At 35.1% G+C, this 72,089-nt stretch overlaps 2 protein-coding genes across 2 annotated transcripts; both read left to right on the forward strand.

The window, feature by feature from the left end:
* The first annotated feature begins 24,307 nt into the window (after positions 1-24,307).
* LOC136830422 (uncharacterized) lies at positions 24,308-52,313 on the forward strand. The gene is made up of 3 exons (XM_067089958.1): positions 24,308-24,417; positions 25,130-25,400; positions 51,150-52,313. Exons 1-3 carry the CDS (start codon positions 24,308-24,310, stop codon positions 52,311-52,313), a joined length of 1,545 nt encoding a protein of 514 aa, XP_066946059.1.
* A 15,938-nt stretch (positions 52,314-68,251) lies between these two features.
* Positions 68,252-69,264, forward strand: LOC136830423 (piggyBac transposable element-derived protein 4-like). The gene is given in 2 exon segments (XM_067089959.1): positions 68,252-68,414; positions 68,417-69,264. Coding segments are annotated over 2 exon segments (1,011 nt in total).
* Positions 69,265-72,089: the final 2,825 nt, after the last annotated feature.

Below are 72,089 nucleotides of genomic sequence, written 5' to 3' on the forward strand. Positions count from 1 at the left end.
TCCCGTTTTGATGGTATACATTTTGACGAAGCATTAAACTCATACGTCTAATTTTTTTTTTATCTCTCCTTTCCTTTATTTCTATTTCTCCAACATAGCTATGACGCACAGCAGTCTACTAGCAACTAGGTACCTTATTCAAATCTTCCTCCCTCAGTTTGTGAGTTAAGTACGCTTACTTCTGTGCCACAAGGCCAGGAAGAAGGAGGAAGAGTTGTGAACAGTACTTAGGAGCATAAGCGTATTTGCGCAGTCGCTTCCTGTTGAACAGCTCAATTTCTGATGAACACTCTCTCCTCGTATGATGAGTAAATCATAACGTGGTGAAAAGAGAGAGAGAGAGAGAGTCTCATAATACACACAGGGAATAAATTTTAAGTTTTTTAAGACGCTGTGTAATAAATACAATCGGAACCCAAAGGAATTCCAGACTCTTACTTCACAGAAAAGACAGATGTTACCCAACGAAGTTCCATCTGGGTGCCCTCTCTTGTCATAATCTCATTAGGCAAAAAAGTTTCACTTCCGTAATAAACAAGCTTCAAATTTCCTCTCCTTGACTTTTATTCGTTCACCTCAAGGCTCAACCTCCTTTGTTGTGCAGAAAATTTTAGCAGATTAATTTTACCTTTATGTTCGTGTGGCATCTCTGTCTCGACGGAAATTTCTGGTTATGGGTTTATGGGATGGGGTGGGTTGGGTGAGGGATATCCTCTTGGTGCAATTTAATTAATATCATGACTAGGCTCTGTGGGAAAAGGTCTTGATGTCCCTCTTATTTGCGTGAGGGGAAGGAGATTCTTAATTTCACCTTATGTTATTATCAGGGGACCGAGAAAATAAAATAGCAAGTAATTACTAAGACAAAAATAATATAAAATTTAAACTCATTTAAATATACTCTGTTGATAAAGTAAAATTACACCAATATTCACCAAATTAAACACTATTTTGGACCAACGTTCCTTCCACTAAAATGAGAGAAACACGATGTGAGAAAAAAAAAGGGGTGGTGGGCGGGGATCGTGGGAACATGAAGACAAGAAAAGGTGGGTTGACCAGTTGTTTGATCAGTAACGATTTTTTAATAGTTAATTCATGAATTGTGGTTGTTTGCCCAGTGATTTAAAAATGTTTATTTTCCATGTAAGTTTTTCAATCTCAGAATGATTTCTCACGTTGGAATGTTCCGGGTTCGTGTGTCTGTTACTTGTCCGGAAGCTGACCTCTCCATGACTGTGTAACACCGGGACTTACTTGGGATCCACAGAGAGGTTCCATAGGTACACAGTGACAGAATTTACTGAATGACAGCAAAGGCTTTCCCCCCCCCCAACAAAAAGTAGCAAATATGGGATGAAGGATTTTAAAAACACTTTCGTTGGGGACATTCAGTGTCCGTGAACCTACTGGACTCTTGCTCATGGAACGTCTAGCTCAACATCACGGACTTCTCATGGGACTTTTTCAAGAGTAGTTACAGAAAATGGCACACAAATGGATGTAAGGAAAAGATGCTAGCGTGAATCAATAAATATTTCCTCACTCAATGACTTTTAAAGATCAATATCTCCCAACAGGGACTTTAATTTTTGTTCTCCTCACTTTGCAAATAACTGAATTTTACTATTCTACCTTTAACGAGAATAGAAAACAGAGCAATTCACATTTAAATGGAAATACGCGTTGTTTTTAAAATACGAGAAATACATTCCCAAATCGTAACTTTAAAAAGGTATTATACGGTAATTTTATCTCCTAAGCGATAATCAGAAACATATTTTAATCAGTCTGAAAACTCTACCAGGTGCTAGTGGCCCTGGTAGTGTGACGCAAGAAATTTTCCAGTTAATGAATAACTGTTTAGAATTACCGCGGACTTATGTAATATTAAAACGTTCAAGAGTAATATCACCTTATTGCCATGCGAATTGATTACTGCATGTTTTGTGTAAATAGACCCAAGAAATCGGAGGAAACAGGTACTCAAATCGCTCATGATGTATCCATTTATATTGAGGACCACCAGTGCATATTTTAAGAAAATTTCACTGGGCGACCGGATGGTTATTATGATTTGCAATATGGGAAATACTACAGTACTGCCGCCGAGCGCCGTAGGCGTGAGGCATAAAGCCAGGGGGTCTGGGGTGAGCGCTCCCCAAGCGGGGTCCAGGGCAGAGTCCCGAAGCCAAAACTTTTAGTGGGATTTGAAGGTAATAGAACACTTTTCCATTATCAAAATTGCAATTCTAAATACAAAAAATTTTACGATTAGAGGATAATTGCATGTCCAAATCCTGCCACAAAAAAACTGATGGCCAACCTTAGCCCTTAATGCCCTCCCTTACAAAAATTGATTTATTACAACTGTTGTAACTTTTCCATTTCTTAATAATTCCTGTCAATTTTGGGGATTTGTCTGGTCGCCCAGTAGTCAAAAATTCGTCTTACTAGGCGACAATTTTTCTTCACTGGGCGACCATTTGGTCGCCGAGTTATAATGTTAAAATATGCACTGAGTACCACGAGGTGTTTATACTCAAGTAATTCGTAATAACTGTGAAAGACGGAGGGGGAGGTGATTATCTCTTTTAGGCGACAAATTCTTACGAAGATTTCCCTGCCATTGTTGGTGAAGCAGATTAGGACAGGCCATAATCTTGTACCAGAGAGGAAGGTGATCGGTATCTTGAGAGAACTGGGGAAAAATATTGGTGCGGGGTGCTGGAGGAGGGGTTCCTCAGAACGATTATCGTCTAAATAAAACAATTCCCGCAGCATTTCCTTTCATCTTTCTCGGTCCTTGGGTTGTCCTGGTAAGTGAGTGGTCTTTTTCCTTCAAGGCTAAGCTTTGGAATTCTCGTCCTGTTTCAATTTCCCTCTCTCTTATAACACTTTCCTCTTGAAGAGGCGGGGATATGGAATCCTTAGAAGTTAAGCCTCTTCTTTCTTCTTCCTTCAGTGTTCGAAGAATCTTCGTAGTTGGGCTGCATTAGGACATTTGGTTTCAGGTTATATTGAGCATTGCATTTGGATTGTCTCCCTCCTTTCTCTTGAAATAGGACTACAGAAATCATGTTAATATTAAAGTTACACCAACTTATCATCCCGTGTAAAGTCAGTCAAGTACTCATATTATGTTTTGTAATTAACCTGTCCTTTTACCTTCAAGCAATATCAGCCTATAATTTAAAGATAATCAGAGCAAGAAAATAGAAAAAACGAAGCCGAAATTTTTTACTTAAATGTGATCATAAGTAATGGTTCAAGATAATTATAATTTTAATCTAATAACCATTAAATTGTTCATGGGAAGATATATTATTTACCACACTTCGGTGGTACCTGGAAATCCAACCTTTTCTCGTTCCAGCTTTCATTTTACAATTTTACAAGATTGTTTGCCTACTGAACTCTGTCGGGCGGAATTAGTGGCACTAAATAGATTGATATCCAGTTGGAAGACGTCATTCCTCTTCCCTCGGGGCACTTAACTTATAAAAGGACTCATGATAATCGTGAAAATATTCACTCTTAGTCTCCACATTAGATAATGATTGCATGACAATAGCTTCTATCCATTTCATGCATCGAGAACGCCTCACAGGTGCACTTTAATGGTAATGACAGTTCTTTTCGTCATCCTTTCACTCCGGCTGCCGCTGTTATACTGCTTTCTGTCTTTTACTTTTCATCTACTACTCTTAGTCTCTTACCTCCACCTCCTTTAACATCACCTGGCTCCTACGAGACAGACTTACGAAGGTCCAAATTTTGACCCTGTTTGGTTAAATTACTTTACTACAGCTATGTTGATACTGTAAGTTTTCATTGAGAAGTTTTAGTTCAACTTACTTATACTCTCGTTATCCACCCCAAAAAAAAAAATAATAAAATAAAAAAATAAATAAAAAAATAAATAAAAAAATCCATTTCTTTTCATAAATTCTCTATCATCTTAGCACAGTCATATTACTGCTGCCTTTCTCTTCACGTGTTTTTGTAAGGTTATCTGATATCACATGGAAAAGCCTTTCTTGAATGTTTGAGGAAAATGAGACCGTTTATGCCACAAGTATCCCTTTACCTCTTCTTTTCCTATTTAACGAAAACATCAGGGCCCCAAGTCAAACCTCGGCAATTTGTCAGCTTGCGTGAGAATTTAATAACACCCACACCTGCTCTTAACAACAAACGAGCTACCTGTCAGCTAGAATAATAAAGTAATCTTAAATATAGGGCCGCACAATGTTTTCTGCAACATAAGAGGAATCGAAATTATGATCTTCTCACATGGAGTGCCTTTTCGCACCCTAATTTACCTTTCTCTGTGCCATGAGAACATTGTGTAACATGTAAAGGACGAAAAGCTGGTACTCTTCATACGTTTTAAGTGGTTTTTGATATATGTCTTTTGTTGTGTGCATCGTAAACAAATAAAATTAAAGGAGATTATAGTTTTCCTTTCTTTCAGTGGATAGGTCATGTTCCAATCTCTTCTTTGAGGATGATAGCACGTACTGAGTCTGCTAAGAAATTTATTGTCTTACCGTAGTCTTAGTGTCTTCGAGGATATGAGTTAACAGGATACCTCAAGAACGGGTTAACGAAACTGAATAAAAATTGATGGAAATCATTTGGTGGCCCTCTCAGTGGACATTGGTGAAGATTTGATGATATATCGAAAAGGAAACCATCTTCTTGCCGCAGTCGTCTTTAACTGTTTCAATTTTTAGGAGAATAAAGCATAACAAATGGATTTCCATAGTTTCAGCAACAACAGGGTATTTCGAAATTAGAGTCCCCCCTCCCCCTCTACATAAATAAATTAAAATTGATATGGACAAAAAAAGTAATTCAGAACAGGTATTTATTTAAGTTTCTCTTTGGGTATTTAATATTTTGTGTGGCCTCCATCTGCCTGTACCACAGCCTGCATTCTTGAGGGGTATGATTTCAGCAAGTCGCAAAAAAGCTGAGACTCAAACTCCATTTCCCTGGCACTTCAGTCACCTCTCTTCGCAGGTCGTTGAGGCTTGGTATACCATCATAGTTCACTGTGCGTGCTTCAACACGATCGTTTAAGGTACTACCAATGTTTTCACACATATTAAGGTCAGGCGAGCTACCTGGAAATTCACTTGACGGGAAGAAATCGATACCAATGTTTCGAAGCAGCTCCTGTGTCTGAAGAGCCTTGAAACATGGTGCATTATCATACAAAAATGTGACTTCTTCAACAGATAACACATTTTGCAGGATCTTTGAGGAAAGGAAATACTCCACCAGTAAGCAAAGTTTCTCTGGAGTATTCGCCATTCCATGACTGTCCTTTTTCTTAGATGATCCACATTAACCCTTTGGCTGCGAAACAAAAATTCCCAAACATTCAGGAAATTTCACAACTTGGCGGTAGCACACGTCATCGCTGATATCACCCAACTTTGCAGCCTTAATGATGTCATTTTTATGATTTGGCTTCCTGACTGTGTAAATGAAGAATTCATCTGATGCGGCAACATGGAGAAAGTCAGCTTCATTCCAATCTTTATGAAATGAACCACAAAACCATGCATAGTCTTCTCTCTGTTGCTGAGTGATGTTGGGCTTGCTGATAACATGAAATGGCTTGATACCAGATTTTTCAACTCATGATATGCAGCACTATAACTTCTCTTCTTTCTCCTTTTTGTTTCTAGTTCAAGCGCCAATTTACATAAAGACTTTCTTGGTCTACCCACTGCCTCAGCTATGATGTCTTTTGACTCCTGAGAAAGGACTTCAGGCCTTCCAAGATTCTCACTCTTTTCGCGGTGACAGTCATATAGATTTTTGTTCCAGTTTCTTTTAACAAAGGATTCATCTCTGTTAATGTATTTAGCTATCCAGGAACGTGAAATGAATGATGAACCAGCATCCCTGGCCTCTCTGAATGTTTTAGCCTGGATTCAGTCAGTCCATCTGATTTCCTCCGAGTCGTTAGCCATGGCTGTATCTAACTCCGTCACTCAGTCTGAAAATACAGGAAATGTAAAATGAAAAATAGCTTAATAGAAACTTAAAATAATGTACTTGGAAATAGGCAATAGCAGAAAACTTAATAACTTTCCATTTATTCTGTGGAGGGGGCTCTAATTTCGAAACACCCGGTATTATAATAAGGTCTGACAAAGTTTAACTGAAGCTTATTTATTCTTCAATCATTTAAGACTTTGACGGACCTCATAGGACTAACTGGTTGTCGTGGGAATAAATATGTTCTTATAGGTTGGCATGAAAAAGGTACTTCAAAAGACAGGCGGCTTATGTTCCATTGGGAGGAGAAAGGATATGAGACTTGATGTATTTTCGATGGTATCTTCTTCCTATTACTCACAAAGATTGTCGACTAATAAGTTGATCGTCAGTCTTGACCCTGGGGCATGGCATAACCCTGACACCTGCCGTTATCCATTTAGACCTGACGGTAACCAGAGTACATGCTGGCTAAGGCTTTTGCATCATGCATCAGTAACCAGTAAAATTTATGGACTTTTTTGCTAGACAAAATATGGTAGTGCTAACTCTCATTCAAAACCGACAGATAAAAATGCAGTAAAATGCGCTTTCCAGCTATCTTAATCAAAAGAGAAGTAAATCACTAGAGTGGAATTACTGGGATATTGTTGTAAGCTTAGGACAGATGACTTTATCAGTTTCGAAAACAACAATAATGTTCATATCTATACGTCAGCTCATTTATAATGGCTTCGTAACACTGGTACATAAAGTGATGTAATATGAAAAGTACCTCCTTCACGGGAGTCTTTAACCAAAGATGGAGATTAAACAAGAATATAAAATTATCAGATGTAACACTGGAATGATATTTAGAAAAATGTAAATGATAAATCCATCAGTACATACAAAAGGAAAATCTTTTTCATTTTTGAATATAAAGTCTTTGCAGCATAAGACAAGCTTTTTCATATAGAAATTATAAATTCCGGATTACTGAATCATGTGAACAACCTTAGAGTTTAATTCATTTCCCATATTTTTGTAACCGTATCGAAGGAATCTACTAGAGGCTTTTATCTTTGTTGGTCCATTTATTCATAATAAAAATGAACCATCCATTAAAGATTTTAACATTAGATTTTAAATCTTGTTCAAACATATATCGTAATACCCAACGATATAGATTGTAGGTTATATAAATGGAATATCAAAGTGGCATCAACAATCAGATAAAGAAATAAAATTCATTCTGTACAGTTTTCTCAGAATCCTTTAACTTGTAACTGAATAAATCACATGAATATTTTTTCGAAACGAACTTAAGGATCATTTGTTACAAGCGACTAATAATTAAAAGAAATAGACAAAAAACCTCATATTATACACACACACACACACACACATATATATATATATATATATATATATATATATATATATATATATATATATATATATATATATATATATATATATATATATATATATATATATATATGTATGTGTGTGTGTGTGTATGTATGTGTATGTATATATATATATATATATATATATATATATATATATATATATATATATATATATATATATATATATATATATATATATATATATATATATATATATATATATATATATATATATATATATATATATATATATATATATATATATATATATATATATATATATATATATATATATATATATATATATATATATATATATATATATATATATATATATATATATATATATATATATATATATATGTATATATATGTATATATATGTATATATATATATATATATATATATATATATATATATATATATATATATATATATATATATATATATATATATATATATATATATATATATATATATGAATGAATTTTTATCACATCACCGTGATTCATATACAAACATTAAGCTACAAACGTCCTTTAATATCCAATTCGCTTATATACCTCGGAAATAATATATTTTCATATATATGTTACCGAATGGGACTTTTTTTTTTTAGTTGATAATAAGTTCATCTTCCGTGGGCTCGAACCAACGACGGACAAGAACTCAGGACTACAGTAATGCCCTAACCCACAAGGCCAACAAGTAAGGTATAAGTTGATACCGGCCTTCACCTACAAATCACCGTCGAACTCAGGTATTTGTATTTAGAATCGGTATCTACCCAACTATGCCAGGCTGACCATGTAATAGGTTTGTCGCACGTAGCCATATTATAAATGAATTTTTATCACATCACCGTGATTCATATACGAGCATTAAGCTATAAACGTCCTTTAATATCCAATTCGCTCTGCCTGGGAAATAACATATATATATATATATATATATATATATATATATATATATATATATATATATATATATATATATATATATATATATATATATATATATATATATATATATATATATATATATATATATATATATATATATATATATATATATATATATGACTATTTATCACATCACCGTGATTCATATACAATCAGAAAGCTACAAACGTCCTTTAATATCCAATTCACTCTACCTCGGAAGTAATATATTTTCATATATGTTACCGAAGGGGAATTTTTAGTTGATAATAAGTCCACCGTCCCGTGGGATCGAACCAGCGACGGACGGGGAATCAGGACTACAATGACACACTAACCAGTCGGCCACAATTGGGATCGTTGGGACACGAACCCTTGACACAAAACCTATTCAGCGACTCCAGGTTTCGTGTAAAGGGTTCGTGTCCCAACGATACCAATTAATTTATCACTTATATAAATTCCCCTTCGGCGACAATTATACATCGGAGATATTCCCGAGGTAGAGTGAATTTGATATTAAGCGACATTTGTAGCTTCATCATTGTATATAAATCACGGTGTGATAAAAAGATTTCATAATAAGAGCTGCGTGTTCCAAGCGTACCAATTAACTGTCATGGCGGAGGTGGGTCATTGCCGATGCTAAGTATATTTCCCCGCTCACGAGGGGTAAAAACAATATAGCAGACTCGGCAAAGACTTATACCTCTCTTGATAGCACAGTGGGTAGCATCTATGGAGTCGCTGAATAGGTTTCGTGTCAAGGGTTCGTGTCCCAATGATGCCAGTTCATTTATCACTTATATAAATTCCCCTTTGGCGACAATTCTCCATCGGAAATATTACCGAGGTAGCGTGAATTTGACATTAAGAGACATTTGTAACTTCATGATTGTATATAAATCACGGTGTGATGAAAAATTTTATAATAATAGCTGCGTGTTCCAAACGTACCAATTAACTGTCATGGCGGAGGTGGGTCATTGCCGAGGCTAAGTACATTTCCCCGCTCACAAGGGGTAATAACAGTATAGCAGACTCGGCAAAGACTTATACCTCTCTTGATAGCGCAGTGGGTAGCGTCTATGGAGTCACTGAATAGGTTTCGTGTCAAGGGTTCGTGTCCCGACGATACCAATTCATTTATCACTTATATAAATTCCCCTTCGGCGACAATTCTCCATCGGAGATATTCCCGAGGTAGCGGAATTTCATATTGCGACATTTGTAGTTTCATGATTGTATATAAATCACTGTGTGATAAAAATTTCATATATATATATATATATATATATATATATATATATATATATATATATATATATATATATATATATATATATATATATATATATATATATATATATATATATATATATATATATATATACATACATATAGGAATAGGTAGACCAGTACTTGAGGAAACATTCTTTATTGCGACTAGTTTCGAGGTTCTAACACACCCCATCATCAGGCATCTAAAATAACAAATAAATACAATGAAAGAAAAAAACACTCATTAAAATGAAATAAAATTAAACATCAGAACTAACTAACAAGAATTAAAATTGAACAATACCGTTTAACCTTTAAAAGCAGGAGTCAAGAGAGGAATACAAGGCAAATACAAAGATAGTTACAGAAGATAGACACAGAATTAAAAACAAAGCAACTCAACTGACCGTTCATTATTAGAGAGTGATGGTTTTTCTTTGATGGTATATAATGTTTCAATTGTGATTAGCTCCACATCACTAGAACGACTGGCTAATATAGAAAAAGAATCTATACTCAGAGGATGGTCATGCTGATGGCAGTGCTCACGAATGGCACTAAATGCTTGTTTGTTAAGTGGCCTGTTTGTTCTAATTGATCGGCCGGAAATGACTTCATGGGCTTCAGTACTCCGACTCTTGCATTCTATGTGATTCAAGTATAAAACTTCCCAATGTAAGATGTATGTAAGGAAGGAATCTCTGGAAATTGTATGCCGCCGAATAACTGCTCTCCGTGATTTACGACGCCAGCGGGAGGAGGGGAGAGTGCTGGTTTACGTAGATGAAACCTGGTTTACGACAAGGATAGCCCACAACAGGGAATGGGCAGACACTACGCAGTATGTCACCAGCCCCACTTGCAGTCGTCAGGTTCCTCCTGGAGAAGGTGAGCGTTTTGTGGTGGTGGCAGCTGGCACGAATGAGGGCTTTATAGATGGTTCATACCTGTGCTACCTGGCCAAGATCAATCAGGGAGACTACCATGGCGACATGAATGCAAAGTTGTTCAAACAGTGGCTAACGACGCAACTTCTGCCATCCCTTCCGAGCCATCTGTACTTGTGCTTGATAATGCACCATATCATAGCACGCTGATTGAGGAGAGTCGATGCCCTACATCAGCAACCAGAAAGGCAGATCTCGTCAGGCAATTATAATGACTTCCAATATATATATATATATATATATATATATATATATATATATATATATATATATATATATATATATATATATATATATATATATATATATATATATATATATATATATATATATTTTTTTTTTTTTTTTAAATTGTTCGAAGAGTCAATTAACCTCTTTTAATGGGAACTTTATCAAATTGCACATTATTGCTTGTACTACATGGAACAATTTATGATCTATCTTTAAGGTATTAATGTTCTATTATGTTCTCTCATCAGGTGGCTAGAACAGCGCAGGATATCGTTGCGACCTTCTGCCACACGCTCGGAGCTGCTGCTTATTTGCCAAAAGAATCGGCCGGAGCGAAGGTATGAGATTGACAACACCATCCGTGAATGGGGCCATGAGGTGTGCGTTTGCCCCCCGCTCACCCCTCTGTCAATTTACTCGATCCGACCTGCAGGACAGGTTAGAGGAAGCCAGGCTTTCTGTTACCCCGGAAGTGTGGTCAGGAGCAGTTCGACAATCCCGCCATTTCGAGGAGGAGTATTGGGAGTCGGACAATATCTGAGAGACAATAGAACCAGTCATCATTAGCCTGGCCAGTGACGATGAGGACGGGGGAAGATGATCTTTTCTCGAGAGTGATGATGACTGCATTTTGTAAATAAATCATGAATAGTTTTAGGAGTTTATTTGTACATCTAATGGGAATTTATAGAAGTAAAGTGAACATAATTCATTTATCCTTTAAAATAATTACAACATGTAGCAAAACAAATAGTAAAGATGATAATGCAATGAAGGAATGATACCATACTTTATCTTTAGCTTCAACATCGGCAATAACATACCCATTTGCCATAATTTGTTAGCTTAGTGGAATAACCTATCGTCTAATGTTAAACTTAATTTCTGAGGAGGCCATGGCTTATTGCACAGTGAAAAAACATGACAAAGACTTTATGAATGGCGGAATGATACATAGATGTGGGTGGGGTATCTGTGCTAGCGTAGTAATATTACTGTAGCAGTAGTGCCGCAACAGTAGTAATAGCAGTAATATACATGAATTAAACGTTTAGGCCAACTGCTGGGATCCTTGATGATCATTTAGCACTTCTTACAGCTACTCGAGAAATGAGTTTTTATAGCCAGAAGTTAAATTTTCTAATCCAACAATGCCCATGATAGCCTTTAGTGTTATCCTGACGTATAACGAGGCCAAAGTGGGTGGAGCCTCATGAAGTCATCATTCTGACGATAATTATTGGTGAAGGTTTAAAGCCAAAATACGGTACCGGCTATTTTTTTTTTTTTTCAGTAAATATAAAAATTGCTTGACATTGGATATAGCAGTTATCAAGTCAAGCTTGTCTACTATGTTTTTGAAAAGTACCAACTATTCCCTACATCTTGTCAATCTGATTGTGACCTATTAAGTAGACTGTAAATTCTTAGGAAACTTATTTTGGGAGTTAGACTAATAATCGAAGTGTTTTTGTATTTATTACCATATTTTGTTGGTTTGTTCATTATGACAATTATCAGTGGAGAGGTTTCAGAGTTAATAAAGGTGTACTGCTTTGCTTGTATTTAAATTTTTATGTCATTGTTGCCAGAGGTCTTGCCATCTTTACGTATAGCCAATCATCCATCAAGAAAGAGGGAAGAAATGCTGTCATAAGTTACGTAAGGAGTGCGTTAGAAACCTTTTCTCTGAGTAAGTTGGCCGGTCTTCAAAAGAGTCACTTTTACATTATAAGTACCAAATATATTCAACCAACGTAATGCAGAATACAGTCAAAATTTGTGTGTAGATATAATGTGTATTCTGAATAAGCGTTATATATATGAAATGCATAGATAAAAAGTTATTGCGAAAAAACTGTGTTACACAGGCCCTGAATCTCATAGCTGTCTATTTGAAAGAGTATGGTCATAAGGTAAAATCCGTTTAAAAACAAAATTGCTCCAAATGGCAAAACTATGATTCACCGAATGGTGAGAAGCAACACTTCATTTCCATTTAAAATTAGTTATAGCCCTTTTTACATGAATATTGATTAAGGTCTGATTACAGGGTCTCATTTACTTTTAGGAATATGGGTTCCAGTAGTGATGGACAGATTTAAAGTTACCAAGAAATAAAGAAGATGAGAACAGGATTGCGATAATAAATGAAGATTTGGCAACCGCATAATCGACTATGGACCAACAACCGCATAATGGAGTATGGACCAAAATAAAGAAATATAGTCTGCGACCCTTCGAAAGGTATTATACTCTTCTATGCGCTAGAAGTCCTTCCATTCGTTTGTTTTAATACCTACTGTATTTCTTCCATTTACTTCCGTATGCATCCTCTGGAATGCCTTTACATGATCTTTTCCTTTGCCCCTCAACTGCATTACAAACATTCGCTTTTTCCTTCTTCCACCTCTCTTATCATTATTTTCTTATCATCATTCAACTCATAAGCACCCCTTGCTAACAAGGTGAACCCACTATTTTTCATGGTGTTAATGAAGTTTTCCACTGTCATCTAATTTCTTCTTTTCAGTAATTTGCACTGATTTAAAGGAACACCGTGGACCCATCTTCACCAGCGTAAACTACCTTGTATCTTTACTGCATCGTCCTAAAATTAATTACATTCCTTCTCACATTCTAACTATCAAGAATAGACCAAAATTGTTCCAGCGTGACCAGCATACACCTTGAGAATTTGTTAACACGGCTTGGAATATCACCAGGTGACTCGGTGTTATTCAATTCTTGCTCCAGCAGGTGGATTACGACATCATCCTCAGTTTCTATTAGTTTGTCCTAGCATCGTTGGACATCCATACGCTTATATGCTTATAAGTGCATTGAGTTTAAACAAATAAAATTGGTGTATTTTGTGTTTGTCGAACTTTTCCCCATAAGGTGAAACATTTTTCTGTTTTGTATTATTATTAGCGTTGGTGTTCGTCCTTTTTTTTTTTTTTTGTCTTTTGCTCTTTGTGCTTACGAGTATTTTGCTCTTTACTATCTTTTCCTTGTTTCTAGAATTCGGCATGCTTTTCTGTTAACCTGCTTTGCAATTTATTGACCTATAAGGTGTTGCCTCACCCTGAACTGAATGTGTGTTAAAAATATGATGATATTAACGATAATTTTAAATGCAAAAAAAAAAAAAAAAAATGAACTAAAATAATCAACAATTAAGCAACGTCGGGAAGAAATCATACAGTACCTTAGTTTATGCTAGTTTATGCTATGGCAGGAATCGAATGTAGAAGGTGAAGTAATTGTTTCGAAATTACGTAGGTATTAAGGGGGACACAACGTCCACGAAGAGTAAGCTCGTTAGGATAACGGTGGCTCTAATGTTACTTTTGTTCAGTTCATTAGTGTAAAAGAAAGAAATACAGGGATTAAAAATAAGAGAAACAAGGAAGTGTACATAAATATGTATGCGTATCCAAGTTGTCAAGGGTCGATATCTGTTCTTGGAGGTTCACGTTTTTAGGTGACTATAGGTGATTTTGGAAATCACTGTGATCGAACATCGCTGGCCAACTTCGGAATTCCAGAGTGTGTGACATCAATTCTGAGTGTGGAAGTCCAATTTATCGAACATCAATACATAAATTCAAAAGCACATGTTCTTAGATGTAAATAGCTAATTTTGGTTGTCCAGAATTTCAAACACCGGAAGCAGATACGATATCCGGGCTATCAGCAATCAAGGACAGATATCCAAACGGCCCTCAGGCAGTAAGGCGCAGACTTTGGCGGGAAACAAAATGGAGATCTGAGAACATGCGGAGGAATCCGTCCCGTTGGTGACAACGGGATGGGATAAAATAAGAGAGAGAAAATAAGTAATTTGTGGAAGGAGGACTTACCAAATAGTGGTAGAAGTCGAAAACAGATTTGTACGAAGTAACAACAACAACAAAAAATACGAAAAGGCTGGAGAAAAAAAAAATCCTGATACTTGATAACTGAAACCAGTGAAATAACGCTAGAAATAAGAGAAAAGATGAAGAATAACATAAAAAAAAACATCAGTAAAAGGAACGTAAAGGGAGAAGAAAAATAGTAAGAGAAAATTTGAACGCTAGGAAAAAGAGCAACAGTGGAAACGTGGAGAAAAGAAATTATCATGAACTGCGGAGAAGAAATAGAACAATGAACAGAAATAAATGAATGAGACAAAATAGAGAAGGAATTTGGTGCGAAGAACAGCTCACCGGGGAAAAAGAAATAAGTGAGGATATGTTTATAAGGAAGAGTATGCAAGAAAGAAATATAATGAATAAAAATCTTAACAATTAGAGAAGCATTTGACATAGAATAGAATGAAAGGAAATATATCGTTAATAAATATAAGAACAAATAATCAAAGTATCAGAGAAGATGAAATAATACATTATATCATTAAGCATTTTACTATTCTCTCTCTCTTCTCCTCTTTCATGACAGTGTTTCATAGCCCCCATCTCTACAAAAAAAAAAAAAAGATACATGAAAAAACAAATCACATCAAAAGTCTTTTGTCATTCTGCAACTTACAGTTTCCCCATTCGACGGGAATCAGTCGATTAGCTTAAAGATCTACAAAAATAAATAGATAAGAAAAGGAAATAAAGCATCTCATCTTCCATCACGTACAGCGTGATTAGGGACTCCAAAATTTCTTATCCCCATTTTTTGATATATAAAATTATGTTCTTTTGGTAACCAGCACGACAAAATACAGCAAAACGAAATATTATTTTCTCTATGAACTTTTGTTGGATTAATTATTATTCGTCAGTGGCCTTCTCTTTTCTATTATTGTAATTTCTCCTCCTTCAAATATTACTGTCTAGTTTTACCCTTGTTCTTATAACTGCTCATACAACAACACATTAAGAATAAGAATTTGTAAAGCTTTATGGTACTGAAGAGGAAAATTAACAAAATATGATGCTATACACCCGTTATATCCAAAATAGTTTCCTTTTGGTCTCATTCCTCTTTAAACAAAATTACGGAATTCGAAGGTAAAAGGATTTTTTGAGCTAAGGGTTTTTTTTTTTCGATGTGCAAATGGATTCAGTGGCTGCGGCAGTTATGATGTGGGTGACCTCAGGGGTCGTTCTGCAGGGAACAGTATTTCGATATACGTTTGAAGCAATAACTGTTCATGTAGGTTTTTATTGCGTCTGCCCTATATTCTCCACAGTGTTTGGCATAGTTAATTGAGAAGCAAAGCAAAGCCCATACAGTCCGCACAAGAAAGCAAGTCCTGTATACATAAGGTGCTAATATTCCATACAAGGATTGATTCTTATTACACCAGAGACCTGGAGGATTACCTGAAGTGAGAAGTTTATATTCTACGGTGGACAGGAAGAAAATAATCAACTTTCAGAGATGCTCTTGAATAGACTAATCAGTACTGATAAAACCCCCTTTCACCTTCCTTCCTCTCTTTACATATCTTGTATTATTCTTCATTAATTATGTTTACTCGTATCGGAAGTTCACAACTCTAGGGAAATTTTTACTTCATTTGATTTAGAGTAAACTAGACTTGTTTTCGAATAGAACACCAAACTCGTGGTGTTTGTCTTATTTTCTTTGCTTACTGAGAAAATTATGTGACAAATATAGCAATGATGTGTATCAGCAACATAGATGTTTCTTTTTATACACAAGGTCACAATATGCAACACTTACTTTGCGAATGTACTACATGAGAAGGGCAACATTCTGTTAAAATACATTTACAGTGAAAACCTCTACCATTTGCAGTCGCCTTCCCAACCGCAGCTAAACATTAAAAATGGTCGTAAGACTTCTTTCCTCAAAGCGCATTCATGACATTAACTAAATTGCGCCATGATATCATGGTCCTCCTCTGATACAACAAACTCCAACTCAAAAACCTTTCAACAGCGATTTGCCTTGAAGTATGAAGAAAAATTGTGAAAACACATGACGATGTAATTAATCCACTAAATCTTTTGCTCAACAAAAGGCGCTGAGGGAGATGGAAAATGTCAGGGAAAACGGATTTTCAAAGTCCATCTACACCTTAAGAGAGACCTTTTCTGTGTAATGAAATTATGATAAGAGAAGTCAGCTCCAGTGGAATGCTGGCTTGATATCTCTTTGTGTCCTAAGGGAAATAAGTGGCTGGATTTCTTCGTGCGTTCTACTTTTTCTCTGTTCGAATTTATCGACTTCGCAAAAGTATATGTTGAATTATCAGATATACATGATTGGCGAATTAAAAAAATGATGAACGTTGTTTATAAGATATATATATATATATATATATATATATATATATATATATATATATATATATATATATATATATATATATATATATATATATATATATGTGTGTGTGTGTGTGTGTGTGTGTGTGTGTGTGTGTGTGTGTGTGTGTGTATTGTCACGTTCACACAGCTGTGCAGGAGAAGAGACGGCTCTAATTATGACTTAGATAACAGCAACTGACTAACAAGGGGGGCTATGCTCCAGTGAACAGAATATGTAATTGTGATTGTACTTAAATTACTATAACATTAAAAGTTTAAGGCAAACTTAGATTGACTACTTAAAATTATAATTCACTAAAAGAATTGGAGGGGAAAATATTTGCAGGAGCTATCAATGGAGTTCCGTGGAACCATTCAAAATTAGTGTACTAAGTTTACAATTCCTAAGCAAAAGCGCCACACAATGTGCAAGCGTTATAACTATGCCTTCTTAGGCTACTACATATCACAAGTATGGGAGAGGATCTTAGAATGTACAGGATGGTTACGGCAAGTGGGGCAGGATCACACTGGGATTTCTGGGTATCTTGACCGGATATGGCACCTGTAGTTTGCAGGAAGATAGCACTGTTGACCTACAGGTAATTCCACACTACTTGCAACACGGATCTGCAAGGGCATGGATGTTGAAATACACAAAAGAACTTGAATGACACTTATCCTGGAATATGTAAGCAAATGACAAGACACTTGTATCACAAATTTACTGTATGTATACACTCAAAATCAAAGTGCAAGTTAGAATTAATACTAGTATTCTGGTACCAAAAATCAAATACCAAAGTCAAAATTACACGAGTCTCTGAGGGAGAAATGCAAGGGGGTAGGTTATGAAAATAGGAGAACAGTTGGAAAAATCAGTTAAAGATGAAATTGTGAGGCCGAACAGACAACTTCCAATCATATTACCTTAGTCCATGGACATGATGTGAAGGTAATCAGAGCCGGGCTCCCATAGCAGGGCGTCAGTGGAAGCTGCATCACGTCACGTACAGTCCCCAACCATAGACGGAGTAGATGAAGCAAAGGGTGCTGGCGGTCTACAGAGGCAACAGCGCTCAGAGGGCAAGGCGGTGAGAGAGGACCACCTTCAAAGTGACAGCATCAGAGGGAGGTGTAGTGAAGACTCGATCAGAGCCCCTGGACAGACTGACTTCTCAACAGGTGAACGTTGTTAGATACACTAGCTCATAGAGGGTTCGCTGGAGCTTGTATTTATACTGCAAATAGCGCCGAAGGTGGTCATGTTTGGACAGTTCCTCTTAACATGTTCATCTATTGGAACAATCTTGAGCATCAAGATAAAGTTTTAAATTTATCTAACAACCCCCTTACCGTGAACCAACACTTAATCTTAAGCCCTGGTTTACCCTTTTCCCTCAAGCCAGACCGGAAAAATATTCTAGATTTTATAGTTGCTTTTGACAAATTCATATCTGATAAAAATTGCTGATAAGAAGAGACATGTTTAAATGTCATTTTAATAAATGCATTAGTTGACCTTAACAAGAAATACCCCGTCCCCCTTAGGCTTATGAAAGCCATCCGCTCACTACAAAAACTATATGTCGTAATAAGTAGATCCAACAAAGACGGCGGAATTGTGATTATAGATAAAGTCTTTTACCTCGACAAAATCAACCAACTCCTTAGTGATAGAAACACTTATGACAAATTAACGAAAAATCTCCTCCAAAACGTCCCCACAGAACTTTCTTAGAAAAGTAAGATTAATTGGCAAAAACAAAAAGAGCACTGAACTACTGGAAAAATTTAAAGTCATTAACCCAAAACTACCTTACCTTTATGACCTTCCCAAAACACATAAAGATAATCTTCCATTCAGAATTATCTCATGTGCCGGAGCTTTCAATGATAAAATTTCCTAGTGGTTAGCCGGCCTTCATTCCCAATTCTTTGGCACATTTTCTCCCTGTCACATTAAACATTCTCAAGACTTCTGTCACAAATACAAAGAAGCACATATACTACTTCACAAGATAAAACTGATAAGCTTAGATGTAGATTCCCGTTCACAAAAGTATCAGTATAGGGAGTTCAACAGTTTTTGATAGAAAAATTAGCCCCTCTATTCAGATCATTTCCCACTAGCCCTAGATAAAACAATAAAGTTAGTTGAATTATTTGTATCAAATAATGTCTTTTCATTCGGGGAATCAAATATAGCAGCAATTATTGGTTCAAAACCCAGACGGTAGAATCAGCGCTGATTGAACAAAGAAATATGATTAACCTCTCAAAAGGAGCTTAGGACTCAGATATAGATAAAATCCTCCTCCAACCAGCAATCAAGAAGATTAAAGAGAAATTGTCAACTGGAGTGATGTAATGGCTGACCTTTGAATCTCTTGGTGTAAATACTGCTTTCCTGTAACTCGTTTCATTTATTATCGGCTTGTAGAGGGAGACAGTTGTTTTCCAAAATATAGGATCCATCTTCTACATTAAATGTTTTTATGGGCATTTTTTATTACATATATATATATATATATATATATATATATATACATATATATATATATATATATATATATAAATATATATATATATATATATATATATTTATATATATATATATATATATCAACATTACCACAGGTGAAAAATAAGAGACAGGGTGTAGGTTGTTCTTCAATGGCTTGGAAAGAAATAAAGACAAAACCGGTCAGGATTCTACAACCTGTCTCTCATTTTTCATCTGTAGTTATTGGTGATAAATGAATCACATACAAAAGTATAGTATATATATATATATATATATATATATATATATATATATATATATATATATATATATATATATATATATATATATATATATATATATATATATATATATATATATATATATATATATATATATAAATATATATATATATATATATATATATATATATATATATATATATATATATATATATATATATATATATATATATATATATATATATATATATATATATATATATATATATATATATATATATATATATATATATATATATATATAGTTTAGAATGAATAATATCTTTCTTGATAAAAGCCAGTATATGAACACGTGTGTATCAAGCAAAGACTTGTTTCATTTCAATTGTCATCAGTTGAGATAAGAGAGAACGCTTTTGTTTTGGGTCGTGATGACAGGTTTGGATAACAAATGGCGATTCGTTCCATACGGGCTGTGACAAGAGAGTGATTTCATGTTGTTACATGTGTTGTTCGAGTCACGTACGCCACTCTGAGAGAAAAAATATGTGTCTTGATCAGTTACGCCATGTTTTGTAAGACTGCGTTCAAAACATTTTGCTGGGATGACGTCACTTTCTTTCTAGAAGTTTCTCCATGATATCTCGCACTCAAAATGCTTTAATGACATCACCTCCCTGCTTCTAGAACTTTTGTATCTCATACCCAAAATGCTTTAATGACATCATGTAATTGTTTCACGTTTACTGAATTCTAAAATCTGATTCATTCTGATTTTTGAGACCAGTTGATTTGGAATTCCCTTTCTATCTCTCACGTTGTTAGAAAGAGATTACTTTTAACGTAGTGTTTTGTGGTCACGTATTATCACTAACTTTTGAGATCTGAATTTAGTAAAGTTATTTAGTTTGTAACAGCTCCTGGTAAAAAAGTGTGTTTTGTGGTAACGCAGCTGCAGCAAGTGATTTACAGAAGTTTTCACAAGTTTGTGTAAGGTAACATGAATTTTACTTATTAATACCATGGTATGATAAGTTAGGAAATTTTGATGGAGTGAAATCATTATTGATAAATCTTATGTGTATATCTGTTTGCAATCTCTTCATATTTTCACATTTTTTGTGTTTGTGATGTAACATTTACAGGTATTTGCGTAGCATTTTAAATATTTCTTGGTAATTTAACATTGCATATGTAATTTAACATTGCATACTTGATTTAATATTTCATTTGTTGCGATTTTCTGTTCAAGTCTTGAGTAATTCTTGATAGTTTAATTTTGTTTGATTAATTTAAGTTTTTGATAAAGTTTTTGTGAATTAGTTTTGTTTCATAATTTTATTCAAGAATTGAGTGTTGTATTATTTTCAAGTAATAATAAATTTTTCAGATTGTGAATTCTAATTAATTCTGAATTCTAATTATAAACTTTGAATTTAAAATTAATTTTTGTATTTAATATTTTTATGAAAAACAGTGTTTCATTTATTGATCACCATTGAATAGGATTGATTGTGTGTGCATAAGGCAAAGTGATAAACATGTTTTGTTCTTTTAGTTTTGCTAAAGTGAATTAAGACCAGGAAACAGTTAAAAGTTTTTTGATGGAGTGATGCCCTTCTACTCTTGAATATTTCTAGTTTAATTTTTGATACCTCACACATATTCTGGTAGACTTAGTTTGATTTTTCAAGTATTCAATAAGTTTTTTCTTAAGGGATCACTGTTACCTTTAGAGTACACAGTTGTAACAATTAATGTTATGAGAGTTCAAGTATCTGGCTGAAGTGAGGTATATTTTTGCATTTTGAGATTTGTTGTGTAATAACCAGGTACTTGATATGCATCGTGACATTATATTGTTTGGTGCCCAGAGACCCGTGGAACAAAACAAAACATCACTCTGGTTTATGGTTTATACTGGTGGTGTTAGGGATATATTTTGATAAGAGAGTGACCACATAGTTTTTTTTTTTTTGCTTTGTATTGTGAATTATTTAGTTTAGTAACTTAGAGAAAATGGCTCTGTTCAATGTTCAGAACTCTTTCCATCCAAGAGTTATCTGAATCCAACCTGACTAAGGCGCAGTGGATTGCTTTAGCAGTGGCATGTGGGGGTAATGTGGTAGTGGTATAATTAAGGCACAAATCAAATATATTGCATTCCAAGCATTGATGGACTCTGGTAAAATAGATGAAGAGCTAGGAGATGCGCAACAGTTGTTGAATGCAGCTGAGCCAGAACTTACAGACAAACATGAGCAAAAGAAAGAGAAAAGTGATGCAGAAGCAGAACTTAGATGTATAGAAACAGAAGAAATTTTGATTAAGCTGAAGATGCAGGCTGAAAGAGAGAAAATGCAGGCAGAAGGAGAAAGAGAAGACAGAGAGAAAAGAGAAAGAAAGGAAAGAGAAGAAGAAAAAGCAGAAGAAGAAAGAGAGAGAGCAAAAAGAGAGAGAAAGAGCAAAGATTCAAAAGAGAAAACATGAAAGGGAGATGGAGTTAATAAAAAGCTCGATCCACATTACCTGTAACACCATCTAACCCTACTCAAGGTAATTTCAGACCCTGTATTTGATGTAGTAATAGTGCAGAAATTAATTCCAAAGTTTACAGAAGAAGCTCCAGATGAGTTTTTGATCACTTTGAAAAAGTGGCTTCAGGTATGGGATGGCCAGAGGATAAATGGTCAGTCTTGTTACTGAGTGTTCTCATTGGTAAAGGAAGAAGTGCCTATTTAGCCTTATCAGCTGATCAGTGTAAAGAGTACAAGGTACTCAAACACAATGTGCTACATAAGTTTACCAGATGATCCCTGAATATTACAATGAAAGATTCAGATCTTTGAGAAAGGATGACAAGATTTTCTTGGATTATGCCTACAAAGTAAGAAGATGTTTTAAACGATGGTTGGAGGCTGCTAAAGTTAAATCTATGGACGAACTTGAAGAGTTAGTAGTCCTAGAACAATATCTTAGAGGCATTCCTGAGCACATAAGAGCCTATTTAAGAGAGAGGTTAAGGAACTTGAGAAAAGCTGCTACATTGAGTGAAGACTTTAATATAATATGTAGCAAAAGAAATTATAATGTAAAGTACCAGAACCAACAACGCACAGGTTTTAGGTCTCATCCAAATTTCAGGAACATTACAACTGGAAATCCTTTTAGTGGCTATGCCAATACAAAGCCAGGTAACACCCTCAACAATTGGATGTTAAATCCTCATCATCCAGTCTGTTCTCAAGACAGACAGAAGACTAATGTTGTCAAAAGCAAGTGTGGAAGAGTTTGACACTACAGTCGAGATTGTTGTCAGACACAACAACAGACCAAACCAGTTGGTCAAGTGGTTAAAGGTAATCAGGTGAAGCAAACTACGAAGAGCAGTGTGGGAAGACTGAGACTAAACAAGCAGAGTGTTAGCAACCAGTGGAAATGCAACTTCAAGCAGTGAGTGGCTGAGCAGCTTGAGGCTTTTAAGCCATATCTATGAAGGTACGCTGACAACTCAAGGAGGAAGTGTGCAGGTACCAGTCAAAGTATTACGTGACTTCGGGAGTAACCATAGTGTGGTAGTTCGTGGTGCTCACCACAGTTGGAGAAGAATCTCACTGGAGAATCAGTTATTTTGAAAGGTATAGGAGGAGAAGAGGTAACTCCTATATGCTGCTTGCATTTGTCCAGTGAATTGGTGACAGGAAATGTTGATTTTGCTGTAAAGGACTCACTAGCTGTTGAAGGTGTACATGTTTTACTGGGTAATGAAGTTGGTGGTGTACCATTTGTTCCTTGTCCTATAGTGACCGACATACCGTTAAGGGTTAGTCCTACTCTAGATTTAGAGAAGAAAAACTCCCACCTGTTTCCAATTTGTGTAACTACCAGGAGTATGAAGAGAACTATGTCTGTAAGTGAAGATACTGAGGATTTACCTGCACCAGAAGAATCAAGTGAAGGATCTTTAAGCTTAGAAGAGCTGTTACAGGAAAGTGAAGTTTCCCCTAGTGTTAGTAATGAAGAAATTTCCCAAGAGGAAGAGGATCCTGTTGTTATTAAAGAGAATCCGAGTAGTCAAAGTGTTCCTGAAGATAGCAGTGAAACTACAGAAGCAGAGTTAGCAGATATGGAGAATTCAGCCCTTGAAGTTGATCAAGTGACTAGAGAGAATTTAATGAAACTGCAGAAAGAGGGATACAATATTGGCTGATCTGTTCTTCAAGTTGTTGATCAAGAAGAGATGCAATAAACTTCCACCTGTTATTATCTAAAGGAAGGATTACCAATGAGGAAGCATCGACCTGCAGATATACCAGGAAATGCTGAATGGGGTGAATATCATCAAATTTTGATTCCATATCCATTGAGGAAATAAGTTGTAGCAGTAGCACACGAGTCTGGACATATGGGAATCAGGAAGACTGTTGAGAAGATTATAAGTATTTTTTCTGGCCTGGACTTCACAAGGATGTTAGCAGATTTTGCAGAGTGTGTCATACAAATAGGTGGAAAACCGAATGAAACCATTCAGAAAGCACCCTACAACCCATTGAAGCTAGAGGAGAACCCTTTAGCAAGGTAATTATAGATAATGGTTGGGCCACTTCTGAAAACAAAGAAAGGAAATGAATATCTGTTAACATTAATGTGTCCAGTGACTAGGTATCCTGGCGATTCCTGTAAGAAGTATAAGTGCAAAGGTAATTGCTGAGAAGTTGGTGGAGTTTTTCTCCAAGTTTGGAATACCAGAAATTGTGCAAAGTAATAGAGGAACGAACTTTACTTCAAAATTATTCTAGGATGTGATGAACTTGTTAGGAGTAAAACAACAGTTATCAACTGCTTATAATCCAGAGACTCAAGGAGCCTTGGAAAGGTTCCACCAGACATTGAAAAGTACATTAACTAAATATTGTAATGAATCAGGAAGAGAATGGGATGCTGGTTTACCTTTAATGTTATTTGAAGTTAGGAATGCTTATCAAGAAAGCACAGGATGTTCACCAAATGAAATGATTTTTGGTCGAGACATTAGAGGTCCATTGAAGATTCTTGCAGAGAATTGGGAAGAAAATCAAGAGGAAATCCAAGGAGAATATGTGAAGAACTTGAGGAAAAGATTAAAGAAATTAGAAAATTCTCTTTAGAAAATTTGAAAATAAGTCAAGAGAAAATGAAAAGATAACATGATGCTAAGACTAAGCTAAAAAATTTAAATTGGACAACCAGTTCTAGTGTTCTTACCAGTAAAGAGATTTCCCCTTACCAAGAAGTTTCAATGTCCTTATAGGATAATAGAGAAGTTAAGTGATCGAACTTATGTTATTGAAACACCAGGAAGAAGGAAACGACAGAGGAAGATACAAGTGAATCTCTTGAAACCTTACTTCTCAGAGACTAAAACTGAAACAATGTCAATAACACAGACAACTTCATCTAAAGAGGACGATGATGGCTACGAATTGGGAGCTGAAAACAAGATGAACAATTCTTCAATATTAGAAAATCTGGAAGTTAAACTAAAACATCTAAGTGTTGACCAAAGTAGTGAATTAAGTGAAGTGATTCAAAGTTTCCATGAAATTTTTGCAGATGTACCTAGACGTACCAATCTGACAAAGCATGAGATAAAGATCAGAGAAGATGGGAAACCTTTTAAAATGAGAGCTTATCGCTTATCACCTTTTCATCGAGATGTTTTGAATAAAGAAGTTGAATATTTGTTGCATCATGGATTAGCAGAACCCAGTTCAAGTCTTTATAGTTCTCCTTGTGTGTTAGTGTAGAAGCAAGATGGCTCATTTAGGATGTGTACTGATTATAGGAAACTGAATTCATCAGTGTGGCTGACAATTATCCCTTGCATCTTATTGATCAATTACTTTATAATATTGGGCAAGCCAAATTTGTTTCCAAGATAGACTTGTTGAAAGGATATTATCAAATTCCCTTAGATAAGAATGCTAAGTTGCTGTCAGCTTTATTACTCCTTTTGGACTGTATCAATACACTGTTTTGCCGCTTGGTCTGATGAATGCACCTGCAACATTCCAGCGAGTGATGGATCAACTACTAGGATCAATAGAAGGAGTGGGTGTATGTATAACTTGATGACATTGTGATTTATTATAATACATGGGAAGAACATCTGAGGATATTAAGAAAAGTGTTCAAGAAACTACGGGAAGCAGGACTAACAATCAACTTACAAAAAACTAAGTTTGGAAAGGCAACTGTACAGTATCTAGGATTTGAAGTTGGAAAAGGCCTTCTCGCTCCTATTGATGCTAATGTAGAAGGTATCCGTAAGGCTACCCCTCCTGCTACGAGGAAACAGCTTTTACTGGTCTGAGTTCTAATTTTTATAGCCATTGTTTCGTTAATTTTAAGTTAAATTCTTTGTCTACCCTCTTCCACAAGGTCTTTAGTTTAACATCTGATTTGAATGGTTTTCACGAGGAAATTCTATATCTCCACCAATATTTTATTAATAACCATTTCCCATCCGAGCTCTTTTACAAACATTTGCGCAAATTTTTTAATAATATTTTTCAACCAAAATTCCAAATACCAATAGTACCTAAACTATCTTTCTATGCAAGTGTCCCGCTTGTCTACGATAAACATTTTTACCAAGATTTACGACAAATATTAAACAAATATTTACCGGCTGTCAAATTGAAACTCATACCTAATAATACAATGACGATCAAGACTCTCTTCAAATATAAAGAAACTCTGCACCCTTTGATGGCCTCAGGAGTCATATACCTGTTTGATTACCCCAGATGTGACCTGGCTACAGTGTAGGTTGTTGAAGGTGAGATTAAACTCTCATCATGGCGTAAGTTACCGAACGGGTGTTAAATTATCAAACCCCGAATTTTCATGCATAAGAGACCATGGGAAAAAATGCAGATATAATATCAATTACAAGGATTTTAAAATAATAGGCAAAGCTCGAATGACCACCAACTGTCAATACTAGAATCTCTTTTTATTAAACAACTAGTTCCCCAATTAAATACTCAGTCCACGTTAACACCTCTATACCTCTCGTGAGTTTCTGTTGGAACCAAACGGACCCTGAATGTCACTCAGCTTTTGCCTTCAGCATTATTTGGTATTCATTGCTCCTTTCTGTTATGTTTCTTTTTATACTTTTATGTAAAATTTTTTTTCTCGTTTTAAAATCTGAGTCTATTTTTTAATTCTGTTGTCTTTTTAATTTATAGCTTTGAAAATGGGACACATGGTCCTGAAACGTCATCATAATAAAGTACATTGAAAGAAAAATACAAGGAATTCTCCTTCTCCCTTAACTCGATGCTGTATATACATATTTAAATATATATATATATATATATATATATATATATATATATATATATATATATATATATATATATATATATATATATATATATATATATATATATATATATATATATATATATATATAATATATATATATATATATATATATATATATATATATATATATATATATATATATATATATATTATATATATAATATATATATATATATATATATATATATATATGTTTATACAACACCATAAACAAAACTGATATGGACAAAAAAAAGAAAAGTAATTTAGAACATAGTATTTCTTTAAGTTTCTCTCTGTATTTAATATTTTGTGTGGCCTCCATCTGTCTGTACCACAGCCTGCATTCTTGAGGGGTATGATTTTAGCAAATTGCAAAAAATCTGAGGCTCAAACCCATTTCCCAGACATTCCGAGTCACCTCTTTGCAGGTCGTTGAGGCTTGAGTATTCCATCATAGTTCTGTGCATGCTTCAACATGATCCTTTATGATACTACCAATGTTTTACACACATTAAGATCAGGAGCTACCTGGTAATTCACTTGACGAGAAGAAGTTGATACCACTGTTTCAAAGCGGCTAATGCGTCTGAAGAGACTTGAAACATGGTGCCTTATCATGCAAAAATATGACTTCTTCAACAGATAACACATTTTCTGGATCTTGAGGAAAGGAAATACTCCGCCAGTAAGCACAGATTCTCGAAGTATTCGCCATTCCATGACTGTCCTTTTTATTTGATGATCCACGTTAACCATTTACTTAGAAAACAGAGAAAATTCCCAAACATTCAGGAAATTTCACAATGGTGATAGCGCAACATCATTGCTGATATCATCCAACTTTGCAGCCCAAATGATGTCATTTTTATGATTTGGCTAACTGACTGTGTAAATGAAGAATAAATCTGATGTGGCAATATGGAGAAAGTCATTTCATCCCAATCTTTAAGAAATGAACCACAAAACCATTCACATTCTTCTCTCTGTTGGGTTAGTGATGTTTAAATTTAACATGAAATGGCTTGATTTGATTTTTTCAACTCACGATATACAGCACTATAACTTATAATTCTTCCCCTTTTGTTTCTAGTTTCTGCTGAAAATAAATTTGCATAAATTTAACCAATGCCCACTGCCTCAGCTACGATGTATATTTCCTGAGAAAGGACTTCAGGCCTTCCAAGATTCTCACTCTCTTTTCGTGATGAGAGTCATTAGGATTTTTGTTCCAGTTTTTTAACAAAGGATTCATCTCTTTTAATGTATTTAACTATCCAGGAACTGCTGGAATGATATGTGCCATATCCCTGGCCTCTCTGAAGGTTATAGCCAAGATTTATGAATCCATCTGATTTATGATACATTAGCCATGGCTGTATCTACACCTTCACTCAGTCTGAAAATAAAAGAAAAGTAAAATGAAAAATAATAACAGACACTTAAAATAATGTACCTGGAGAGAGGCTATAGCAGAAAACTTCATAACCTTCCATTTGTTCTGTGAGAAGGGGGCCTCTCATTTTTGTGTATATATATATATATATATATATATATATATATATATATATATATATATATATATATATATATATATATATATATATATATATATATATATATATATATATATATATATATATATATATATATATATTATAGAGTTACCTATTCTAAGGTAGCAATGTATGAGTGGCCTGCGGGTTATTTTCTAAGTCTGACAAGGAATTCCCTTCCACAAGAACACTAAGGTCTCTTTCATTCAGGAATGGTGGGCAAATAAAGAATATTATCATTTTAAGTTCTATTCTACTGCCATATTTTTATTTAAGGTTTTACACTTTCCACCAAGGTAGGTGCTACAAAGTCTTGGTTTAGCTAAGGTCTAGCGGTTACGAGAGTGCATTAAAGTCTACAGGCGTTTTCCCTAGTTTTGATGGAGAACGACACTATACTCTTACCGTACTTTGCGCCTTAACCTTTCTATGCCCTTTCTTTTAAGCATGATTAGATGTCATGGCACCACAAATGCTTCATACTTTGAGTGTCGACACAGTTTCGTCATTCAGTATTCATATTCTTGCTTCTTACGGGTATATTCATATGTAAATGTTTGCAACCATAGTCAACTTCAATCCAACTGCTGATGCGTTCAGGTTGATTTACTCTTAAGATTGCGAACATCCTTCTTTCGGTTCATTGATGCCAACTAAGTGTTTCTCTAATCACCACCAAATGTTCTTTGAAGGATACAGCTTCTCATGGGCCTGTAATGTCGTTTAAGCATTTCTCAAATCGCTACTATTGACTAAGCATTTCTTAAATAACTACCATTAAATTAAGTGTCTCTTAAATCACTGCCATTAACTAACTGCATATTCATCACATGTTCGCTCTCCATCCCAGAATCCCTTTCACAGTCTCGAATGCTAGCAATCGTCAGCATCTCTCTAATTTTCGGAAATGTCGTCCAAATGACTTTCTAATCACAAAAGTGTTGTTGAAAAACATGCACACTCTCAATACCCATGATCCCCGTTACACACACACACAAGTTTACACACACACACACACACACACACACCATATATATATATATATATATATATATATATATATATATATATATATATATATATATATATATATATATATAAATAAATATAATAATTATATATTATATATATATATATATCATATATTATATAATATGGTAATCCATGTGATGATACTGAACTGGTGTGTATATATATATATATATATATATATTATATATATATATATATATAATATATATATATATATATATATATATATTTATATACTGAATAAATAGTGCAATTTAATATTTTGGCCATAGTAAAGTTAACATAAAGAAATTTTCGTTTGTTATTGTTCAAAAAATGAGGAATTATTTATGCATTTTTTTTTTCCATTCATTTGGCTGATTGATTTTTATTTTCGAGTGTGGTGGTTTGGTGATTGGTGGTCTTGAGGAGAGTCTGTTTCGCGGCAGTCCTAAGGCAGTCAGGGGCTTCACTCTGAACTCTTCAAGGGACTTCAATCGAAACACTTGAAAGGACTTTACACTTCTGCACAGAGCAACGAGGAAGGATTTCTAGCCAGAGAAATGTTTGCTGTGATTTTTCTTGCTATTGTTGGTGAGAGGTGAGAGGGAGAGACACCAATATTTTAGTGTTGCGCCCTATATTTTATTACTATGGCACCAGTTTTAGCTTTTAGTGCATCATTAGAGATGCTATGCAGTGAATTCTGCAGTGACAAGAGACAATAGTTATTTGATGTGTGTAGCGGTGTTGTTGTCAACATCAAAGACTGGCGGCATTCACGTGTACCTGTATGCAGTAGCTATTGCTGTCGGCATCACGGACTAGCAGTACAACTAAGCATCTGGCTGCTGCAGTGATTATTGTTGTTTTCTGCTATGGACTCTTCAGTTCCTTCTGTTCCTGGTGTCATCAAAATTGGACGTCACAAAGCTTGATTCTTTACTAGATCTGGTAAGAATTTCATTTAATTTCATGTTTATTGATCTCTGGAATCAGCGCTATGTACTCCGAGGTGATAGCAATGGATCTGGATGCCATATTTTTGTAATTGTTGCACATAGAGTGATACATTGGTATTGCAAATCAGTGGCTTAATATGTTAAGCAAGGGAAACAATTAATTAAATGTAAGACGTTTAGTTTGAGGGTTTAGATTATAGTGTCAGAGTGTTAGATTAATTTTTATTACTTGTTCCCTTACTATGGGTCTGAATGAGATAAGGTTTTCTGCCTTCTACTCCCTACTGTTTCTCCCTTTTTAATTGGAAGTGAATATGATTCTGCCTTCGTAAGGTGTTTGTGATTTTGAGGTAAATTATTCTTAATTTTTTCATAATAGTTTTCTATAATAAACTATTTTTTTAAACCTTATGTTTTCAGAAACCTTCAAACGTGACATAAACCTGTTTAATATTCCATGTCTCAGCTCAAGTCCTGCTTTGGCCTTAGAAGAAAATGGGAAAAGCTTTCAGGAATATCAGAGTATCTTCATACAGCCATTTTGCAGGCAGTCAAAGATATTCAATGAGCAAAAATTTTATTATTAGAAATATATATATATGAGTATATATATATATATATGTATATGATATATATATATATAATATATATATGCATATATATATATATATATATAAATTTTTATATATATATATATATATATATATCCATTATAGGGATATATAATGCATTGGAGTGGCATATATAGTATATACATACAACCAGGAATGCTGATGGACAATTAAGATCATCTTTCTTGTTCATATTTATTTCCCTGATGTTTCATAATTTTTTATATATAATTACATCTGAAATCATTCCTTCTAGAATGATTAAAAACAACATATAATTATCATAAAACTCAAACATAAATTGTTAATACTTAAAATTGCACATTGTTTTAAAAATCAAGATATAATAAAATTTACTCAGGTAACACAAAAATATTTTCCTGCTGTAAAAGTTAATCTGATTCCTAATAAGTCCTTGACCATGAGTCGCTCAGCGACTTCAGTTCAAGGATCAGTGACACACTGACCTTCATGTCCACATTTTTAGGTTGAATAGAATACCGTCTCCCATCAATGCGTAACTCAGGGTTTATGCGTTTGGATATCCACCCACTGATTTTGACCGTTTTATTTCGTTTGTCGCATCGACTGTCAGAGCTAGCAGACTCACGAACAATCGAACAAACGTCCAATATACTAATTCATGCTGAAAGCTGCAAAACATACATTGAAAATATAGATTTTTTCATTGATAATAAAACACCGTCCCAACACGACCAGTGAATATCCATTTTAGAGTCCTTGTTGATCAAGCATCTATTAAACATCAGTCCACAACCACTCCTTTTTTTTGTCTCAAGTGGAATATTTTCCCATATGCCATTTTATTTTTTTTTTAGTTTCATTCCACTTATATTTATTTTCCTCTGTGAATTTTAATTAATCTTGATTTTTAAAAAATGTGTAATTCTAAGTGTAAACAATTTATGTTTGAGTTTTTAAGCTAATTATGTGTTGTTTTTATCTATTTTAGAGCCACTGAAGATGTAATTATATATGAAAAATTACGAAACGTCGGGAAATATGAACAAGAAAGGTGATCTTAAATGTCCATTAGTGACATATTTGTATGTATATATATATATATATATATATATATATATATATATATATATATATATATATATATATATATATATATATATATATATATATATATATATATATATATATATATATATATATATATATATATATATATCAATATATATATATATATATATCATCATCATCACTAAGCTACAAATGCCGTTTAATATCCAATTCACTCTGCTTTCTGCATTGGGTCTCGGGTAGATAGACACCTCTTCAAGCAAATCTCCTATTTTCTTCCAGTATTTTGTTTGTGAAAGTTTTGTGCATCAACTAGACTTATTTTCTCTCTTGATCACAACGCCAGCTGCTATGTGGTTCACGAGAGCCACATCAACAATCTGCTGATTTTGGAGAACAGCAAGCCTAATGCAACGTGGTCGTACACTCCTGCATAATATGTTTGCCATATTCTTTCTCTCTTTCGTCTTATCCATCTATATGTGAATGTTTTGTTTACGTCAAGCTGCAGAGGAATGTCGCTTATCGAATCATTAGACCTACGCTGTTTGGTGATCAATGGCTGCGTTGTGGCGTCGCCTGTTGTTTATCTCACTTGCGCAAGTCAGCTGGCTTTTACCGTCCATGTGTGACTTAGGTAAGTGGCGAGATTATGGAAACTTTTTCACTTTTATCTAGTGAGTTTTCGAGAACCGTTATTAAAAGCATATTTCTTTCTTTCTTTCTTCGTGTATTTTCGACACCAATTATTAGATATCATGTGTTAGTAATAGCGCTCAGCTTTTGGTCTTAAACGTCAGTTTACTCATGGCTCTCCTCCCTAGTGACGCAGAGTGAATATTTCTAAATGGTTCATACATTTTTCTAACCATGTTTTTATTTGAAGCTAAATGCACGATGCAAAATGATATTCTAATGAAAAAACGCATTTCCATTCGTGTAATAAAAGAATAAGTTACTGTTTAGCGATCGAAAACTACCAGTAGAGTTTTGCAGAATATTTTGAGTGAGTTTACAAATAATGGCAGTGTAGAAAATAGTTCTCTGGTCTCATAGTATCTTGGCTAACTGTAATTGGCTACTATCCGGCGGCAATTACCGAAAATATCTGAAATTATTGACCTCCAAGGCACATGGCGCACGTAGCATATTTTTTTTATTTTCCTTATTTATATTAAATAACATTATTCTTATTCATTGGCGTTCGTTTATAACACGTGCGGTTCTGAGATAAATGAAATAAAATATTTCGATTGAAAGGTTACAGCTGCTTGAAATGGGAGTTTAAGATGAAGGTTAACATCCCCCCAACCCCTGTTCCTGGAATAACCGGAAATGAGTCACAATTTATTCAGGCACAATTTATTCAAGTAAAAAAAAAAAATGAAATCGAGATGTGGAGAGAAAAATAAAAGGGAGAATAGACAGAGCTTTGTGGATCCAAAAAATAACGGTTTCTCTGGCTGAGACATGAAAATCAATCTTTGGCTTTTATTATGCCATTTTTATATAGTTAGTACCTTCACACTTATAGTTTTACATGCATTTCGTTGAGTAAGATACGATGTAGTATCTCTCACACTTAGTGGCACTAATATTTTTTATAAACAGTAAAAAAAAAAAAAATAAATAAATAAATACACTAATGAATGAATGCTTGAACAAATAAATAAATAAATATGTAAATGAGTTTAAATGTAACGAATAAACATAAAAAGAGAAGGACAAATTGATAGTAAAGTGGAAGGAGGACCAGACAAAAAATAGTTCTTTAATTCACTATGAAACCAAATGAATGCATAAACAGAAAAAAACGAAAGTATCACCATGAACAAGCATGGTTAACCATCGTCCATCCTTTACGCCAGACACCAGCCACCTCGTGTAATGACGTTTGGATCCCGTGGGGATTCATCGACGAAGCCCTCCTCCACTTGAGATATGATCGGGGATTATATCTTCGCGCGGTTATTGGTTTGCTTAGAAGGAGAGGCTGAGCATATTCCCTGATATCAAACTTGCTTCGGCTGATGGGGAAATAAGCAAACGTGGGATGTTTACCGAGTATCATGTAGACGGATTTCATCCTCTTTCTTTCTCTCTCATAGAGGAATTACAGCAAAAGAAGTGGCATGCCCTTTAGTACATCTATATAAAACTGACTTATGAGTATATGGTTAACGCTAGACTCTCTCTCTCTCTCTCTCTCTCTCTCTCTCTCTCTCTCTCTCTCTCTCTCTCTCGGCAGCGATGTACTCAATCTCAGTGATATGCGACTGTTTTGATTTTATATGTACCTACTGTACGGAAGGTTAATACCGATTCAACCAAATCTAAAATCTTTAGCTTCTGATATAATGAACTGTAAATCTTATGATTCTACACATCTACGTCGTTCACTTGATTCCTTCTTTCGTCACATCCCCACTGAAGCAACGCCATATTGCCCAGACGATTTCATTTCCATTGGCATTGAAAATGAAAGAACTCTCTTCCTGCAGATTGTATTGGTCCATATGCCCATAGGCTTAAGAGAGGCTGCATAGTAATACTGCTATAAATATACATACTGTACACCAGTGCCTTAGTTTTTTGTTTTTGTTGTTACATGTGTCTACCTGATTCATTTTGCTTATTTCTTTCCGTATGGAGAGTCGATCGTGCGTTAATTAGCTTTTTTTTTTTCGTTACGGTTGAGAGAAAGTCATACTTGTTGTGACCTTGTATCTTTTGCCCAGAATGTTTATGCTTTCCGATCACCGAGAGGAAATCGTGTTGCATACAGCTTCCTGGAAGAAACTGCGAGAAACATGTTTTTGTTTTTATTGTAGATGACTATCTCAAATACTATTCCATTCATTTGTGGCCTTTGGCCCTCAGTCTGGTTTTCTTTGTCTTTCTTCTACTCCAAAAATAAATTGAATAAAACAGAAAATGCTCACAGGTTGCTGGAGGACCTTGATACTTCCATAACTGCATTTATTCACAAAATTTGAGCCTTGGAAAAGCTCACTCGTGTTTAGTGAATTTTCGGTGAATTGCTAATTGTAGTCCTTAAAGTCTCCATGATCATTAAACTTCCCAATAATTGGAAATCTTCTTTTATTTTAAGCAGGCTGGTGGTAAAAAAAGCTGGATATATATGAGACTTGAAAATTTTCATTCCTGAGTCAACTGATTTGTTAATTTCGAAATTTTGTTGGAAGCTTTATCTACGAAATAACAATAAGAAAACGAGCAATCAGAATATAATCTACAAAGATACTATAACCCTGACAAGGACATAATGTATCTTCTAAAGAATGCATAAAAGATCGGTTGAATCAGGAACGCTGGATCTGTGTTTCCTGAGAGTCGCGGTGCATCAGGTAGATTTTTGTTTTGAAGCGAGGGTGGCCTGAGAGTCCCGGAGACAGCTCTGGACCTCACAGTACAATTGAGATTACAGCTACGAATAGGTTGCATTTCCTGCATATGATTTATGATATAACTTAACATTAAGCTGAAGGTGAACAGTGTGATGATTAAAATGGTGATGTAAAGTATGTCTTTTTTTTTTTTTTTTTTTTTACATTATAAAATCAGTCTAATGACAGGAAGGCTTATGAGATGATCAAATATTATAATCTTCGTCTTTTGAAGATACAGAAGGGTCTGAGCAATGTTGTTGCTCTTCAGCAACCCATGAATATTATTCAGACGTTTATCGCTAGCTACCGAGTTGCAGTTCATTCATCATGAGCTATGCAACAGTGGTACTGAGCCCAAGATTATTACCAGTTTCACTTATTATACATTGTTTTCCTTTTGGAACACAGTAGCAATTTTTGTCACCTGTGAAGTCACTACAAAACGTAACAATTGATCAAAACTATGCGACCAGAGTTCACTAGAGGTTGAGGGAGTCAATAGTCGCCACAGGGAAACACCCGCAAACGCCAAATACCGTCTTGGAGAACATTCCATCGCTCGTCGCCGATTTTCTTAGACCACCCTCCGCAGCTCTTTTGCACTTGTCTATTGGAATCCCGTTTAAAACGCAACGACGAAGTAACTAAAAGCACTGAGGCAGTATCAGTAACAGTAAACGTAATGCGAGAGAAAAGACGCACACATGTGTGATATGCAGTATACCAAAGATAAAATAGGAGAAGAAAAGATTGATTTTTTTTTTTTTTTTTTTTTTTGGCCTGTAGGTGTTGGAAATTCCTTCTTCAAAGTAAGCACAGGCAAAGAAATAGGGTTTTCCATGAACCGTTCTCCAAAGTTCCATACTAATGGTGGGTACGTATGTTCTTTGTCGGGTAACATATATGAAAGCTCTCATTAATGACTTGAAATTATTCGTCGACTGAGGAAATGAGCATTTCGGAAGGAGTTGACTTACCCTTGATGAAGAGACAACTCAGAACGGCGAGGCAATTAATACTGATCATCTCAACTTAATTTTTCCCTTTTATACTTTCCAGGCAGACAATTAACTCTTCCCTTGGACAGGTTCATTAAGCCTCAGCATTACATAAGACGGAATAAACAAACGTTTATGTTTTTTCACTTTGCAAAAGAGACGAACGTGAAGACTTTCTGATGACAATTTGCGTCTGCATAATGGAAAGGTTGGACAATTAAGCCTCAGCTGAATAACATCAGCCCATCTTTAAGGAATGAAGCAATTATTTCATAAGTAACTCCTTGAAAGAATAGCCTACCTTAGTGCAGAAAAAAAAAAAAATAATTGAACAGCTTAATGACTACTTCAAGACAACCTGAAGAAATTCAATACCACAGCCATGTTACTGCTCGAGATGAGATCGTTAATGAGAAAGTCAGGGGTGACAGAGAACTTGAGTGAAATATCCCCTTCATTCGAAACTTAACGAGACTTACTTTTATCTTTTGCCAGGAAGATTTTAATTATTAACAACTGTCGTCATTCCTTCAGTTTTATGAAGAAAGACATCATATGTAAGAAAATTATTATAGTAACAACTAACATCAAGAAAAGGAAAGCATTTAAGATAAAAAAAAATAAGTGGGAGAAGAAATAATAGGTAATGTGTAAAAAGAAAATACGTCTTGAAATGAGATTCATTAAATGTAAGAAAAAATTCCAAACAACAACAAGGAACAAACACAAGAGTGAAAGCACAGAGTTCGGTTAGGCAATAGCAAATAACTGCAAAAGAGAGGCAAGGGGAGGGGAGGGGAGGAGAGGGGAATTCCCTACAAAAACTTTTATTTGTGGTCTTTTGATGGTAACGTAGGCGTAAGTTTATATTTAAGAGAGAGAGAGGGCGCTACTTCTCTACCTTCATAATTGTTTCCACAGACTGCATAACAACAGCTTTCTGACAATGAAAGGCAATGGGTAAAGTTAATAGGAAATTTACCTAGTAATCTGAACACAATGGAAGGTCGTTTGCTCATTTACAAAATATATAGTTGCTAAAAGGAACTCTTTTGTGATAGGCAATGCATCTAGAAATAGCAGAGCAGTTGTGTTCTACTGTACTTACATTGCGAATTTTACAGAGGGAACCTGTTAATTCATTACGTAGCAGTGAAGATTTACGTCAAAGTTTCCATGAAAGAGGCATAAAAAATTCGCCCTTATATCTACATCTGCCAAATGCTGCTTCGTTGCATTTCTCATAAAATGATATTGGACAGAATGGTCAGCTTCGTGTTCTCGCTTCACTTCTTGTTTGGCGTTTTTCTTATGCTTTCATTAAAAAAAAATTAAGTAACTTGTTGATCCTGCAAATTCCTACAATCATACTTTAACTAGTTATTAGCTTCCTGTCTCCAAAGACTATCAAGTTATGAACCTGTTTTCCAAATGGACTTTGAGTGAGCTAAACAAAAGGATGAATCTTCTAAAAAAACAATAACCTTACAAAATATTCACACTTTTTATGGGACTTTTTTTTTATCCTCTCTATACTTATTTTTGCTTTTACTCGTTCACTAGAAAGTTGGTATTGTTCCTGTTTACATAGAGAGAGAGAGAGAGAGAGAGAGAGAGAGAGAGAGAGAGAGAGAGAGAGAGAGAGAGAGAGAGATTGTAATGGGGTGTTTATTTACTACAATTTTAAACATTCAAGAAATAAACAATTAACAAACGGGTAAAAATGAAACGTATGAATGATTATTAAATAAAAAAAAAATGCACACTATACATCTTATTCACCTCTATATGACCATCCGGTGTAAAATTGCAAAATTCAAAACAAAGTGAAAAATGCAAAACAAAATCAACAGTATCGTTAAGGTCCTCAGCACCGACAAGCAAACTTTGGTCAGGATCTGCATGATACCAAATCCTGAATAAAGTTAGTCAGGCTCTAAAGGGAAAATCGAAAAAGAGTAAATATAAATCCAGCTGATTTAGTTACATTGTAATCACGTTGGTTTTGATTATCATTCACATCTTTAACGTCAAACAATTGTTTCGTTTAATGTTTTTGGTATGAATAATAAGTTTACCTTAGTTTTACCAGACCACTGAGCTGATTAACAGCTCTCCCAGGGCTGGCCCGAAGGATTAGACTTATTTTACGTGGCTAAGAACCAACGGGACCTACAGCTTATTGTGGAATCCGAAGCACATTATAGCGAGAAATGAATTTCTATCACCAGAAATAAATTCCTCTAACTCTTCATCAGCCGGCCGGAGACTCGAACTCAGGCCTAGCGAATACTAGTCCACAGCTCTACCGACTCGCCCAACGAAGAACTGTATCTTATTGTTATGATCGTTATCATAATTTCTCTCGTTTAACACCATTCCATTCCATTTTGTTCCAAAAAAGGCTGCCTCGTCCTCTTTCAAAGGAGATCTGGACTTTATTTGGGAGAGGTTTACAGTTTCATCTTTGTGCGTTCATCTGTGAATGTGAACGAAAAAGCAGAATATCTAGAGAATGAGAACAGTGAGTGAGATGTAAGTAAGAAGATGCATTCCTCAGGTAGCTCTCTCTAGAGATGACTGTTTTCTGAGAAAAGGTGGTAAGGGTTGACGACGTGTCGACTTGGAAACGGCTCACCCATCATGGAAGGCATCTAAATTCGGCGGTTTAAATGTTTTTTACCGGTTCATACTTCTGTTATTTTTTCCATGTGTATTGTTCATGAATGATAGATTCGTGGCGTTATTAATGGTATGAATTCACTGAGTTATTTCTGGGTGGCTGTGGAGGAGGCTCGCTCTCGACCGAATTTGTTTCGCCATCAACTTTGTTTTTGAAGAGAACAGGAGTTACTGTAATTTGAAAAACCTCAGCTATGCCTCAGTTCATTCCTTTCTTTTCATTTTTTTATTAAACTGACGTCTTATTTGCAGTAAAACAGAAATCAAAATACAATGTATTTAAGCAATTCAGGTTGGTCTTACATATATATTTCAAAATTTCTTTCCTTGACTCAAGACTCGATTTACAAAGGAATTTATCTATTTTTGGGTGTTTACATGATTTTAAAATTATATTAAAAGAAATCTGTAATTTGAAAAACTATCTGAAAGTCAGCATCAGAATCATAGTGATTTCTAATGACAAGCTAATACGCTGAGACGTAAAGGCATGTGGAGCTTTAATTGCGCTACAGTTTTCTAACATAATCTAAAGTAATATTAGCTAATTGAAAATTTAAAGCCGTCGTTATTTACCTGTTGCTCACTTCTCAAGTGCTATTTTCTCCTTCTCCGGCCAGCCCTAGGAGAGATGTTAATTAGCTCAGTGGTTTGGTTAAACTAAGGTATACTTAACTTTCATGATCATTCTTTTTCATCCTTCTGGTAACGATTTCTGGTTCGGAGCGTAATCTATTGACTTTCGAGGGCACAGGAGCTGAAAACTGGCTTGTTTGTTTATTAGAAACAAGAAAAAACAAATAAAAAATACGCCGAAGTTTCTTCGGCTCAATCGAGTTTCTGTACAGCATTATATGCTGTATGAAACTCTCAGCTACGACCTGGCAGCGCTCAGTTGCTTTCCAGATGCGGTAAAGTGAAGAAGCGTTGGCGGTGCCTCCGGAAAGCGCTGCCAGACGCACGATCCATGGTTAACCTTAACCTTAAATAAAATAAAAACTACTGAGGCTAGAGGGCTGCAATTTGGTATGTTTGATGGTTGGAGGGTGGATGACCAACATACAAATTTGCAGCCCTCTAACCTCAGTAGTATTTAAGATCTGAGGGCGGACAGAAAAAGTGTGGATGGACAGACAAAGCCATCTCAATAGTTCTCTTTTACAGAAAACTAAAAATCTCAGTAAGTTGAGGTAGATACAGAGTAACAATGAACATAAAGAATGAGTCAGTAATTCAAAATACATTTTCTTCGTATCTGGCATCACTGCATACTGTGTTCACGGGCTGTGGGTGGGGAAGAGGGTGAAGACTCAGTGCAGTGGATATGTGAGTCTTATTTCAGAGGACATAACCGGAGGTAGAGGTTAGGGTAGGGTTGGTAAAGGTCTAAAATTTAGTGGAATAATTTTCTCCCAAATTTATTGACACACTTCCTATGTAAGAGGTCAGAGGACGCTTTTCATTACTGTATTTTATATCGGTATATCATTTGAAAGGTAATAGGAAAACCACGGTAAGATTAGCATTGAAATTTTCCCAAAAAATGAGATCTCAAACTTACTTCAGTCTTAGTAACGAATCATGGTTTATGTTTGACAAAGAAATTTTATTAAAATACTCGGAGATAATCTAAGTAATCTTTGTTGAATTAACTCACATATTGCGGATTCACCACATAATGTATAAAAAATATATTTATTAACGAAGAACTTCATTTCCTTCTCAATATTTTCAAATTAAAATTGGATCAGCGAACACTAGTTTTCACTGAAAGGCAGCTTTTAGACTGCCACCGCTAATACCTTAGGATGGTGTATCTGGTCGGTCATAATTGAGAATGCCACCCATGTCAGCCCTAGTGAGAGGTCCTTAAATTATTCAGAAATACTCAGGAGATGTGACTCGAAGGTTGAGGCTGAAGTTGCTTTAACTGTTCCCAAGTAATTTGATATTCACCGGACTTCAGATACTGATTCTAAAAATTAAAAGGTTTAGTTGCACCCTAAGAAGTTTTAAAACTCAATTTAGAGAGAGAGAGAGAGAGAGAGAGAGAGAGAGGTCTCTGTGTGCAAAGAACTTTTGGATATAGAATCCTTTGTACACTAAGAATCTCTCTCTCTCTCCCTCTCTCTCTCTTTCTCTCTCTCTCTCTCTCTATCTCTCACTCTGCAAAGGATTCTTTATTCATAAGTTGCTTGCTTAAGCTTAGTATATAAAAAGACTTACTTATGTTGTCATATTTAAAAGCTTTAGAGAAAAGGAATTTCCTCCATTCCTGTTACCTAACTTCACTAATCTACAGAAAAAAGGTTCCGTCCAGATGCCTTTGCAGCTTCATTTACGAAGCAACGGTTAAGGTGTCACCTTTTCACACGGTTCCATTCCTTCTGGAATCACTTTTCATCAAACAACTTGTTCCGTCGTTAAACACTCACACGTCCTCCTCTCTTCTATATCTATCCTGACTTGTGTTCTTTCTATTTATGTTTATGTTTAGTTTCAAGCTGTCACTCCTCTAGGTCGATCCTTAACCTTTTGTTCTGTCATCCCTTTCACGGATAGTTTTCAATTTTAGTTTACTGTATATTCTGTTACCTTTAATTTAATGTAATGATTTAAAAAAAAAAAATTTTTGTTCTTCAATTTTAATTTTTGTGTACATTTCTGAAATTTTTGTATGAATAATTTTTAGCCTTTATTTTTAGCTTTATGATTTTACAAAGAATTTTATTTTTTATTTTAACAGCCCTGATGATGTAATTAATTCGATAATTACGAAACGTTGGAATAAAGTCAGCTTATGTATCTTTGTGTTCTCTGCCCTTCATTGATGATTATATATATATATATATATATATATATATATATATATATATATATATATATATATATATATATATATATATATATATATATATATATATATATATATATATATATATATATATATATATATATATATATATATATATATATATATATATATATATATATATATATATATATATATAGATATATATATATATATATATATATATATATATATATATATATATATATATATATATATATATATATATATATATATATATATATATATATATATATATATATATATATATATATATATATATATATATATATATATACGTATCTCTCATCTTACCAGTTTCAGCTTTATTTCGAAGCCATTAATGAAGGACTGATACAAGGTGGTACAGAGGAATATATATGATACAGAGACAATACGGATGATAACAAACAACCATTAGACTTCGAATCCACACCCTTGACAGACAACAAAGGAGAGTGGTGGCTAAACCCATAAGTGCTAGCGGTAGAAATAACAATATATACTCAAAGGACATTGCCGACAAATATGCAGACTACAAATCCACTCCTGACAGGTGTCAAGGGGAAGGATCGAAAAACTCAATAGTGCTAGTGGCCCTGTACTATATTTACAAATATGATAATCCTTTTTCCATAAATTTCTACTTCCTTCCTTAAATGTTATTGAAAATCACTTGTGATCAAGAAGACTTTTGAAGCCTCAGTACCACCAGAGTGGAAAGATCCCATTCACGAATATTGCTACGTGATAATGAGGAGGAAAGTATATTGGGATCTTAAATGTTAACATAACACTAAATTGAAGTTGTTGGTCCAAAGAAGGCCATGGACCCCAGTGACAGTCTTGAATTTGTCATCAAGTTATCAAACAAGCATCTGAATAGTAATGTGATAAGTGCCTTGGGTTATAGGTTTAATTTTCCATTGTCTATTCGTGGTATGAACAGCATGGAAGTTACCAATGGTCTGTGCAGTCTGGGAAAACAGTAATCTTACCAATGACCATAGTTACAAGAGGGATTTATGGAAATATTAAAAAAACAGGACCAAAAATGTCCTTAAAAGATTTATGGTTGCCATCAATGAACTAAAAAGAAATAAAAATATACATGATGAAAGAAATCAGATCTGGTGCATTAGTAATTTTAAACAGAACTGAGTAAATAGAGAAAATAGATAGTCTTTTCAGTGATGTCTGCATCTTACAATTTAGCAAAGTACCTAGCGGATATTCTCAACCCACTGGTTGGAACCATGTCTGAAACTAATATAAAGAATAATGGGGGCCTCATGAATAGACTAAATAATTATGTTGCAGATTAATAGTGAATCCAGCTTGCGAGTTTTGATGTGGGATCACTATTTACAAAGGCACCTGTTGAAAATCTGCTGGAATTTATAGCGGAATCAGTAGAAAACACAGAGTTGGATATCCACTTTTCAAGAATACTCTAACTTAACTGATTAAACTATGTGTAAAAGAATGGTAATTTGAATTAATGGGAAATTTTGCATCCAAATTTTGGTATGGCAACGGGCAACTCGTTATCTCCAGTGTTAAGTAATTTGTATATGGATATTTAAAAAAAAAGATTAAACAAAATCATTCCACACAATTTAGTAAGACTCTGGTATATTGATAATATAATTTGTGGATGGAAAGGAACAAAAATTCAAGTAACTTTAAGTTAAATCAATTAATACCTTAAATTAAATTTTACTTGGGAAATGGCGAAGGATGGGTGCCTACCCTCTCTAGATTGCCTAACACATGGCGTTTCAATGTTGAAATACAGTATTTATAGAAAACCTACTATTTCTTTTATGCATTTTTATTTAGGTCAAAGCAAAAAGTTAAGAAATCAGTGTTCACTTCCATGTTTTTAAGAGCATTATGTATATCTAGCCCTGAATATATTGATGATGAAATAGATAAGATTAGGAATACTGGCAAGAAAATTAAATATCCTGATTGTGTATTAAACAATGTATTAGAAGCGGGAGAAAAGACCCTGTATCAAAATAAAAATGAACCTTACAACAGAAAAAAGTTGCTTGTACTACCATACAATGATATGAAAGATATCCCCTATCTTCTTAAGCATTTTGGTGTTAATGTCGCAGCTAAGAACAATACTAAAGGATGTGTATATAAAATCCATGTAAGTCTTGTGACAACTTTAGATTGGGTAAACTGGTAAAACACTGGAAAAGAGAACAGAACAGCATAAAAAAAATGTGAAAGATATGCACAGGGAAGGGGTAAATAAGGTAGGGTATCCTAACAATGCACTACAAGGTAGAGGAATATCATTGAATCTAGTTTTATAAAAGAAAGCTATGGACATAATGTGAATATCAGTAAGGCAAACATAAACTAGATCCTATAATTTCAAATGAAAATTGTAAAATGCTTAAATCTTAAGGAAGGAAGTAGAACAGTATGGAAACAGGATTATCATATTTGTAAACGTAGTACTGGGTCACGAGCACTGATGAGTTTTTTCGCCCTTCCCCTGTGATTTCCACCACAAGCACTTGCGAGTTTAGTCACCACTCCTCAGGTATGGGTTTGTAGTCTAAAATTGTTGTGTATGGTCGTCTTTACTTTCTTTATACTAAATATATTGTGATTTCTACTAATATATATTAGTCTTTCGTCAATGGCTTGAAAATAAAACTGAAACCGGTGAGGATCTACACTCAGTCTCTCATTGTTTCACCTGTGGTGATGTGTGATAAACGAATCACGAGTGTTAATTAGATTATAATCTTAACTACACACACACACACACACACACACACACACACACACACATACATATATATATATATATATATATATATATATATATATATATATATATATATATATATATGCACACACATTTCTGTGTGTAGGACCTAACAGTCAGTTGCTTTCCCACGAATCGGAATTTATTATAAAAGACTATCATTTTGAAAATTAGGACACAAAAAAGATATATATCTATTCCAATTCCTAATTTATTCTACTATGGATCTGTGTATAAATGTCACTAAAAAACAAGTTTTTCATATGGGTTACCCACCCAGGACAATTTTCGCTCTAAAATTTCGTGTTTGATGTAACTTTGGGCTAATTGTTCTTTCAGTTCTTTGAGTGACTTTCCTGTGTCGTTTCATATCTAATGACGTTCCTGTCTTTTCTCTCTTATTTATCTGGAATTTCAAAGAGCATAAAGTATATCGCAAAGATGACACAAAGATTTGTTTGGATTTAAGAATATGAAATACTTCCATCTTTTAACAAAACAGGTCATAATTCATAAATTTGATTTTGTTAAGGATAACCTAGAAATCGCAACAACATTTTCGAAAACGAGTAGAAAAAAGAGAATATTTTTGTTGGAACGCTGGTGCGGTATTCAGAAACATACCTAAATGTTTATGCAGTTGCATTTCAAAGCGGGCCGCCTTCATGAAATATTCAAATATGCCAGCGAATAAAAACGTTTGGGCTTATTCTATCTGGCACGGAATCCCAATACTTGTGGGAAAAATGCATGGAGTTTTGAGATTGAGGTTAATACCATAACGACAAGGTGCAGATAAAGAAATATAACAGAGGCTAAAAGTATAAAAGCAAAAAAAAAAAAAAAAAAAAAACACCGGTAATTACCTTACTTAAAAATGAGAATAAAACAGGAATAACATACAAAGAACTAACCGAAAAAAAAAATTCAGACAAGAAAAACCAACTACGATTATTACTCCAACATTTAGGAAGACTTATGCTCCCGAGGAAGTGGGTGGCTTAGAGCAAGGCGGTCTTGTGCGAACACAGGCTCCTCCGGTCAGTCAGTGAAGGGATAAGAGGCCTGTTGTGAACCTTTAAGCCGACTAATCAACTGAGGCCTTCAGTCAAGAGCAGAATTTAATATATAGTAGTGGATGATACAGAAACTAAGAAAAAACGGAAAATGCAAAACATCCCACAAAAAGCTAGTATACAAAGAAAAGAAATGGAGAAGTGTAAGACAATCTATGAAAATAAGCAAATGGACTTGAGGTGTTCTAATTAAGAATTTTTCTTTGAAAGCCTCGAGTAACGTGCAATGCATGGCATTATGATATACTGTGTATATATATATATATATATATATATATATATATATATATATATATATATATATATATATATATATATATATACAATATATATATATATATATATATATATATATATATATATATATATATATATATATATATATATATATATATATATATATATATATATATATATATATATATATATATATATATATAGCCCTCTGCATCTTATTTAAGTCCCATATTAAACAATGCAACAAACAAATGAAAAGAGGGAGTACGAAGGTACTTTAACAGCTGAAGTGGATGGGAAATGCCTTGTGCTTTTGTCTTCCCCCTTTGTCGAATTTTTCCCATCATCTGCCACTCCTTAGTGCCTTCCTTCTAATCCCTTGCTTCCAACTCTCATGGCCAAAATTCCTCTTTTCCAGATCATGCCAGCAAAGAATAGAACAAACTTGTTCACCAACCCAGTTCATGTGACCTGAGAGAACGCTGGAAGATGCCTTGAGAGGGAAGAAGCACAGAGACGTTGGTGGGACACCACGGAGTTAACATCTCGCAGTGAACAGTGAGATAGTTCCCCAATCTTGTGAGGCGGGTCTCTTTTCCTTAAGACGACATCGTGGCCCTACTACTGCTGCAATGAAGCCTCTATACTAAGGGCTCCATACTAAGTCAAGCAGGTATGAGTCTGAGAGGGGGGTATTTTGCCCATTCTATTTTCTGCAGTTATCTCAATTTCCCACCTTGAACTTTTCCTTTCTTGTAAATCTTTTACATCTGGCATGATAGGTTACCTTTGCAGAATTTAATGAGTGAATTTAAGGGCCTCCTCCAGCCTTAGACTTTCTCCATTTCATTTGATAGGCCTGCATGTTAATTTTAATAATCAACAAAACCTCTCTGCATTTCAGGAGATGCTGTTGCTTGTGCTATTGAAGTCGGCATTCAATATTGTCTGTTTCGAGTTCGCCTATGCTACATTAACTTTGTTGCAAACTTTGCAATTAATTGTACTTAACATGAGATATCTTTCTCTTATAATTCATTGGTACTTGGATCTATTTTACCGTTGAAATGAACAGTAATTAATCATGTTTTCCCATGTAATTCATTTGTAATTCATTGTGAGCCTCATTGTAAATCAATTGTACTTAATTTTTGATCTGTTCTTTGTGCAAATAAAACTCTAGAATTGTATTATCTCGGTCTCACTGGCGACCTTTCCACTTCATGTTCCTTTTGCATTACAAGTAGCAAGCCACTTAACCTCAAGGCTAAGGACAATTGTAACTTTATCAACAAATGGCTCCCCACTTGAAACAATATATATATATATATATATATATATATATATATATATATATATATATATATATATATATATATATATATATATATATATATATATATATATATAATTATAGTAACTTTTGTTCGTGATTCATTTATCACACATTGCCACAGGTGAAAAATAAGGGACGGGTGTAGGGTCTAACTGGTTTTCGACTTTATTTCCAAGCCATTGACGAAGGACTGATAAAGAGTATTAGAAGTCACAAATATATATACTACAGGAACAGTACAGACGAACATACACAACTGTTAGAGACTACATATCCACCCACAGGCTGGTGTCGAGGTAGGAGTGGCCTTCAAAACTCATTTGGCTAAAAATTACAATATACTCTCAGGGGGACAATACTGACAAACATACTGGGATCTGATGTCGCCTATGGTTGGTATGTTTATCAGTGTTGTCCCCTAAGAGTATATTGTGATTTTTAGCCAAATGAGTTTTGAAGACCACTCCTACCTTGACACCGGCCTGTGGGTAGATATGTAGTCTCCAACAGCAGTGTATTTTCGTCAGTACTGTCCCTGTGTATATATATTTGTGACTTCTAATACTCTGTATCAGTCCTTCACCAATGGCTTGGAAATAAAGTCGAAACCAGTCAGGACCTACACCCTGTCTCTTATTTTTCACCTGTGGTAATGTGATATATATATATATATATATATATATATATATATATATATATATATATATATATATATATATATATATATATATATATATATATATATATATATATATATATATATATATATATATATATATATATATATATATATATATATATATATATATATATTACAGATTGTTGACTAATTGCAGGCCTGTGAAAACATGTTTTCTGTGCAAGTGGATTCTGTGTTGACGTTGGTATTTTCTGTGGTTAGAAACAGCGGGTATCCAATGCACACACTCTTGGCTTCTGGCCATGACCAAGATGCATGGGGAAAACATGACAGATGAATAGAAGCGTTGTGATATCTGTGGGTTCAGAAGGCGGGGTCCTTCGAACACTGAACTTGATGGTGACATCACGCTTCAAGGAGGGGTTAACAAGTGAATGTGTGCATTTGTGCGCTCTCTAATGTGTATATTATAGAGGAACCGTAGAGTGGTTATTCACTTTAATTTGCGGCTGGTGTGATCGCTCTTTTGAGCTGTGTTTGTGAATAAGACAACCACATTGAGGGATGGCTTCCCGATGTCCATAGAATGTGAGTTAGATAACCCATTAACACTTGTATCTTTTTCAGACATTATGTGGAATACCCATTTTACGTTGCAGTGAAACCCTTCTGTTCTTTATTTTACATTTTTCCTTTTCAAGCATTTATTTTGTATGCACCATTTCAGGTTTCAATATAAGCTATGTTTCTCTTAACAGGAATTCTGGTTGAGTCCTGTGAGGACATATATATATATTGGAAGTGATGCTCTTTTTAACATACTATATAACATTTATTTAGGTCTAGAGTAATCATGGCCTTTTTATTTTGTTTGGTGACTTGGATGTTAATCACTAGTACTAATTGGTCTAGAATCATTAATACGATTGATTGTGAGTCTGAGTTTCCTCTAGTTATGACTTCCATTTTTGTGGAGTATGAGAGACTCCATTTCATGACTGTAGCTTTGGCTGAAATGCTTTAGTTAATTTTTTACAAATAAAGTCTAGTTTTGTATCTCGGCATTTTAGTCCAATAAACCTTTGTTTTAGAATAGAGTGAGAGGAGTTGACGAGAGAGAAAGAATGTGCCGACCCAATGCTGGCTATTGCTACCGGAGAATCTTACGGATATGAGATGATATGACATTGTTCTTAAAACAGATGTAGAAGGAGGTTATGACCCTAACTGACCTTGTTACTGGGGCATAATAGTTTGGTGGCAGCATAATAGACAGTGAATATATAGTCAAATAGATAAATAGATAGGTTATAGGTTACACTTCCGAAGAGACATGTCTTATTAGTGGTTGTTATACTGGATGGACTATAGAGGTTGATGGTTGTGGCATCTCAGAATAGGGATTTGATGGTTCAGCAATTCGGTTTAGAAAGGTGTTGTGAAATGCACTCTGCTCAGTCTTTCTTGAGCGCGGGTGTCTGTGTGTGTTTAATGATGCGTCACAGGGTGCAAGGTTTTGGTATGTTTATAGAGATTTCTGGAATTTGGCTTATCTTAGAGAATGTTTGGGGAAGAGGATAGTGTGCACAGTGTGTTTAATTGTGGTAGCTTGACAGCTTGCATGTGGTAAAACATGCAAAAACATGGAACCGTATTTTTTTTTTTTTTTCTCTTTCTTTGGTGGAAGGATTTTGCACTGTGGCTGTCAAGCAGGGGTGTACGTAAGTGTTATTGTTTTTTTATTGTTAATTTTAGTGTTAGATTTGAAGTGAACAAACCGGTTGAGGGGGGCAGGTTTTTTTTTTATTGTGCTGCAACTTATTTCGGACATTGGCAGGAGTGACGTCATCCCCTGAGTGACATGTCGGCTACGTCGTTGTTGGGGGGAGTTTCTCGCCTTCTTCCAATCCTCTATGAAGAGCATGTGAATTTTGGGCATGGCCTGTGTTTTTTTTTTTTAGCAGACGGTTGTTCGCATCGGCGTTTAGGGTTTAATAAGGAGATTATTTAATTATTATATTATCTCTGGGGATCTTGATTATTGGGAAACAATTTACTTGATGGGTGTTGGGTTATTGGGAGTAAATATTTCTTATGCAAGTGAGTGTACATTTCTTAGATTTTAAACTGTTTTGTTATTGTTACATATGTAGGGGAGAGCGGTGATGATTTGGACAGTGGGATGGTCCGAACAGTACATTTCCTGGAAAATGCAAGGGGCACTCAGCACCGAGAAATCACGTGAAATCGTGAGAGTTTGTTTAACATTGACACATGGACTTTGGTTGCGAGGAGTCGTTTACTTTAGTATTGAGGGTAATTTTTGTGGTTTTTCTCATTTCCTATGTAATTTTTTGCATTTGAATCATAAGCTTTGGTGTAGTGAATATAATAAGGAAGTTGATTATGAGTTTTGGATGTGAATTTGTACTGTATGACGAAGATGTTGTAGCTATTACCCGCCTGTAATCTGAAAGGATTTGGAGTTAAGGGTGTCATCAAATGGTTATGATATGTGGAGGATGATTCGGACATTCTAGGGTCCATCCCTCCTAGCAAACCTTTACTAATTATGAATTCCAACAAAGAAACAAAAGATTTTCACTAACATTATTTAAGCTATATTTTGTGTATATGCATTCAATCGCACCTCATTACCTTTACCTTATAAAGCACTTCATAAACCCATCATAGAACCCCCTAATTACAAATTAAAATAGCTTATCTTATGTTTCAGATTGATTATATTTCCTTAAGGCCTATCATGGGACAAAAGTATAAGAAGAAAACCAACAGGGAAAGGGATGATACTGCTATAGAAAATGCACTTCAGGATTTTAAAGAAAAGGGTGGTTCAGTTAGAACAATTGCTATTAAGTTTGGAATCCCACAGAGCACATTTCATGATTATGTGAAGAGAGATAGAGACAAGGTTGATCAGGAGAGCTTTCAGTTACCTTCTTACTCAGTTAGGCAAGTCTTAAGTGGCCACATGGAAAGAGAATTAGCTGATTATCTGAAACAGTGCTTTGCTATTTTTCACGGACTGTCAACTAAAATAACAAGGAAGCTGGCATATGAGTATGCAATTGCAAACAAAACACCAGTGCCAGAATCATGGGATAGGGAAAAATCTGCAGGAAAAGACTGGCTAACTGGTTTTCTGGAAAGGCAGAAGGATCTCTCTTTAAGAAGTCCAGAGGTAACAAGCCTGTCTCGGATGACAAGTTTTAATAAAACAAACCCTGCTGTTTTCCAGACTAAACTAGAAGAGATTTTACTGCGCTATCAGTTTTCTGAAGCCTGCATATACAACCTGGATGAAACTGGGCGCACAACTGTTCAGAAACTACCTAAAATAATTGCACAGAAGGGTGTCCAACAAGTTGGGCAGGTAACCTCACATGAGCGTGACGAGCTAGTGACCATGGTCGGAATCGTATGTGCCAACGGGAATGCCATACCACCTTGCTTCATATTTCTAAGAGTGAGATTTGATGAAGCCCGCATGATGCACGGAGCTGCACCATCATGCAAAGGACTCATTCATCCTAGTGGATGGATGACAAGCAAAAATTTTCTTCAGGTTTTGCAGCATTTTGTCATTAATTCTAGGTGTAGTTCAGATCACAAGGTTCTCCTTATAATGGATAACCATGAGTCACATCTCTCTTTAGAGGCCATTAACTATGCTAGGGAACATGGGCTTGTAATTCTAACCTTGCCCCCACAAACATCAAATAAGCTTCAACCCCATGACAGAGCCATCTTTGGTCCATTTAAAACTTATTACAATCAAGGTGTCAATGCACGGATGCTTGAGAATCTGGGGTGTCCCATAACAATCTATGATTTGGCTCCAATTATGGACACCGCTTGGGACAGAGCAGCAACACACTGAATATCAAATCAGGATTCCGTTCCACTGGCATTCACCCATACGACACTAATGTTTTTCTAGAGAGTGACTTTGCTGGAGCTTTTGTGATGGATAGACCAACGCCAACTACACCACCTAAAAGCACAACAACCTCACACGAAGTAACACCACAGCCACACCCTACACCATCATCACAACAGCAATTTTCTCCTGAGAATATTAGACCATTCCCAAAAGCTGGAGAGAGGAAGGAGACGGCTAAAGGCAAAAAGCAGGGAGGATGCATGATTGCAATGGACACTCCAGAAAAGCTTGAACTTGAACAGAAAGAACTGAAGAAAATGCTGAAAAACACAGCCTAGAAGGAAATAAAGTTTGGAAATGATACCTCAAGAACATTAAAAAGCAAGAAAAATACAAAAAAGTTAGATACAGAGGGCCAAACCAGTGATGAGGACCTTCATCACCATGAAGATCTCTTGACAGCTGATCTTAACAATAATTCTTCTGACATCTCAGAGGAGGAGATCAAAGACACATAAGTAGGTTTTACTGATAAAGTCCCAGTGGAGGGAGATTTTGTACTTGTTGGGATAGATCCAGTAAAAGGTAACAAAGTCTATTATGTAGCCAAATTAATCAGCAATTTAGACGAGGATGATGAATTTCAGGTTTCTTATTTAAGAAAATCACAAAAATTTGCTCCAAATAGTTTTATATTTCCAGAAATTCAGGATGAAGTAAAGATGCAATAACTGGAGTGCTTCCAAACCCAGTTCAGCAGAGTATTAAAAGAAAGTAGGGGTATTTCAAATTTTGTTTTTCTTTTGCAGGATTTATTCGTTAGGCCAACTTTAATATTTAGGCACAACAAATTTCAAGTATTTGAGTTACAATTTATGTTTGGTTTTTACTCATGGAGAGAATCATTTCAAGTAAATTTTGGTCAATTAAGAATTTGGTTGCAAGGATATTTCAAGTTTAGTTTTTGTTTTGAAGGTTACAATATTCTTTAAGAATACTTTAACATTTATTCTCAGCAAACATCGTAGATTAATGTCTGCCACTCACTAAGGGAGAGAATAATCTTTAAAGTTGTTTATGATGATTTCAATAAAACACGTTGTATGGTATTTCTGTTTCATTTATTATCTGACTTGAAGGAAAATGTCAATTGTAATAATTGTCCGAATCATCCCATGCTCTTGTCCGAATCATCACCATGGGTAGGCATGATTCGGACGTTTTAGAAACTTGTACTTGAAAATAAATAGCTTCAAGTATAGTAAAGTATACGACTTGCCACATTCACTCATAAATGTAGGATGATGAGGCTACACAATTGATGCCAAGGATATCACTCCTCCTTAAACTCTGACTTCTAGAGAGAAATTACAAAAAATGTCCTGAACCATTACCGATCTCCCTAAGTGTTTTATTTTGGGTACATACGTGCACTTATGCAAAGGGGAAAGCTGTTGCTGTCAGCTTCCTTGACAATTTTTGCCTTGATGACAGTGGTCAAGAGGCAGACTCCTCCCAGCGTTTTTTGTTTTTGTGTGTTCTGCAGATCATGGATGTGTTGGGGAGATATGGTCAAGTTATTGCACTAAAGGGAGGCAAACGATTTCGTTTCCTTTCTCTTTTTGTCTCCTCTTCTCTCTCTCTCTCTCTTCTCTCTCTCTCTCTCCTCTCTCTCTCTCTCTCTCTCTCTCTCTCTCTCTCTCTTCTGTTTGCTTGAGTCCCATTTTCGTTACGTGAGGATAGACTTCCGTTTTCTTTATGTAAGGGTAGACTTTGTGTATTTTTTGTTTGCCTTTGAAGTCTCGATGTTCATTTTGACTTACTTTGCGGTCAACTGTGCACTCAGCCCGTCAGTGTGTTTTTTTTTCTGTGAGGTTTTTATTTAATTGTGGGTCTAAAGAGCACTTCCTTTTCAATTCTGGGGATTACTTGTTGGAGTAAAGTGAATTAAAATTGTGGGATTCTTCCTGTATAGGAATTTTTCGGAGAGAATTGTTTTTTTGTGTGTTTTTTCTTTAAGGGGTTTCCTTCCACATGACTTTGGAAATTTGTATTTGTGATCAGCAGGGAGTGAGTTTTCAGATTTTTTTATGAGAAGGAATGCTGCGTAAATGGCTAGAAGGGATAATGATCAGAGATTCCTTACATCAGCCTACGGCTGGGCAGGGCACGGAGATTCAGTCGGCAGTTTGAAGGGTTTTGTTAAAATTTGGAAGAGCCAGAGGTCGATGGTTGGGTTGAGTTCTCGCTCTCGACGGGTTTGTTGTTTTAATTGCAATATGCAGGGACACATTAAGAGGTTTTGCTGTGTTAAATATTGTGGAGATTGTAGGAGTTATGGTCACCCTTGGTGGTTTGTCTGTCTCTTAAACAGTATTTTGGTAGCTTAGGTAATAAAGTTCCTCAAGGGGATTTTCGAGGGATCCAGTGATCTGCAAGCATGGTCGAGAGACAGATCTTGTGATATAGGACTTCTTGGGGGAACCCTTAGAGGAGAAGCCAGTGGTAAAAGGGTCTATGTATGGGGTTAATGTGAGTATTTTTATAGATACAAAAGCCTCTATTAATTTGATGAATTATGAGATGTTCTGATCGATATTTCGCTTCCTTTCTCTTTTTGCCTCTCTCTCTCTCTCTCTCTCTCTCTCTCTCTCTCTCTCTCTCTCTCTCTCTCTCTTCTGTTTGCTTGAGTCCTGTCTCTTTATCTGAGGAAGGACTTCTGTTTACATGGTAGACCTGTCTTATATTATGTGATATATATATATATATATATATAGATATATATATATATATATTTATATATATATATATATATATATATATATATATATATATATATATATATATATATATATATATATATATATATATATATATATATATATATATATATATATATATATATATATATATATATATATATATATATATATATATATATATATATATATATATATATATATATATATATACATACATATATATATATATATATATATATATATATATATATATATATATATATATATATATATATATATATATATATATATATATATATATATATACACAAACACACACATAACACACATATATATATATATATATATATATATATATATATATATAATATATACATAAAGGATGAAGGAAACAGAAACACTGGAGTGCTGTGAGGCCTTTCGACACTAGTCCTTTACTTAGCAGACTGAAGAAATATAAAAGTATGTTTACAAAGAAAGCTCATATAAATGACAGATGGGGATTATAAAGGAAACATATGTACCTGGAATCCAACACAATTGAAGAATTAGTAGAACTGCCAAAACAGGATTAAATATTTAAGAGGTTTTTACAAAGGATTAAGATCAACCATTCAGGAGCAGAGACAGGACAATTAAAAGATTATACAGGTTCGTGACTGACCACCTAAAAATGTTTTTTAGTACAACACAATAATTCTCCTTTTTTTGTAAACAAAAATAACTTTTTGCAAGATGAACATTTTTTTACAAATAAAGAAAAAAAATTATATTAAACATACGGATAGGGATATATAGAAAATATATATCAATTAGCTACCTTGTAATTAAGTCATTGATTTTATCTTTTAGGTCATTCTTGAACATTTTTCTAATACAAGGGTCCAAATAATACATGCTAGGTCTAAGTTTAAAATTACAACTGGAAGTAATCTGGATAATAGCGGACTCCAATAGATTTCTTGAAGAGAAATCTTTCGATCTGGCAATCACTGAACTTTCAGTCCAATTTATCCTGTGAGAGTTTTCACTTAAATGAATTATTGGATGCTTGTCCAGTTTTGACTGAATACTTATGTTGCTTAGTACGTACATATAAATCTATGCTAGATTGGCCAATATAAAAGAGGGGCAATCCAAACATGGAATTTTATATATTATGTTGTTGTTTTTTTTAGGGCTATTTTTTATTAACATTCTTTTGAGTGTGTTATTATAAGAAAAAAAGGTTTACATTAAAAGGTTTTAACAATGATTTTATGTTTTCAAAACCACTAATATAAGGCAAGCTAAGAATGTTCTTAGGGGTTTCTTTCTTCATGTTACTTTCACTATAAAACTTTTTGTGGGCTTTGTTATAACAAATATCTAGTATATGTGAAGGATAACATAAATCTGTCCCTATTTTTCTTATGTATTCAATTTCTTTATCCAAATACTGGGGACTGACAATGCGCAAGGCTCGTAAAAACATGGAAGAAAAACTTTATATTTTGATGTTGAAGTGATGGCCTGAATAAAAATGGACATAAGTTAAGTTGTTGTTTGGTTTCCTATAAATACTGAATTTACATTGAAATGGTTCTCTATGTATTAAAACATCTAAGAAAGGGAGGCAAATGTCTTTTTCTAATTCTAACGTAAACTTAATGGATGGTACCTGGTTATTCAAATTACAGAGTAAATCATTTACATCAATACCAGCAGGCAAAACAGCTAAAATATCGTCAACATACCTATACCACTTTAAAGGAGTATAAATGATATTAGGTATATATCGTTTTTCAAAGAATTCCATGTACAAGTTTTGAGGAGTGGGGATAAATGGTTGCCCATTGCCATACCAAATATTTGTTGGTAAAATGCACCATTGAATATAAACTTACAATCACAAATGCACAACCTAGTGAGAGAAATTATATGACTTACAGGTAAAGGTAATTTGTGATGGATAAATTCATTACTAAGATACTCTAAAATGGAATCTATAGGGACTTTAGTTAAAAGGGAACAAACATCAAAACTAACGAATCTATCAATGGGGCAAAAAGTGATTTTGTTTAATTTATCAACTAAATATAGACTATTAGGCTATATACATGAGAATGTGAGATAGTTCCAAGTAACGGAGACAAGAGTTTGGTAATATATTTCGAAAGTTTATATGATATTTAGTCAACAGTACTGATAATAGGCCGCATAGGATTGTTTTCTTTGTGGGTTTTACTAATCCGTACAAGTAAGGTAACGAGGAAATTTTACCGACAACTGACCTATTAGTTCTTTTTTATCTTTAAGGATTTTTTTCACTGTGATGTTGAAACTTTTATGACTTGATCAAGGGATTTTTTTGTAATTTTTTGTATGTCCTATCATCATCCAGTAGGGCTTGCATACGTGATATGTAGTTAACTTTATCTAAAATTACAATACTATTCGATTTATCAGCTTTTGTGATGTGGATTGTATTGTGTTTTTAAGGTCAGCCAATCTTATGTTATACCGAGCAGGGAAATTGCTTTCATGCCTAACATTCACAGCTCCATTTATGGATAAAGAAATTGAATACATAAGAAAAAATAGGGACAGATTTATGTTATCCTTCACATATACTAGATATTTGTTATAACGAAGCCCACAAAATGTTTTATAGGGAAAGTAACATGAGGAAAGGAACCCCTAAGAACATTCTTAGCTTGCCTTATTTTAGTGGTTTTGAAAACATAAAATCATTGTTAAAACCTTTTAATGTAAACCTTGTTTTTTTATAATAACACACTCAAAAGAATGTTAATAAAAATAGCCCTAAAAAAAAACAACAACATAATATATAAAATTCCATGTTTGGATTGCCCCTCTTTTATATTGGCCAATCTAGCAAAGATTTAGATGTACGTATTAAGCAACATAAGTATTCAGTCAAAACTGGACAAGCATCCAATGCTATATTCATTCATTTAAGTGAAAACTCAGAGGATAAATTGGACTGAAAGTTCAGTGATTGCCAGATCGAAAGATTTCTCTTCAAGAAATTTATTGGAGTCCGCTATTATCCAGCTTACTTCCAGATGTGATTTTAATCTTAGTCCTGGCATGTATTATTTGGACCCCTGTATTAGAAAAATGTTCAAGAATGACCTAAAAGATAAAATCACTGACTTAATTACAAGGTAGCTACTTGATATATATTTTCTGTATATCCGTATGTTTAATATAATTTTTTTATTTGTAAAAATGTTCATCTTGCAAAAGTTATTATTGTTTTAAAAAAAGATAATTATTGTGTTGTACTAAAAATTTTTAGGTGGTCAGTCACGAACCTGGATAATTTTTTAATTGTCCTGTCCCTGCTCCTGAACGGTTGATCCTAATATTTTGTAAAAACCTCTTAAATATTTAATCCTGTTTTGGCAGTCCTACTAATTCTTCAATTGTGTTGGATTCCAGGTACATATGTTTCCTTTACAATCCCCATCTGTCATTTATATGAGCTTTCTTTGTAAACACACTTTTATATTTCTTCAGTCTGCTAAGTAAAAGACTAGTGTCGAAAGGCCTCAGCACTCCAGTGTTTCCGTTTCTTTTTTGTTATATTTATTTATATATTCATCACGTTCCATATTTTCGTGATTGTATATTTTATATTTATTTATATATTCATATATATTCCATATTTTATATATATATATATGTATATATATATATATATATATATATATATATATATATATACATACACACACACACACATATATATATATATATATATATATATATATATATGTATATACATATATATATATATATATATATATATATATATATATATATATATATATATATATATATATATATATATATATATATATATATAATATATATATATATTATATATATATATATATATATATATATATATATATATATATATATATATATATATATATATATATATATATATATATTATATATATATATATATATATATATTTATATACATTATATATATATATATATATATATATATATATATATATATATATATATATATATATATATATATATATATATATATATATATATATATATATATATATATATAAACATTGCAACAACTGTTTTTTGCAACCTCTCCCTTTTTACCTTTGCAAAGTAATTGAGAAAGAAACTAAAATTAATATCCCTCATTCATTACTTGAACTGAGGTTTCAACTCGCCCATTCATTAACTCTCTCTTCCATTCCCCAAAATGGTTAACCCTGACTCTCTCTCTCTGTTCAGAGTGACTGCTTTTTACGTCTAATTCCAGGTACCCCTGTATCCAGCAAGGCACGTGAGGAGCCAAAAGAGAAAGTTGGGCCCCCTCCACTTTGAATCTTCCACGCGGGTTCCTGCTGCCATTCGGTCGACCATAAAGGGAAACGTGACGATAATTGACCTTTGCGCCATCTGGAAGATATGCATTGCATAATCCTCAAAGGTTATAAATGGACACCCAACAGAAATCGACAGAGACTGCTCAGAGCACGACCCGAGGACAGAAGTCCTTGCCCTGCCTGTCCTTTTGAATCAACCACGTGTTCGACCCCAGGACTTGAACCAGTATAATTTTTAGTGGCATTATAATTACCTTCCCCATAGCCAGTGCCCTATTGAACGAGAACATCGTCATCTTGACTAAGGTAATGTGCCGGAGTAAGGTCCTTTTAGCCATTCACGATCCCTGTTATTTCTCTTTTCTAATGTTTTTTTTTTTTTTCCATTCTTTGGTCACCTTCAGTAATTTGTGTTGGAGAATTCAGTATTAACGTAATTATGCATTAGTGTTGAATTGAGTTATCTGGCACTATCTGTGTATTCCTCAGTTTCCCTTTGTGTGTCTTATTATTATTGCAAGTAACTGTCTTGCATATATTTGCAGAGAGCCCTGGACTGTGGAATCTCTCGACTGATCCATGTGCAGTTCCCCTTCCCACTGTGATGTTCCCTGTTACGAAGATATCGTCAGCATACAATATTTTTTCTGTGTAGGATTCATTATTTTAACGGGCCCTTGTTATTACCTTCCCAGTAATTCACCATTCTTCTGGTCTGTGTTTGTTATGTAAATATAATTAGTTAAGAGAACCCTTATGTTTACATAATTTCCCTCACTTAAAGAAGGCCTTAAGCCATAGATTCTCTTTGTTTTGTCTACGAATTGTCCTAATATTGAGTCAGGTTTATAATAAATGAAAGGAACTCCCTACGTTATCCGTTGCTACCCAAAGTGAAGTAAGTATCCCCCAGACATTCATAGCAACTGTCGTACCTCGCCAGGATTCGATTGTCTTGCAATTATCAGCAGAATAGCAACTGCTAGTGGTCTGCATAATTTTAGAGGCGATCTTGATATCATACTCCCTCATTTTTAAACACATGAGAAGAGCCATTTCCACAGTGTAAGTACGTGTCGAAATATATAGTTTGTTTAGGTTTATGCAAGGTGCGAAAAGTGACTGCAAATCAGCGTTAGGTAATTGATAGACCACGTTCATGCCAAATTAGTTCACGAGAAGAGAGAGCATATTAACAATTCCACGAGATTTTTTGTGCTATCACATGTCAGCTGCATGTTTTAAGAATAGGAAGCTAGGGAGCAACTCACTCGAAGAGTTAATAAAAGGAATAATGGCCCTATTCTTTCGTCCCCACGATAAGGATAATTTGAAAGTCTCGAATTCTCAGTTAGGCACACTGTAGAGAACCACCAAGGCTTTGACTCTAGCTATTTTTGCATCGCTGGAATTATCCTCTCTCTCTCTCTCTCTCTCTCTCTCTCTCTCTCTCTCTCTCTCTCTCTCTCTCTCTCTCCGTCGCTTGATTGATAGGAAAAGCTAAGAAGTATTTAGGAATCCAAATTTCCGTTCTCAAGACGAGAGAATAGTAAATTCCAACACAGAATCTTCAATTCCAGGCCACGTAGGTCCATCCCTAACCGTCCGCCAACTCTGATTTGTGAGTTCCATTAGAAATTCCATTGTCATAAAATGCATCTTTCGCTCGCTAATTTTATCCATACGTCCGTGCACCTAGCCGCATTTTGTAAGTAATAACCCTTTAATTCTTTAACTGAGTAGGATATTTGTCGCCGAGCCCGTAGTATTCCTGTAAATTTATTCATTAACAAAAATATAAGCAAGAACTCCTTCGTTCATTCATTACTGCGGGAGGCCAAGCAGGGGTAGGCCCAGGTAACGAAAACAGAAGGCCAGACACGAAGTCAAGAAGACCCACCTCTCCCCTCTCACCACCCGCCTGACTCACCCATTGACGGCAGACGTCACAGGAGTGAACGTTGGAGTACTCTTATACACATGCGAGCTAAAAGATTGTTTTCACAACGGAGACTAACCATTTCTTTCCTCCCCCACGGTAGACCGCACTGCCTTCATGCATGTTATAAGATTAAGCAAATTTTTTCTCACCCTCATGCTTTGGAGACCTTAATATTCAATAGGATCGATGTACTTTTTTCATTATGCCACATTTAAAATTATTTAACAGAGCAAGGAAAATATCATTTACACACCATAAGTGTATAACCCAGTAACCCTTTTCTTTTTATTAGTCCTGCAGCGTCTCTCTGCAAAATAAATTATGCATAAAGGCTTATGTTAACTTGGGCTAATTTTTCGTTCGCCCTAGAACACCAAGGTGGGGTGTGACATATCCCACGCCAAAATCCTTTTGTGTTCACTGAGTGGCCTATAGCGATAGCGCCTCCATCTCCCCAATTGCTTCAGTGTTTGGCTGGACGTCTTGGTGGACCTTACAGACCTTACAGAACTTATAGTTCGTTCGGGTTGTCCCAGGTCCCTCAGTGTGAGGCACCACTGATGTCTACCAGAGAATTGCTCATGCACCTTCCGGTATATTTTGCATCTTACCATCTTGGATGGCCTGGGATTCATCTTAGATATTTGTCGTGCTTATTCTTAAACACATCTACACTCTCTTGTGATATGTTCTGTAGATGAGCTGGTAATGCACTGAATAGACACTACATTATTGATGCTGGTGCGTAGTGGATTAATGTCCTGTGTGCTTTCCTTAGTTTTCCTGGTATAGTTTTTGGCACTATTAATCTACCTCTGCTTGCTCCTTCTGGTATTTTTAGTTCCATGGTGTTTTTGGTAATTCCTTCTATCTGTTTCCATGCCTGTATTATCATGTAGCGTTCTCTTTTCCTTTCGAGACTATATAATTTTAAGAATTGTAGTCTTTCCCAGTAGTCAAGGTCCTTAACTTCTTCTATTCTAGCTGTAAAGGACCTTCGTACACTCTCTATTTGTGCAATATCCTTTTGGTAGTGTGGTACCATATCATATTGCAATATTCAAGTGGACTACGTACATACGTTTTATAAAGCATAATCATGTGTTCGTCTTTTCTTGTTTTGAAGTGCTGAAACAACATTCCCATCTTTGCTTTGCATTTTGCCAATAGTATTGCTATTTGATCATTGCATAGCATATTCCTATTCAGCATCACAACAAGGTGTTTAACTGCTTCTTATTTGTGATTTTCTCTTTATTAGGTCCCCTATATGCATAAAGCATTCCTTCTTTATCACCATAATTTATTGATTCAAATTTATCAGAGTTAAAATACCATCCTGTTTACCTCTGCCCATTCATATATTCTGTTTAGGTCTCTTTGTAGCGAGTTCCTATCTTCATCACAAGTAATTTCTCTGCTTATTCTTGTGCCATCGGTGAAACTTCTCACTACCGTTCTGTCTATGTCTGCAATCATAATAAAAACAGCAATGCAGCTAACACCGTACCTTGTGGCACACCGGATATTACCTTAGCTTCATCCGATTTCTCATCGTTTGCAATCACTATCTGTTTTCTGGTTTGCAAAAATTCTTTTATCCATCTTCCTACTTTGTCCATAATGTTATGTTTTCTAATTTTTTTTGCTAATATATTATGGTCTATCTTGTCAGAACCTTTTGCAAAGATTAGGTAAACCACATCTATATCTTTTCGTTTATTATATTTTTACATATGTTTTCATGGTGGACTAACAGTTGGGTTTGTGTACTTTTTCCAGGTACAAAACCATGTTGTCTTATATTAAACAAACTATTTTTTATTAAATTTTTCACTATGTTTTTCTTCACTACCCTTTCATACACTTTCATAATATGTGATGTTAGACTCACAGGCCTACAATTACTTGCCTCTAGTCTTGATCCACTTTTGATAATAGGGGTAATATATGCTAATTTATGTTCATCATAAACCTTGCCTGTGTCTACACTTTGCCTTAATAATATTGTGAGCAGCTTTGCGATAGAATGAACTACCTTCTTTAACAAAATGGCTGGGACACCGTCTGGTCTGGCTGCTGATCCATTTTTAATTTCATTAATAGCCTGCACAATATGGGCTTCATTAATATCTATGTCCAATAAATATTCATTATTTTCATCTCTTATTTCTGTATCATTATCTTCATTATCAATTCTAGGTGTAAATTCTCTCTTATATCTTTCTGCTAATATGTTGCATATTTTTTTTTTTTTATTAGTTAATCGCCCTTCAATTTTTAGAGGGCCTAATTCTACTCTTCTTTTATTCATCTTTTTTCGCATATGAGTAAAATATTTTAGTGTTTTGCTTGATGTTTTGTAAGGTCTTTTCTTCTAAGTCCAGTTTTCATTTTCTTTTGATTGTATAATATTTTGTTCTGCATTTTCTATCTTATTTTTTAGTTCCATCACCTTCCATGCATTATTTTCTTTTGCAAGACCTTTTTTCCACTTTCTGATTTTCTGGAACAAGATCCTTCTGTCTCTTGGTATGCATGATTGATGTTTACTTTTTTTCTTCGGTATATATTTTTCCACTATTTTCTCTAGTATTTTATATAATATATCTGTATTTATCTGTATATTATCACTTACGAATATGTTTTCCCAGTCTTTGTTTAATTCTTCATTTATTTCTGACCATTTTATATTCTTAGTATAGAAATTGTATTTTCCATATCCTTCCCATTTTTTCGTCTCTTCCTTATCTCTGTTTTCATGTGCTTTGGAACAGACTGTTAATTCTATGATATTATGGTCTGAAATACTCGTATTATACACTATTTCTTCTTTAACATAGTTCACCTCCTTCACAAATAGTAGGTCTAAAATATTATTCTTTCTTGTAGGAAGGTGATTTATTTACTGAATGTTATGTTCTAGTAGTGTATCTAATAGCTTTTCAAATTGCCTCTTATCTTCTGAGCTACTATTACTCTCTTTTTTATATGTATAAATACAACCACAGTCTCCTATTCGTTCTTTCTATTCTACAAAAGGAAAGTTAAAGTCTCCGGATAGGAGTATAGTCCAGTCTTTGTGATTTCTACATATATCATCCAATTTGTCTATTATTATGGCCAAACTCTTTAGTATTAGGGAAGTCTGTATACTACGATGTTCACTAATTTTTCAGATTCAAATTCTACAGGTATTAATTCACATTCTGTGTTACTATATTTCTCACAGATTTTTCCTTGATTAACGTCTCTCCCATATATTGCGGTTTCCACTTGATTTCTATTTTTCCTATCTGATCTATAAGTTTCGAAACCCTTTATGTGATCATCATTACCAGTCTCTTGGGAATACCAGGTTTCACTTATATTCATTATTTCTATTTTTTTCAGTTTGGGTTAGTTCCTCTAAGAACCCTATCTTTCTTTTGAGTTACTCGAAACTAAACCCTGCGCTTTCATCACTATGGTGGTTTGTGTGTTATCCCCATTATCTAATATAGGTAATAATGAGGATTTTCCCATGTTTCTTTCCTGTTCTGATATGTTGTTTTTTTCTTAATTTCCAGAAATTTGTACATAAAAAAACCCAACTTTTAAAATATATTTGATCTTCTATTTTCATATTTATTCATTTTGTACATATATCTGCATTTATCTCCATATCTGCACCATCCCCTAGCATCATAGATATATTGTTTGTTCCTTGCACTATATTTAGGTGCTGATGCATCATATCGCGGTGTTAACATTTTGTAATATGTTGTTGGCTTGCTTTTTTCCTTCATCATATGTTCTTTGTTCCTTTCTTTATTTGTTTAATTTTTACCTTGATTTTTTTTATATGTATTTGATTTTGATTTTTATTCTTCATGGCTACTGGATGCACATACCTACATTTTTTTTTTATTAAACCTACATCCATTTCCTTCTCTCCAGTTTTTACATATTTTTGGATGTAGATTGCTGCATTCCTCCTCATAGCCATCTAGATATGCACATATTCCAAAAATCTCATAATTGTGACATATCTTGGGATGCTGGTAATAACACCTTTCACCAAATCTGCAATTCCCTCTTTTCAAAAGGGTGCATACTGTCTCTTTCTTTTTTTTCTTGCTCTTTCCCATTGGTATGAAGACCTTGGTACAACCTCTTTGGGATTTTATTTTGAGTTATCATGTCATAATTCATTCCATCATATGTATGCTGCTATATTACCACATATGTAGAATCTATGAGGTTTCTCTGCATCCATACTCTTATCCTGTTCTTTGTTTTCATTATTTTTTTCTATCTCTTCAATCTTATTTTCTTCTTCTTTTCCATTTTCCTCTTCTTCCTCTTCTTCATCCTCCACAATTTGTACATTAGGTCTCGATTTAATAACCTTGTCTATCCATACTAGACATGTTGAGCAAAATACTCTTGTGTCCTTACTTTTATTTTGCTGGACTTCTGCACATGTAGGATGAGTAGGTATGTGGCATGCTTAGCATTTCCTAATCAGGTTTTGTGGATTTACAATGTTATACCACACACTTCATAGTTTACATGCTTTAGGCATTCATTTTCCTATTGTATCAATCAGTATATTCACTATATTCACCTTATTCATTTTCTTTGTTGGAATGTGTTGATTGATGTAAATTTTCTTTATAAGTCTTTTGATAACTTGAATTTTCTTTGGTATTCCTTCAGTTATTTTCATTATATTTTCTGCAGACTTGCTCCAGTTAGAAGGATCATATCCTTTCAATATATCTGTGAATGTTTTAGCATCTTTTTGGTTGGAGTTGTTGTTGATCTCAACGAAAAGCAATCCTAGTTCCCTGCCTGCCAAGTCATCATATTGTATATCTGCAAGGCATGCATGATTCCTCCAGCTCTTGCCGCTGTTGTTATAGACTTCCATGATGTTCAATTTTTAATAATTCACTCGAAAAAACAACTTAGTCGACGCTTTATCGTGCTATTCTGACATTAGTCTAATCACTGACAGTTCACGAACACTTCTAGCTACAGGTCATTCGCTAATTGCATGTTATACACTTGATATTGGGTTCATTATTCAGACCAAGAAAGAATATGTCTCACTCGTCTGTCTGTGTGGAGGTGGTTTTGGGTATCTCACACCCCATGAAACAATAACCATACTAAATACTGTTATAAAATCCTGGGTTTGTGACACCCCAATATAGTGTTTTTGCAATAAGTGGTGGGGTTTGTATCACCCCAAAATAGTGTGGATGTTATAAAAACTCCGGTGTACAGCACCCCAAGACAGTGTTTAGCGTTATGTGTGACCACATGGAACAGTTTTTTTTTTTTTTTTTGTGATATTTAGTAGAGGGATGCTGTTCACCCCAGTACAGTGTTGACATTATAAGTAAAGACAGCATTTAGGGTCGTGTGTGACCACTTGGAACAGTGTTTATTTATTTTCTCTTTTTAAATTTTTCTTTTATTTCTTTGCAGCCACAGAATATTTTTTCAGAGACTTTTGTGATATTTTTTGTATGAAATGGATCCGACCAAAGTACCTCCTTCTGGTAAATTTTTTTCTGATGATGAACTGACAGATATAATGAACTTTTCACATACTGGACTAGATGTGAGTGAACTCCATAAAAGTGATGTGAGTGAAGATGAGGATAATGCTACTGAACATGACGTAACAGACTCTGATGGTGATGATGCAGATAAAGACTATGAACAGCTGCCAAGTGATAGTAACAGCAGTGATGACTTTGATGACCCTGCAGACTTTGTGGCTCATCTTACAAAGAAAAAAAGAGCTACAAGCACACCGCATAAACGTGTTACCACACAGCGTGGAACAAAGGGACAAGGTAGGAGAGCACATGCTGACACCACACATACACACGTAGGCCTACACAACCCCTTATCTCCCAAGAACCAAATGACCCAGACAACCCACCTCATGCACCCTCACCCATTCCCTCCACCTCCACCACCTCACCACCACCTCCTACTAGTGCTACTGCTGCTCCTGGTAGCCTTGGTGTTACTCAGGAGGAGGACGCAACACCAAGTACCTCTGCTGACCTGGCTTCACCTCTTACTGCTACACCTGATGCTCCTGCTTCACCTCCTACTGCTACAGCTGCTCACACTCCTATTGCTACCCCTGCTGACACCGCTACTGCTACTCCTGCTAACACTGCTACTGCAACTCTTGCTGACACTGAGCCTGCTGCTCCTGCTAACACTACTACTGTATTCCTGCTCATGGTAGAAGGGGTGTTGTGGACGAGGTGAATGTGTCGAAGTGCCAGTTGTGAGCTTTAATTCAACCACCCTCCAAGCAGGTCTGGTTTCAGGTGGAATTGTCGACCACAAACACTCACGTCGACCAGGACAGCAGCAAGGAATATTATTTAGTTCACCTCTGGACCAACATAACATGCCAGACATGCAAACACTCCTACTAAGGCCTTCAATTTGTTCATGGATGACAAAATAATTTATGAAATCACATGTTGCACAAACTTGAAAATTCAGGCTCAAGCTCCAAGGTACACACGGCAGACATCTACATTGTCCCTAACAGAGCCACAAGAGGTGTGGGCTTTGTTTGGGCTAGTGATTTTCAGTGGGTACCAGAAGAACAACCACCTGGCGTCCAGAGAAATGTGGAGTCAGCAGTTTGGATCACCAGTGTACAGGTCGACCATGTTCGTGGGTCGGTTTGTCTTCCTCATCACATGCCTATGGTTCAATGACATTGCGACACGTCGGAATAGGAGGGCAACAGATAAATTTGCACCCATTAGAAAAATATTGGACATATTTATCGAAAACTGCCAGAAAATTTATGTCTCGGGTGCAAACATGACTGTAGATGAACAGCTGCTGGGGTTCCGAGGCAGGTGTCCATTCCGGATGTATATTCCAAATAAACCAGCCAAATATGGCATCAAAGATTGTCCTCATCAACGACAACGATTCAGAGTATCTCCTAGGGGTATCCCGTACCTCGGGAAGGAAAACACAAGACCCAGGATGGCCAGACCCTGGGGACCTAATTTACTAAGGAACTAACACGGCCATATTACCAGACCAACAGAAATGTGACCTGTGACAGTTGGTTCACATCAGTGCCTCTTATTGTTGATTTATTGAACAACTGTGGCCTGACAATTGTGGGAACAATCAGAAGCAACAAGAAGGAATTACCAGCCCAGATGACAAACAAGACAGGTCGGGACCCAGGTTCCAGTGCCTTTTTATTTACAAATGAAATGACACTGTTGTCCTACATCCCAGCAATGGCCCGGACTTCCAAGCTGGTGCTGCTGCTGTCCAGCATGCACACACAGGCAAAATTGGGGGAAACAGGGAAGCTGGAAGTAATAGAATTCTACAACCAAACCAAGGGTGGGGTCGACACATTCGACCAAATGTGTCCTTATTACTCCTGTTCCAGAAAGACTAAACGATGGCCCCTGTGTGTGTTTTATGGCATGGTGAATGCCTCAGTCATCAACTCATGGATCATACACTCAGAAAATTTTGAGAGGAACCACGACATCAGGTTTATGAGCTGGAGGTATATGAACTTCCTGTCAATGTCACTCCTAAAGCCATGGGGACAACAGAGACTGGCCAGTCCCTTCCTGTCTAGAGCCCTCAAAATCCTGGTGTCCAGTGTCTGCAAATTCCCGACACCTGGCTGTGCAGCAGGAACAATAGTGACAGTGATGGCAGACAGCAGAGAACCCATGAAGCTGTATGCAGCATGCCCCAGGATGGTCGACAGGAAGTCACGTCACAGGTGCCACAACTGCCAACGTCCCATTTGCCTGGACCATGCCTTTGCCGAGTGTGTTGACTGCCGCAAGTAAGCAAGGTAAGATGGTTTTCTGTCAGTAAGTGGTCATTGACTACTATATGTTACTGTAACAATGTTTATAGGACATTTTTTAACTTTATATAAAAATCACCTGTAATGTATTGTTCAATTATTGGAGTAAAACATGATTTTATAAAGTTTGTGGTGTTCATATGCACTCATATTACATTCAGAATATTCATTTATTTATTTTGGGTCATGTGGGCTTCATAGAAAATGGTAAAATGTATAAAAAAATTAAGAACGTAACTTACTTACCTTCATAAAAATCCCCTATAAGTTATTGTTCAATTATTAGGGTAAAATCATATTTATTACAGTTTGATGTTGCTCAAACTAAGTCATATTACTCCCAGAACATTAATCTTTTCATCTTAGGTCTCATTTGGATCATAGAAAAAACAATAAAGCAGTAAAAAAATTAATAGGGGGAAAAAAACAAATTTTTTGACACAAAAAAATGCTCCTTTTTTGGCTCTCGCCCAAACAGTTTGTAGAGGTGCGTTGCTGCTGTAACTCCGTCAGTGTAGGCTCCTAGGACCTGGGTCTACCTGGACGGAACTTCAAGTCTTCAGCTGTAGCAGCTTTCAAGTTATAATTTTTGTGTGTGCAAAATTTGAATATTTTTCTCAGTTTTAGTTTTTTGAGTTAACCAAAAAATTATCCATTTTCTGTTAAATTCATTTGTTGTGGGTTCATGAGACTACATGTTTTGTACTTTAATGTTCGTTTCTTAGAATTAATAAATTGTGAGTTTAAGTATTTTTTATTGAATTTCAAAAAAGGGTATATCACACCCCACGTTAGTGTTAACATTCGGGGAACATAGGTTTAGTATTCTAGGGTTAAGAACCACTAAGTCTATTCAGACATATTAACAGACAACCTGAAGTTTATCTTACTCAGACATATTAATTTTTAACTGAGATGTGTCTCATTCGGACATATCAATTTTTAACAGTCTTTCAGACACCCTGAGGTTGTCTTATTCAGACATGTTTGTCTTATTTGTCTTATTCAGACACACTGACCTTCATTCATTCTAAACAACTGAGTGTTTCAGATTTATCTTAATCAGACATATTAAAATTTAACTAAGCCTTTGTCTTATTTAGACATATGAATTAACAGTCTCTTCAAACATCCTGAAATTTGTCTTATTCAGACATATTAATTTTCATTCATTCTGAACAGTTGAGCTTTCAGACATCTTGAAATTTGTCTTATTCAGACATATTAATTTTCGTTCATTCTGAGCGATTGAGCTTTCAGACATCCTGAAATTTGTCTTATTCAGACATATTGAATTTTAACAGTCTTATTCAGACACCTTTGTCTTACTCAGACATATTTGTCTTATTCAGACACACTGATCTTCATTCATTCTGAACAATTGAGTGCTTCAGATTTGTATTATTCAAACATGTTACTTTCACAGTCTTTTCAGACACCCAGAGGTTTGTCTTATTCAGACATCCATTTACGTTCATTCTGAACAACCGAGTCTTTTCAGACACCTGAAAGTCTATTGAGACACCCTGAATCTGTTCATTTTGAACACTATTGAGTCTCATCATAAATATTGAACCTGTTCCCTCGAACAGCCCTGAGTTCAAGCCCATATAAGCATTATACCAAGATGTCTATGAAATCCAGAGCCCAGCAAAATGAGGACTTCAAATTCTACAGTCCATCGGAAATGACATGGGACTATCAGGACAAGCCCTGAGGGAATGGGTCCAATGGTAGAAGGTGCCAAGGCGGAAAGAGAGGCAGAAAGAATAGCCCAGGAGAAACGAGAAGAGGCATAAAGGCAGGAGAAGGAAAAGAAAAGAATATCCCAGGAGAAATGAGAAAAGGCAGAAAGGCAGGAGAGGGAGAAAGAAAGAATAGCCCAGGAGAAACAGAAGAGGCAGAAAGAAGTTCCCAGGAGAAAAGAGAAGAGGCAGAAAGACAGAAGGAGATAGAAAGAGAGGAAAAGGAGAAAGAAAGAGTAGCCCAGGAGAAACGAGAAGAGGCAGACAGACTGGAGAGGGAAAAAGAAAGAATAGCCCAGGAGAACCAAGAAGAGGCAGAAAGACAGGAGAGGGAGAAGGAAAGAGCTCATCAGCTTGTAATGGCAGCTCACGACATGCACAACACTCAACCCTAAGCAGTGTGGGGACCCTCACAAGATAATAGGATGAAGCCAAGCCTGAAGCCTGGCTCGACCATATTGAAAAGGTCCTGACAACCTATCAGCCATCTACTGAAGAAATTTCTCTGATCCTGGGACGGCACCTTGAAGGAAAGGGTGCCATTGCATTCAACACACTTCCCCTCTGAGGATCAAGGAAATCTTGCCCTTGTCCACCAAGCCATCATAAAGGCTTTTGAAATAACTCCCGACTGTTGGAGGAAAAGGTGGAGAAATATGCAAAAGGAATCAGGACAAACCTGGTCTGAGTGGATCTTCAAAAAGACCCAGGCCCTAAAACGATGGCTAGAATCTCTGAAAGCCACTAGTGTGGAGGAAGTGCTTGAGCTTTTCCAGCTCGAGGACTTCTTATTTTATACTCCGCCAGCTCTGCTCTCACCACTCATTTGTGTGATAAGGCACCTAAGGCAGTGGTCGAGTGCTGCCGTTGGGGCTGACATATGGGATACGCATCAACCCCATCTTAGTCCCCATTGCCGAAAATTATATCCCTCCTCGCCTGCCTTGACCAACTCCCAACAACTTATGAGTGGGTAACCCCATAAGAAACCCATGTGTGGGTACTGTAAGAGAACATGGCACTCCACTGAACAATGCTGCTTGAAGTCTGAGAATCAGCC

This window comes from Macrobrachium rosenbergii, chromosome 46, assembly GCF_040412425.1.
Source record: "Macrobrachium rosenbergii isolate ZJJX-2024 chromosome 46, ASM4041242v1, whole genome shotgun sequence".
Lineage (NCBI taxonomy): Eukaryota > Metazoa > Arthropoda > Malacostraca > Decapoda > Palaemonidae > Macrobrachium > Macrobrachium rosenbergii.

What these genes read in the sequence shown, in the direction of transcription:
- LOC136830422 (XM_067089958.1), top strand. Translation starts at nt 24,308, where the DNA reads ATGTTAGCAGATTTTGCAGAGTGTGTCATACAAATAGGTGGAAAACCG. An exon ending in GAGGAGAACCCTTTAGCAAG is followed by an intron (nt 24,418 to 25,129) that starts GTAATTATAGAT and finishes ATGTCCTTATAG; the next exon opens with GATAATAGAGAAGTTAAGTG. An exon ending in AAAGTAGTGAATTAAGTGAA is followed by an intron (nt 25,401 to 51,149) that starts GTGATTCAAAGT and finishes CTTATGTTTCAG; the next exon opens with ATTGATTATATTTCCTTAAG.